At 34.2% G+C, this 65,172-nt stretch overlaps 6 protein-coding genes across 10 annotated transcripts; 2 read left to right on the plus strand and 4 right to left on the minus strand.

Annotated features, from left to right (window-relative positions):
- The first annotated feature begins 10,983 nt into the window (after nucleotides 1-10,983).
- On the plus strand, nucleotides 10,984-12,288 carry LOC133306745 (peroxidase 39-like). Its single transcript, XM_061507119.1, has 4 exons — nucleotides 10,984-11,214; nucleotides 11,308-11,496; nucleotides 11,613-11,775; nucleotides 11,873-12,288. Exons 1-4 carry the CDS (start codon nucleotides 10,999-11,001, stop codon nucleotides 12,286-12,288), a joined length of 984 nt encoding a protein of 327 aa, XP_061363103.1. The 5' UTR covers nucleotides 10,984-10,998.
- A 2,582-nt stretch (nucleotides 12,289-14,870) lies between these two features.
- On the minus strand, nucleotides 14,871-21,051 carry LOC133306741 (histone-lysine N-methyltransferase ATXR2). Of its 2 annotated transcripts, none has more exons than XM_061507114.1 (15): nucleotides 20,842-21,051; nucleotides 20,688-20,763; nucleotides 20,379-20,464; nucleotides 19,962-20,305; nucleotides 19,275-19,387; nucleotides 19,136-19,167; nucleotides 18,527-18,678; nucleotides 17,789-17,876; nucleotides 17,651-17,690; nucleotides 17,478-17,532; nucleotides 17,213-17,282; nucleotides 17,060-17,129; nucleotides 16,164-16,240; nucleotides 15,483-15,539; nucleotides 14,871-15,272 (listed from the first exon to the last, which is right to left on the minus strand). In XM_061507114.1, the coding sequence occupies exons 1-15, from the start codon at nucleotides 20,923-20,925 to the stop codon at nucleotides 15,162-15,164; spliced, it is 1,455 nt and encodes a 484-aa protein (XP_061363098.1). In that variant the 5' UTR covers nucleotides 20,926-21,051; the 3' UTR covers nucleotides 14,871-15,161. The 2 variants fall into 2 exon arrangements, with proteins under 2 accessions (XP_061363098.1, XP_061363097.1); XM_061507113.1 differs by having other exon boundaries at nucleotides 17,642-17,690.
- A 1,946-nt stretch (nucleotides 21,052-22,997) lies between these two features.
- LOC133306738 (peroxisome biogenesis protein 22) lies at nucleotides 22,998-28,423 on the minus strand. Of its 2 annotated transcripts, XM_061507104.1 has the most exons (10): nucleotides 28,087-28,423; nucleotides 27,644-27,661; nucleotides 27,241-27,470; nucleotide 27,192; nucleotides 27,029-27,076; nucleotides 26,284-26,340; nucleotides 26,096-26,197; nucleotides 25,615-25,680; nucleotides 23,566-23,667; nucleotides 22,998-23,448 (listed from the first exon to the last, which is right to left on the minus strand). In XM_061507104.1, exons 1-10 carry the CDS (start codon nucleotides 28,186-28,188, stop codon nucleotides 23,344-23,346), a joined length of 831 nt encoding a protein of 276 aa, XP_061363088.1. In that variant the 5' UTR covers nucleotides 28,189-28,423; the 3' UTR covers nucleotides 22,998-23,343. The 2 variants fall into 2 exon arrangements, with proteins under 2 accessions (XP_061363088.1, XP_061363087.1); XM_061507103.1 differs by lacking the exons at nucleotide 27,192; nucleotides 27,644-27,661 and having other exon boundaries at nucleotides 27,246-27,470.
- A 4,967-nt stretch (nucleotides 28,424-33,390) lies between these two features.
- Nucleotides 33,391-35,019, minus strand: LOC133306747 (cyclin-U1-1). Its single transcript, XM_061507122.1, has 2 exons — nucleotides 34,463-35,019; nucleotides 33,391-33,894 (listed from the first exon to the last, which is right to left on the minus strand). Exons 1-2 carry the CDS (start codon nucleotides 34,864-34,866, stop codon nucleotides 33,603-33,605), a joined length of 696 nt encoding a protein of 231 aa, XP_061363106.1. The 5' UTR covers nucleotides 34,867-35,019; the 3' UTR covers nucleotides 33,391-33,602.
- Nucleotides 35,020-37,483: 2,464 nt separating this feature from the next.
- On the minus strand, nucleotides 37,484-45,019 carry LOC133306742 (uncharacterized). 3 transcript variants are annotated; one of them, XM_061507116.1, is made up of 15 exons: nucleotides 44,891-45,019; nucleotides 44,700-44,794; nucleotides 44,403-44,549; nucleotides 44,161-44,294; nucleotides 43,730-43,768; nucleotides 43,508-43,600; nucleotides 43,210-43,326; nucleotides 42,436-42,531; nucleotides 41,579-41,692; nucleotides 40,820-40,873; nucleotides 40,477-40,524; nucleotides 39,934-40,084; nucleotides 38,802-38,967; nucleotides 38,555-38,624; nucleotides 37,484-37,894 (listed from the first exon to the last, which is right to left on the minus strand). In XM_061507116.1, the coding sequence occupies exons 3-15, from the start codon at nucleotides 44,479-44,481 to the stop codon at nucleotides 37,637-37,639; spliced, it is 1,419 nt and encodes a 472-aa protein (XP_061363100.1). In that variant the 5' UTR covers nucleotides 44,482-44,549; nucleotides 44,700-44,794; nucleotides 44,891-45,019; the 3' UTR covers nucleotides 37,484-37,636. The 3 variants fall into 3 exon arrangements, with proteins under 3 accessions (XP_061363100.1, XP_061363099.1, XP_061363101.1); XM_061507115.1 differs by having other exon boundaries at nucleotides 44,403-44,564; XM_061507117.1 differs by lacking the exon at nucleotides 44,700-44,794 and having other exon boundaries at nucleotides 44,403-44,564; nucleotides 44,891-44,960.
- A 2,535-nt stretch (nucleotides 45,020-47,554) lies between these two features.
- On the plus strand, nucleotides 47,555-51,234 carry LOC133306751 (putative zinc finger protein CONSTANS-LIKE 11). The gene is made up of 4 exons (XM_061507126.1): nucleotides 47,555-48,139; nucleotides 49,397-49,678; nucleotides 49,728-50,074; nucleotides 51,108-51,234. Exons 1-4 carry the CDS (start codon nucleotides 47,555-47,557, stop codon nucleotides 51,232-51,234), a joined length of 1,341 nt encoding a protein of 446 aa, XP_061363110.1.
- Nucleotides 51,235-65,172: the final 13,938 nt, after the last annotated feature.

Below are 65,172 nucleotides of genomic sequence, written 5' to 3' on the forward strand. Positions count from 1 at the left end.
CTTAAACTTACTCTTTATGTAATTTTCAAGGAAATTAGGTTTTCAACCCAAAGTTGTTTCCAATGAGCTCTCTTCAACCATTGAGTCACTTTGCTCAAAACTACATAATTAGTAACACGAATAACCATTAATTTCCATCATCAACATATATACGGTACTGTTCATCTCTATAGTACTATTCACGTATACGTCACTATTCATGTATATGACACTATTGAAAAATACAGTATCTCTAATTTTCTGAAAATATTTTCACTATTAAAATCCTCATCTAAACACTTTTCTCAACATGGACTAAACCTCAATTATGCTCTAACATGCTCAATCTAGCCAAACTTTCAAAATGGAAACCTGAGTTGCATCTTTATAAAAATATGAAAAGGAAGGAAATTTCTTACCACAATACACTCTAGAACAAAGGAGAGATGAGTTTCTAAGCTCTCATGGCCTCAAACTCCATCAAAACTCACCTTTTTCATGAAATTCAAAATCTTAGGGGAGGAAGAACTCTCTCTACAGTGAACCCCACATGAAAATACTGGTACAAATGATTTCTCTCGAATTTTCTCACAAGTTTGGCTTTGGAACGAAGTGATTTGAAAGTCTTTAGCTCATGTTATGAATTTTGTAAGATTTTAAATCAAAATTCCTTTTTCATTCTGTTGCTCTCTGTCGTCGATCCGTGGAAAAGAAAAAGAATAGTAAAGTTTTTTGAAATTTTTTACTTACAAAGGTTAAGTAAAATTCAACTGGGTAAAGGCTTATTTATCTAGTCACCTCTATTTATTACCAAACTTTATCCAATGGACTAGAATATTTTTCTAGTAATGTTTTTATTTTTACTTTCACTTTTTGGGTAATTTTGCCTACCCACATTTTTATCTCTTAACTCTTTTTTCATCAAAGGTGACTTTATTTATTTTTTTATACTTTTCTTATAATTATTCTTAAATATTATGATTAAAATAATTAATTCATAATTAAATTCACAAATACATGTGAGGGTTATTATAGACTACAAATCCTCGCCAAGAAGGGATTGTTGCTGAATTTGAGAGGTCAACTTTTAGAGACATGCAGACATTGTTTAGACGGAAAGCAATGTCGAGTTTCATTCAGGATACCAGACCAACCTAGAAGAAGGAGGTATAATCTTGATCTTGTTCATATTGACGTGTGCTCTATGTCAGAGAAATCTCTAGGTGGTGCATATTACTTTGTCATATTCATTGATGACCACACCAGAAGAGTATGGGTGTCCTCGCTTATTACGAAAGATCAGGTATTCCAAGTATTCAAGGAGTACCATGCAAGGGTTGAAAGGGAGATAGGAAGAAAGTTAAAGGTCGTCCAAGCTAACAATAGCAAAGAATACCGAGGTCCATTTGAGATGTACTGCAGGGCAGTGAGTATAAATCTGGAGAAGACACCTTAACTGAATGGTGTAGCTGAAAGAATGAACTGGACCATTAAAGAATGAGTCTGAAGTATGTTGTCACATGCCAAGCTTCCTAAGGCGTTCTGGGGAGAAGCCGTCAAGACTACAGTCAACCTGATCAATCTATCACCCTCAAGTCCTCTAAAAGGAGACATCCTAGGAGAAGTCTAGACGTGTAGGAAGGCAAAGTATGAGCATATGAAGGTATTCGAATGTCAATCATTTGTGCACATTTCCAAGGATGAATAGACAAAGATGGATGCCAAGACCAAAGAGTGTGTTTATCTTGGCGTACCAAAAGAAGAGTTTGGCTATCGACTTTAGGACTTCGTCAACATGATGTTTGTGAGAAGCCGAGATGCAGTGTTTTTGGAGAATCAGACTATTGAGGACATCCAGAGGTCCAAAGTTCTAACTATCCCTGTCTCCCTTATCCGAGCTGAACCAGGGGGAGAATTCAATCAGCAAAATGCTGAAGAGGGAAAACAACAGGAAGAACCACCAGCTGAAGGTGAGGTAGTACCAAAACATCTGCAAGACTGAGATGAAACAGAATCAGGTTCCGAGGTGCAACCTCCAACTCGAAAATCTGGCCGAGTTTGACGCCCTTCCACTAGATACCCTGCTGACGAGTACACAGTTGTTGTAGAAGAAGGAAAGCCTCAGAGTTATGAAGAGGGAGTGATCCAGCGCTGAAAAGGAAAAGTAGGAGAAAGCTATGTAAAATGAGATGAAATCCTTGAGCGAGAATCACACATTTGATCTGGTCGAGTTACCAAAGGGCTGATGAGCTTTGAAAAACAAATGGTTATACAAACTCAAGGTGGTAGAAAACAATGCAAAGTCGAGGTATAAACTCCGGATTGTGGTGAAAGGGTGCAATCAGAAGAAAGACATAGACTTTGAGGAGATATTCTTACCAGTTGTGAAGATGACGTCAATCCGAACTGTTCTAAGCATAGCGGCCATTTAAGACTTGGAGGTCGAACAACTGGATTGAAGACGACCTTTCTTCATGGAAACTTGGAAGAAGAAATATACATGGAGCAGCCTAAAGTTTTCGAAGTTCCAGGTAAAGAACGCCTGGCATGCCGACTTAATAAAATCCTTTACTATCTGAAGCAAACACCCCAACAGTGGTACAAAAAGTTCAAAACCTTCATAACTCAGCTTGACTTTAAGAAGACTCAAGCAGATCATTTTGTTTTTATCAAGAGGTATGAGGTCAACTTCATCATTCTCTTGCTCTATATAGATGACATCCTAATAATGGGAAAAGACACGAGGAAGATTAATGTCCTCAAGAAAGTCTTGAGCAGGTCGTTCGCTATGAAAGATCTCGGCCCAAAGATAGATACTCAGGATGAAGATTATTTGAGGATCGGTGAAAGAAGCTGTTGTGGTTATCTCAGGAGAAGTACATAGAGAAAATTTTGAAGAGGTTCAATATGGATCAATCCAAGACGGTCAGCACTCCTATAGCTGGACACTTCAAGTTAAGTCAGAAGCAGGGTCCAACCAGTGATGAAGAAAGAGACAATATGTCAAAGGTCCCATATCAGTCAGCTATAGGCAGTCTTATGTATGTCATGATATGCATAAGGCCTGACCTTGCTCATGCTGTCGGAGTTGTAAGCCTGTTTCTGTCAAACCTGGGCAAGGAACATTGGGATGCGTTAGATTGATATTAAGATATCTCAAAGGCACATTAAGCAGTTGTTTGTGCTTTGGGAGAGAAAAACACGAGTTAGAAGCCTACTCGATGCTGACCTGGGTGGAGATGACGACTCGAGGAAGTCGATCATAGGTTACCTAACTACCGTTGTAGGGGGAGCTATTTCTTGGCATCCAAACTCCAGAAGTGTGTCACAGTATCTACTACCAAGGCTGAGTACATTGCTGCAACTGAAGCTTTGCAAAAAGCCAGTATGGATGAAGAGTTTTCTAAAGGAGCTCTTCGTAGTCAGGAGAAGTATATGCTAAAGTGTGATAACTAGAGTGATATACACTTAGCGAAGAACTCAACATTTCATGCACGGTTAAAACACATAGACGTGTGGTACCATTGGATCTGAGATGTGATAGAAGAGAAGTTTCTGCAGCTCGACAAAGTCCATATCGACTTGAACTAGTCGGACATGATGACCAATATGGTTCTAACATGGAAATGTGAAGGTGCCGGGTTGACTACCACGACCCCATACCCTAGACAGGGGGAGCTCGGATATCCTCCCTCATGGGCACGGAGGAGAGATTTGTTGGGTTCGTGGCCCAAGATGGACCTGGGCCAACTTGGTAGTGCCTTAATCTCTTGTTTATAAGAGATGCTTAGATGCTGAGTCGTTAGAGAGTGAGAGAGAAGAAAAAGAAAAAGACGTAAACACGAAGAATCAAAATACGGACAGGAGAAAAATGCAAGCTAGAGATGAAGATTCTCTAAGGAAGAAATCCAGCGCCATCACTGAAGAAGAAGATTATTATGTAGAGTAGGATTCCCTATCCCCTTTATAGAGAGAAACACTTGTGTGAGGCAATTGTGAGTATATCCATCATTTAGATGGTGAAGTCATCTGGTTATTGAGTCAGAGTGAATCTTGTAATCCCATTATTTATAGTGGAGTTTTTCTAGACTTAGTCTTATGGTTTTTACTCTTCACTTCGAAGAGGTTTTCCACGTTAAAATTCTTAGTGTTCTCTTTCTCCTTATCTCTATTTTTAATTTATTTTTATTGTTACTGCTTCTGCATGCCAACCTGAAAAAGGTTGGGCTAATTGAATCCGATGCCGGGCTCAGAATTGTTGGGCTCCGAGACTCCGCAGATCTTAACAATCGAATTTTTGGTATCATTCACTTGTAAAAATTGAACTCTAATTTTACATTTGGAGTAAAATACATTTACAAAAATTTTATTTACAAACTCCACTATATATTCTCGAGAATGCATTCCTAACCGAGTCTATTTCCAAGAATACATAGTTGAGTTTATAAACAAAATTTTTGTAAATATAACATTTTCCTTTATATTTATCTAGAAATTATCTAACACTTCATAACATTATTATTGTTATTATTTTACACTATATCAAATGTTTGGAGGTATCATTAAAACTTTCTTCGTTCTCAAAAAGTTATGTGGGTGAAAAACTTTTTTTAGTGAAGACCTTAAGATATCGTTTGCATGGATTATCTTCCAAAAAAAGTATTTTTTATGCCTTATTTATTTTAAAAGTGCTTCTTACAAAAGCTAGATCTATTTAGAATTTTAAAAAAATATTTGGTTTTGAAAAAAAAAATATTTGGCTTTTGATTTCTACTTTTTTTAGAAACTAAAATTTTTAGTTTTTAAAAAAAGTAGGTTTTTGGCTTCTTTTTCTTTTTTTTATATAATTTATATTTTTTTAAAAACAGACATCCAAACAGACTTTTTCGGAGAAGTGTTTTTTTTTTTTTTTCTGGAACAAAGCAACTTTTGGAGAAAAAAAGCCCATCCAAAATCTGGAGCGGTACAAGTTTTTTTTTCCTCACTATATTACTCAATAAGAAAATGTTACATTACTTTAATAATTAAGATTTTTTTTTTTTTGGATATTATCCATCGGTTTATTAAATACTCGACTAATCTGATTAGAGCAGTGTAGGTCCTCGTGGGCGGTAGAACTCTTTATACCAAGTTTTAACACATCTGCATTCTCAGGAACTCAAACTCAAGACCACTGGTTAAGCTGGAAGTCTGAAATAACTCCTTATCAGTTGATCCACGTGCTTAGTGATATAATTAAAATATTTTACTTTTAATAAAAGTTGCTCCTTCTATAAGTATTTTTCTGCAATCTTGATCGCGACATGACACATCTTCTGAACCACTGAACTTAAACTTAACAAAAGTTTCAGTAATTTTAGAAAGACAAAACATGATATAGTTAACTTATGGACATTTTTATACTAAATCAAATGGAGATATTTTTTTTTTTAAAAGCTTTCTTAATATCCAAAGCGCTTGAGGAATTGAGGCTTTTCAAAAGAGCAATGGGGGCGCCATCCAAAGGCATCCTTGCCTTACATCAAGACGCAGATACATTGGTGGGAATTTTTGTGTGGGGTGGTATCCAAATTTCTTATGTGATGCTGTTTTATTTCATTCCAGCTTTAAAAAGTTGGTAAATAAAAAATTATTCTGAACACGTAATAAATTTTTTTCACACATAGTTAAATTATTTCTTTTTTGATTAATTAAATTATCATAAAATAAGTGCACGACTAAAAACTAATAATGTAACCAAGAATAAAAAAGGTATTAACGTATTTGTGCGTTAAAAAAATGAGCACACACATCTGTAAGATAGTTTAACCTCTTTTTTTAAAGGGAAAAACATTTCTCCGCAATTTGAGATAAGTTTATTTCCGACCTCCTCAAAATTACGTCGTTTTGTTTATTTATTTTTTTATATTATTTTATTTACCTTTGAATGATTATGATTCTTTTTTTTTTCTCTCTTCTTTCATTATCATTGATCCATCTTTGTACGATTATGATTTATTAGCCGGAGATAAGCAGCTTGAGAAACGATAAGACCTTTTCTAAATCTATATGAAACTCCCTTTTCCAATCTTATATCGTCCTTGTTGATTAACCTAAAGCTAGTTTTAATTCGAGGGCCACGATTCATTACTAGGACTTCCTTGTGGCTCGTGCTGAATATGGATAGAATCGTAATCCTCATTTTCAACGCAAGGGAATAATGAAAACAATGTGCATTATAGGCTTATGTCATATCCCACAAATCTAGATCGTGAATGTTCAATCATAAGTTCATATTTAATATGAGATCTGTAAATATGTGATCTAGGAGTTTATGGAAAATACTATTCACAAGAGGTGACAAATCATTATGTATCAACGAGATTCGAGCTCAAAGGAGTGGAATAATAGGGTTAAAAATCAAATTGCTAGAGAATAGTATAATAAATCACGAGAAATGTTATATTTACAAATTTTTTTGTTTAAAAACTACATTATGTCTAACATAACTAATCAAGATTATATAACCGGTGTAATTTGTAAACGAATCATTCTCCATAAATCATATCTCTTATCAATTGGACTGATCACTAATCTTATTGTGTTACTTCTAAATGCTGTGAGACCCGTTAGGTAAGTTTAGAACCAGAACAGTTGCTTTAGAAAATTTGCCTGCCAAATTATGATGCTTTTTAGCATTTTCATAAAAAACTTAAAAGAGTGTGCCTTTACATTTACAACTTGGGGGGACTCTTTGGGCTGCTTTTGTGAATATGTTATTGCTATATCATTAAAAAACAATACTACTGGGACGAATTAACAAACTGTTTTTGGAGCTATATGCTTTGTATTTTAACTTTTCAAAGTGCCAAGCTGGAAATTATGACTCTACCCGGAGATAAAGAATCATGGCGTTTAGTTGCAGAGTGCCACGTTCCTTAGACAATCACTTTACATATAGGTCCCCCAATCAAGCAATCGCTGTAAAACCTTTGGCTCCCACATAAGCAAGGAAGCTATGCTTTTTTTTTTAGAGTAAATATTATTTTTGGTTCTCAGTAAATTTTATGATGTCCGCTTTACTCCATAGTAAATAAAAAGGTTATTCGTGGTATCTAAGAAATTTAAAGTAGATCCATTTTAATCCTTTTGAGGATTAATATGGTTTTTTTTTGAATTTGTGAGGGACCACGATTTTAATTAAATGAGTCTATTTTGAAATTCTTAGTGATCACGAATAACCTTTTTATTTGCTAGGGACTAAAGCGGACATTGTGAAATTTGCTGAGAACCAAAAAAGATATTTACTCTTTTTTATTTATTTATCTTTTTTAAATTGTTTAATTCTCCAACAACATATATATACGTGCATGATTTATTTATGGGTTTTATATTTCTCATATTGTAAGAGATAATTTTATCACCTATACACATACAAAAGTGTGTGAATGCATATGAAGAAAGAAAAATACACTTTTATATGTGCGACGATATAAAATTATCTCCCGTAATATGTAAAATATTAATCTCTATAAATAATAATAGCTACCTTTGAACATTACAATGAATATACACTTGCAATTCCGTTTCCTGTACAAATTTTTTTTTTTTTTGGCTCCACAGTTATTTGGAAGTATTTAAATTTTTTTTGCCCTTCAGAATTCAGAAAATGACAGTCCTTTGTCTCTTTGTTTACGAATATATGAAAATGTCTCTGTGTTTTCTTTTAAATAATTTGAGAATTCCAATGATAACTTTGTCTATTATAATATTGGAATACAAACACAGCCTAGGACACTGTGCCTTTACCCGGCTGCCGACAGGCTACGCCCTACTTGAAAAAATGAACATGATACGCAATGAGATAAGCTTCACCTCTCCTAAGAAAACAAAGTACACAAAAAAGCAATTATTCCTTTCCTTCCTTATAATGCACATTAATTTAATTACGAATTTAAATCATACCATGTTACTTTCTAATAAGAGAATGTCATGTTACAAAAGAGAAACAGCTGAGGGGTATTTGGTAGAGATAACTAGACAATTTTTAGTGGTATTTTAACATAACTATGTTTGATAGAAGTTTCAAAAAAAAATTAACCATGCAAATGCTTTACCCAGCTATTATGTTTTGTTTGCAAAATTTGATGAAAAACACTGCTTCAGAAAACCAAATAGAAAGTGATATTTTTGTTTGTTGGGAAAAGAAAAAATGGGGTACAAATTTGGAGACAGAAATGCCCCTGGTTTACTTTTGGGAAAAGTAGAATCTCTTCAAAAAACCAGATGAAAGATGATATTTTCGTCTTTTCAATCTATTTTTTCATCAATATTTTATTTTTAATCAAGCGTAGACTCAGAAAATTTAATCAAATTTTTATCCTAATATCTCGGCCTATCAAATAATTTTTTTTTTAACTTTCCTACCAAACTCACTTTATCACCATATTCCTAGTAATTGTATTTACTTAATAAAAAAAATTTCTCCTCTTGTCAAGCACCTCTAAAGAACCTTAAACAAATAATAGGAAGTTTTTTACTATATTTATTTTTGTGTTTTTCTCAATCGTAGCAGATATTCTGAAACTAAAAAGTTAGAATTCGAGGCCTTTAATTAAGAACCTCCAGCTCCAGCTGGTTTCACGAGTAGCTTCTTGGTTCAAAGTTCAAATCCAGCGCAAAAGGAGAGGAGAACCTCAACATATTATAAGACTGATTGAAAAGTAATTATAGACCACACACTTGATTGAAAAACATGACTTGATTAATGAATCTTCCTTTTCTTTTCTTTTTTTCAAATTTTTCCACTTCATGATTTCATGTCATCATGCTCCTTCATTTGAAACCAGGCCATACTTTATTGACAAAAACCAATCATTTGTTTATATGGAATACCCAAATTGTGATAGATCCTAAACCCTGCATGATTTAGGGGTTTCTAGGCTTTGCTTTTTCAACTTAAAATTGTTTTTGAACAATACAAAGCACCTTGCTTTTCTATATGTACATGGATTTGCAATCTGCTTTGAAATTTACAAGCTTGCTGTATGGAGCACATATGGGACATAAATTACATTAAATTGGTCCCATTACACTTTAGCTACGTGCAGCAATTTCCATAAAATTCACTTTAGTTTGAAATGCATACACATAAAAGGTCAAGAAATTCAAACTTATAATGAGGTTCAGCAACGTCCATATCCGTTTGAAATTTGAACTTATCACAATGTAACATAAATAAGCTAGTTTTGTTAGACATGGCACACATGATTCCCTTCATAACAGTATCCATAATTAGTGTTTTTGACTTATTATGTTATACCTTTTATTTATTTTTTGGAATGTATCATCAAATATTCAATATGATTCCATGAATAGTTTCATTCAAGTAACGGTTTTTTGCCAAGTTATTATAATAATGTTTATAGTTAACTTTACTTGTCGTGAAATCACAGCAATCTCAAGTTCTTAACATTAACCCTGAAATGTAAATTAAACGAGTGTTTCTACTAATTCCCTTTTACCTTTATTCACCAAATGAAGAAATGAAAACTTAATCATCAAGCAGTTCCCACAAGTAGTATATGGGAATCATTCTAACCTTCGTATGGAAAAAAAGGACTCCCCAAAATGTTTGTCTCTATCTTTATCATCACTAAGTATTTAACGTATTATAATAATCATAATTGTTTATACAACATATTTTCCCCACTTTTTACCCACTCTATAATTCATATGTCACGCTTTCCATTTCTTAATAATATGTCCATAGGTGGCAGCAGGTAGCCAATCTTAATTTAACTTGAACAATAGCTGTCCCAATGTGTGACGAGATTAAAGCCAGACTCATGATCATAGGATAGTAGCAGCTGAGTCAAATTACTTTTTCTTGAATTATAACTAAATTTGCCGTTAGGAGATGTATAATATCCCAGCCGCTGACGAGGGCGGAGAGTGATCGTCGGTACGAAAGGGCATGGTGCGAAAAATGCACAAACAAGGAGCGGCTCCTGGCAGGCTTCTAGGGACGAGGTACATGAATGAATCGAATCAACACCCGAAAGAAAGGGATTCCAGAGACTGTGCTGGTATGGGGCAGTACAGTTGAGAATAACTTATAAGAATTAATTGGTACTACCTATACTAACAAGATGCATCTACTTTTCGGTAGCCCAGAACGGAAGAACTCCATAGTTAAGCGTACTGGACTTGAAGCAATTCTGGGATGAGTGACCTCCTGAGAAGTTTTCTCGGGAAGTGTGCGAGTGAGGACAAAGCACACTGAAAAGTCTCGTGTTAGTGTGTGGAGACAGTCGTTGATCCTTACAAGTTGTCAGGCGTTACAAGATGTATGTTAATTAGCCACCGCAAGAAACTGTTTAAAATGTTACTAGTATATAAGCTGATTAAAGTAAAAATATAGGGTTTTATTATTCTCCTTCAACATAAGATAGGTATCTTATGTTGTAGAGATAAAATGGGTGGGTTCCACCATTACAAAAAAAAAAAAAATGTGAGGTGCAGAAATCGAAGTGAGAGAGTAGGAGAGAAGTAATCTTATGCAAAAGGAGAGTAATATTTCCCAAAAATATAATAAATATATGGTCCAAAGAGTAAGATTTGGTACGGCATCATATGCTTAAAAGAAAGTATCAATATTCAGTATGTCAAATTACAAAATATATCAATTGACGTGTATTCAAGCATTCAAAAATCCAGTTATTTAGGACTCACTTCATTTGTCCTATAAGGGCATGCCCAACTAACAATTTTTTTAATCATTGTATGTGTGCAATTATTAGTGGTACATGGATGCTAAAGAGCCATGTAGTATTTCACCTTATAGCACATGTTAGTTAGCTGCATGGACCATCTCTATGATTTACTTTGTTTCTTGTACCTAAACCTGAGTGAGGACTATAAATAAGTGACCACTGTTGTGGAGACAATAAGAGAAATAAAATTACTTCTTTCAAGAAGATTCTAATTGTTTATATCTTATATATAGTTACTCAGGTAACTAAGATTTCTGCAAGCTACATGGAAATGGGAAGCCAGAGTTACTTCAGGGCTTTGATTCTTTGTCTTTTGGCATTAATTGCTTCAAATCATGCTCAACTGCAGCTGGGTTTTTATGCTAAGAGCTGTCCAAAAGCTGAGCAAATCATTTTAAACTTTGTTCATGAGCATATCCACAATGCTCCATCACTTGCAGCTGCCATAATAAGAATGCAATTCCATGACTGTTTTGTTAGGGTAATATGATTTTCAAGGTTATGCTTTACTTTCATTTTTTAGTTTAGGAGTATTATGTCAAAACTGAAGAGAGCTAACATCAAGCATTTTCAGGGATGTGATGGTTCAGTCCTTCTGAACTCAACAACAAATCAAGCTGAAAAGAATGCTCCTCCAAATCTTACAGTCAGAGGCTTTGACTTCATTGACAGAGTAAAGAGCCTTGTTGAAGCTGAATGCCCTGGTGTAGTTTCTTGTGCTGATATAATAGCTTTGGTTTCAAGAGACTCTATTGTAGCCACAGTAAGTACTCAATTCTATCAGGAACAACTTGAAGTTCAATTTCTGCTTCATCTTTATCTTTTACACAGAAATGACTCAGTTTCTTGGTTTATGACATTACTAATATGCTCTTTCAGGGTGGACCCTTTTGGAAAGTTCCAACAGGTAGAAGGGATGGGGTCATATCTAATTTAGTAGAAGCCAGAAGCAGCATTCCTGCACCATTTCACAACTTCACCACCGTCCAAACACTATTTGGCAATCAGGGACTTGATTTAAAAGACTTGGTCCTGCTTTCTGGTACTATATTTAAACAATTTCCTAATCATTATGCAATATTGTTGTGTATGCTAAATTCTGTGCTTTTGTAATCACCAATGAGTTCAAATTGTGTTAGGTGCTCACACAATTGGTGTATCACATTGCTCATCATTCTCAAGCCGCCTATTCAATTTTACTGGCAAGGGTGATCAAGATCCAGCACTTGATAGTGAATATGCAAAAAATCTTAAGACCTTCAAGTGCAAGAACATCAATGATAACACCACAAAAGTTGAGATGGACCCTGGAAGTCGCAAGACATTTGATCTTGGCTACTATGGTCAAGTGGTTAAGAGAAGGGGTCTATTTGTGTCAGATGCTTCATTGTTGACTAACACTGTTACAAAGTCAATGGTCACTGAACTTCTTCATGGGTCACTTGAAAATTTCTATGCTGAATTTGCCAACTCAATGGAGAAAATGGGACGAATTAAAGTCAAGACCGGGACAGAAGGAGAGATCAGGAAGCATTGTGCACTTGTAAATAGTTAAGAAGAATCTTTTTGTTTTGTTGATATTGAACCATCAAAGTGCAACTTGTATCATCTATTTTTAAGTATGGTTATTTATGCAATGCCAATGTGGTTTCTTCATCCATATAAGAGACCCTATGGTGTGGGTGTTTTATGTGTCTTGCAATAAGTGGTTTCCATAGTTATTCTTATTTCCTTGATCGATTGTAGATCATGTTCTTGTTGTAATAAGAAACAAAATTGAGTGAATTTCGGGTTACCCTACCCACAGTAGAGTTAATATATATATATATATATATATATATATATATATATATATATATATATATATTTAGCCTGTTGATTACATTATGGATGCACTTTTTCGCTAGTAATCTTGATTCAATGTTTTTTTTTTTTTTTTAAAAAAAATATACATATATAAATAAAGATATATGCTTATTTATTTGTTTATTTTGACTTACAGTTGAACCTATACAAATAGTGAACGTGAATCAAGTGTATGCGCAAGATTACAAGCCCAACCCAATGCAGTTCCTTACTAAAGTGGTACTAATGTACTTGTATTCTATATGTATGGGGAATATTTCTTCTACTCCTGAAATTTAATCGATTATTGATTGATAACTTTTTATCATTTGGTCAACAAACTAATGTGTTTATATTTTTCTAAGCAAAAATTACGTTAATTAACCGTAACGGGTACAGCGGATAAGTGGGTTGTACCTAAGAAACAGAGGCTGAAAATTTTCTGTTCAATTCTTAGGCGAATAAATTTGGGCTAGTAGCAAAAACTTTAAGGGGGTGTTTGGTTGAGGAGAAATTTTTTGAATACTAGGAAAATGTAATTGATAAGGAAATGGTTGAAAGGTGAGATAAGTAGGAAAATATAAAAAAAAGTTGTTTGGTGGAGAAAAACTTTACTGGAGAAATCAGATAACTTTTATGAAATCTATGTTTGGTTGGAGGTAAAATATAGATGGAAAAACAAGTTGGTATTACGAAAATAACCTGATTTTAATTTTTTTTTACGGTGTCATGCTACAAACAGGGTTGTTGCTCTCTCTTGGAAGGCAATGATCAATGGAATCAAACAGAGCAGAGTAATATTTCATATACAGACCCTCTCCTCTCTTCCCTGAAGTGAAATCAATAAAACTTTGTATGAGAATCGGTCCTACAAACATGACAGATAGTGTAACAGTGAAAAGGAATGCAATGAAGGCTAACTCCTTCCAGAAGCATCGAAGCAAAGTGATTCGAACTGGATGCTTCGAACTCTCGTTTGATTTGGGCCATTTTGATTCAAAGAGAGAGGGAAGCTACAAGGCAAGTCCAAATCTCTGCGTGCTCATCGAGGGTAAGCTGGTCTTTTGTTAGGATGCACAGTGACCAATTTGGGCAGCTTTTCAGCAATACCACATCGCCATGGGACAACTTTTGCCGGCTAAATGGACTAGGATGCCTATTCTTTTTGGTTATGTAGGCAACTCATTTAGGTGGGATACTGTCACAGATACTCCAACCAAACGTGGTCCGTGTAAATGCCTTGCTTTCATTCCCCTATCTTTCTCCACCGAATCCGTTAACCAAACGTCCCCTAAGGAGATTAGTCTCATCTAAATAATTAGAGACACTCCAAAATAATAATAATAATAATAATTAAACAATAAATGTTGTTAATCAATAATTAATTTATTTATATCCAGTTATGGGGTAGATATAACATTTCGTGTAGATATAATAAGAATAATTATATAAAGGAGGTTTGCACATTGTTTTATGGAAAATGCTAATCTTATGTTGTAGAAGACTAATATTTTATGTCATAAAAACACTTTTTTAAAATAAATAAATAAACTTTTTATATTTGTGTCTATGACATGAGATACTAGTCTCCAGCAACATGAGACTAGTATTTCCCTTGTTTTACATAAATATAATATTAATATATTTTTGTTCTGCATTGATGCGAGACAGAATACTCTTTGCATTAATTTGTTCATCTTACTTAATTAAGATCAGAAAATTAGTGTTTAAATAATATTTTTGTTAACATTCAGCCATCTTTACTTTGTTTGTATTATACACCAAAAATAAAAATAAAAATAAAATAGAAAATTTGGAGCGTGGATTGTTAATTTAGACTTTATATTTTTAAAATTCTAATAATTATTCCACTAATTGAAACTTACCACTTCTTTAGGTAAAATGTATTGACTATATGTACCAAAAAAAAAAAAAAAATGTATTGACTATATAGACCAAGGTTTTATTCCCTTGGTCCAGATGACACAATATCTTTTAAAAATGTGAAACAACTCTCAAGCATGATGCAAAATTATATGGAAAGTAGGCTTTAAGGAAAATGCAGAAGTTTTCTGCCATATTATCATTCTTCAATCATCAAAAGTCTTCCCTCACATCCTTCTAACCAGCCTTTTAAAGGCAATACAAAAAGTAACTGACAACAAAAGACCATCAATGGTTTTAAAAACTGATACAAAACGGAAATAACCATAAACAAAATATTAAGTCATGCAAACTGAAACGTCTGCAATTATTAAAATCCATAAAAAGCTTTAAAATTGAAACGTCTGCAATTATAATAATTTATGGTGACTTAAGTGCATCAATCTCTCTGTTAATACATCCCAATTGCTTCTATGGAATAAAAAAATGAAACAACTGGTGTAACATATGTTTGTATGCAGACAATTGTGGATGTATTTGAAAGAAGCCAAAGTTTCAAAACAACTACAAGTTCTCCTAACAAGTGTTTCCCTTTGAGTGCCATCCCTGCTCTTTTCTTTGCAATTTAACTCTGTCAAGGTTGAGAAAGCCTCATTGTATTTCTAAAACAGTTCGATTCTGCATATGACTGTTTTAGTATCATGGCTCTTCTTTAATGCACTTTGGACAGCTGCATCTAAAACCATAATCTGCAAGGGATGCTTGTCTCTCTTCAAATGGAAGGTCCTCGTCAACATATGAGATTGTTATCTGAAAGTCCTTCCAAATGTTTATTAGTTGAACAAGGCAATCTATCCCAAAACATTAGAAATTCAATATGGTAGAATTTTATTTATGCTGTCCTTTTCAACCTTGGTGTCATAAACATCATCAATCATTGGGCAGTAAGAAAAACCAAATTCTGAGTAAAATCATTTAGTTAAGAAGTTATTGGCCTGTTAGATATTGGCATCAACCAACCTCTTCTCCTTTACATATGGACCTCAGTGCAATTATTGTTGCTTGGCCATCTCTATCCTGCATGCAGAAGATGTATGCTTTTAAAGATAAATCTTCAGATTCAACGTTACATAAAGCAGAGGTAAAAGAAAAGGGAGAAAAGCCAAACATAATTGGTTTCCAATTTTGTTTTTTTGGTGGATAAAAGCCATATATGTGTTTCAACTTTCAAGGTTAGAACCAAACAATAGTAACATGAATAGAATCTAGACAGGTTGCAGAATTGAGGAGTACAATAAAACATGTTGAATCCAATAAAGAAAAATAAATGTGACTTCAATATTGACGGGAAATTGAAGCTGACATTATATTCTGAACTTAAGTTGTTGAGTCATCGTTATCATAAGATTGTGGCTTTCTTAGTAATTTATGACAGGACGAAAAAGCCACATGCTTAACCAGCAAAGCAAGCACAAAAGGAGTACTTTCAGAGGGCTAGGGAATCTTGTAAACGCATATGGCAGCAAAATGGACTAAAGGAAATCTCATTTTCTTTCATGTTAAAACAAAAACATGAATAGTAAATATAAAAGGCCAAAGAAATTTATCTAATCACATCTTTGTGGCATCAAATGAAGTATGCGATCAACTCAAACCGAACCAAAATAGTATATAAAATCAAGATAGTTTTGCACCACATACCTCATCTCTTTTGAAAGCTTTGGCATTGGGACAACAGGAATGGTTCATGCAGCTTTGCAAAGGAAAAAACGCAGTTCCTAGAATACAATTCAATAACTAAATAGATTTAACACTCAACGTTTAAAAATAATGATAAAAATGAATCAGGATATATCCTAAGGGTATAATACAAATGAAACTGCATTATTCCTATAATCAGTAAGGTAATAATACTATAATGCTTTCCTTTTGAGAGTCGGGTAGATAGTGACATAAAGCAATCACAACTAAAGCTTCATCAAGTCACAAAACATTTGCAAGTAAAACTAAATAAATTCTTATGACAGATGCATAATTTCCTGATCATTCAGTTTCAGATTTAGGAACGTTGTGGAAGGGGGGAAATTTTAGCCATCAAAAGTTGAAGAACAGATGATAGCTCTCTCATCCAAAATCAAAAGATATAATTATTTAATGGGATAGGATCCTTTGACACCGATGTCAAATTTTGAAATTTGACACCAAATCCTAACCTTTAATTTCCCCCAATCAACGGTTATCATTCATTGAGAGTCAAACTTATAAATTACTATTAATTCACAATAAATGATAGCCGTTGATTGACGGAAATCAACGGATAGGATTTGGTGTCAAATTTCAAAATTTGACACTGGTGTCAATTGATCGTGCCCCTTATTTAATTAGTCCATAAAAGGCTAACTTCAAACCACCAATCAAACAAAAGCTATTAGGTAACACCTTGCATTAAGACAATATAGACAGAGCATGAACATCAGTAATGATACGAGAGCTTAATATTAAGAAAGGAAAGATGAAAAAAAGAACCCAAAGTTGAAGTATAAATTTTACATGAAGAGACAACTGCAGATACAGACAAACTGCAGTAAAATAAGTACCTTGGCAACAAATAGAATAGTCTTCATCAAGAGCATCCAGAATTGGTTGTGTAATTTTCATAGCTTCTTCCTGCCATTAATGATAACAGAAAAGAGTAAAAGAGCTTATGCTTTTGAGATAAAGTAGTAAAGCAAGCTGAACGATATTCCAACCTTATTAGGATATGTCAGATCATCAATGTATAAAAAGTAATCCTCCACAGGAGAAGCTACAACCAAATCACTGACAATATAAACTCAGGATTAATATACATATCAGTATAATAAAAAATTTAAATTATGGTTCTCAGGTTCAGTTTACTTCAATGGCTATACCTATATCGCAATATTCAAGCATTGTGTTACTGGAAGCAAACACGACATAATATATGACTGACTAGAAAGAATAGAACAAAAAAAGATTTCCATGAGCTCTTACAGATTATTCAGCTCATACATGCCGATGATATGTCCATAGATTTCGAGGGAGAATACTGGAAAGAGTCAAGCATTTAGTGCTAAAATTTCAAAGAAAATGAAGACTCAATATTACTGGGCATACACATAATGAATACATCACAAAATCAGCAGCTGTAAGGATACATGGCTCACATTCCTTGTCAAATATAGCTGTCTTAAGATGTTGGAGAGACTGAAACATCAAATCCATAAGCAGAAAATTAGGTATAACACATTAAATCAGTGAATATAACATTTCCTATCATGCACCAAACATCTGAAGAATCTCACCTCAAATGCCAACTCTTTTATTTGTTTCCTAAACGTAGCTTCATCAGAAGGATCAATATCATCTGGCAATGCAATGCATTCCCACCACCTACAAACACTTTGTAATGACTTATCTTACATAAATATAAAATCTTACAAAGTAGCATATTTGAATAATAATTTTTAATGTAAAACTAGAATAAATTATTCTAGCCAACAATGAAGTTGATATATTATTAGATGAGTTTTACAAAGTAGTTGAAGAAATAAAAGTTATACTTTCAAGAAAAAATGATTTTAAAGAAAAGTATAATATTCCACCATAAAGAAAATCCAAAAAAAAAAAAAAATCCAAAATCTGCTTTGTTTAATAAGAAGTCTTACAAAAGACATATTTCACTCTCTAAACAGTTTGATAAAATGGATAATTTGACAAGAGCATTGAAGACATTGATAAAGACCAAATCATATATCTCAGATTTTCTCAAGCACAATGAAGTATACATTTTCAACAATCCCGCAACATAAGCATAGGTAATGCAACACATATACCACAAATAATTTAAAAAACTTAATTACTTAAAACCATGGTCCAGTATATTCCTAAAAGGCATGGATAACATGCATATTTGTCAAAATTCAAGCTATCAACAAAGATATTAGCACGCTTCGCCTCAAAAAACTCCATCGTGCACTAGGAAAGCATTAGCACTCTGTATTCAGGTTTCATGTAAACAGGAAAAGTTAGTCAGTAACTACCTTCTCTTGTGTCCCATTGATATAGGCCTCCAAGCTTCCTGAAGAAGAGAGAAATTACGGTGGTTTGAAACACAGGATGTATCACATTTCACTTGCTCTTCAAGATGGTTTGCTTTCAACTTGTGGTACCTTAATATGGTAGAAGAAATAGCCTAGTCATAAAATCCAATCAGGCTTCTGGTCAGATAAATCTAGTAGAGATAATTTAAGCAAGACAACGACAATAGCTTATTTGATAAGCTGAGCATCTATAAATACACACATGTCTATGTCTACTGTCAAATTAAAGGGTAGCTTAGATAGAACAAAACAAATATGTAAATTAATTAAAGATAAAAGGACCGTATGATATTGAGGAAGAACCAATGTCATATAAAAGCAAAATCTTTGCCAGACTGTTTTTTCTATTTAATGTACCAGATTGTTTTTCCTTTTAATGTCCCAGCATTTACTTCAAGATAATACTTATCTAAGTCTAGTGACAACAATACCAGGTGTGGTTATCAGATACACGTGCATAACTGTATATGTATGTTTGTACGTGTGTGCACGTGAGTTTTTCAGGCAGCATTCAAGAGACAAGAAATTCAGAGCAATATGAAACCTTACTTTTGCAGCAAGGAGGAATATATCATTTGTTTCTGGGAGAAAAGGAAAGAACATTAAATAAGCAAGACACGAAACAAAATGGTTCAGAACAAACTTAGATTGTTAAAAATTATTGATGTCCATAAGTTAGGAGTCTTACCATTAGCATGTTTGATGAATTTAAGGAGTGCCTCCCTATGTTCCAGATCAGAACTCTCGCCAGTACAGAGTAAAGAATGGGAGGATTCCCAATCAGCCTCTGCGCACGACGTGCTACAGGTATTGAAAACATCATAGGAAGAGATTATCTCACACTTCAAACCGAAAATAATGATGTGCAAGAACAAATATCCCAGTAACCGCAGGAAGCTGCAGTTAAGAACAGCTTTCATCTGGCAAAGCTTTTAAAAGTAGCTTATCAACGGGAATACAGCTAGCTACCTCTGTATCTGTGCGAATCTTTATAGCAGTCTAGGTTCTTTTTTTCTCCCAATCTCATGTAGGTGATAGAGACATTGACATCAATGCTTTATGTAGCTTTCTTCTTATATTCAAGTTGAAGAATATATAGAGGGGGTTTACTGGTGAATGCAAAGTAGTCAAAGTATCAAACTACCAAGACTCTACAATCAGTTTTACTCTTTGAAATAATTAAATGAGAAGCAATCAGCATTGGAGTTTGGATCCCCATGCAGCATTCATTTCTGACCAAAATTTCACAACACTTTTCGCAGTAATCATTTATTCCTGCTCCTTGGTAGGAAGCATTGGCAAAATAAAAGCATAAAATTTTGGGTTGTTACAATTATATACCCCATATTATTTCTTCAAGCAACCATAGCCTTACCTGCAATAATAAGCTTCTCCACATCCACCAGGGCATGGAACAGCAGGCGGCAAGGAGAACTCCTCAGAGCAAGGCAATCTCAATTGGCCATTCATTAATGATTCCACAACACCTTCAGGGAGAGGAACTCTAGTTTTGGAACTACCAGAAGCACATTGCTGAGTGCTCTCCTCTTCATCAGATGAATCCATTTCATGGCAGTTTTTGGAAGGTTCCAAAAAGTTTCCCACATCACAACCATGACTGTCATTAGCCCTTAATTGTTGCAAGTAAAGCCTCCTTCCAATTTGAAGTTCTATGGAACCAATAAAACGAAAGCAGAAGCTACAGACAAAACAATCAATCTGCAAAGTAGGGTAGAAAGTAAGAGAAAGGAGCAAAAAGTTTTAATATAGCTACACAAAGGGGGATAAAAACCTTGTTGAAAGAGTGTTGAGACCCCACAAACATGTGATCCTTCAGAACAAGTTCCCCCTCTTTGAAGTCCATGGCAGCATATACACCTGCAGTTCTCCAGTAGCAGAAGAAATACATACTATAATAAATATTAAAAAATTGAAAGAAGCCATTTGAAGAGCATATATAAATGTAGCACCTTTCATGCAAAAATAAGAGAAAAACATGCTCTTGCAATTCTTACACCCAAAATAAATAAATAAACAAATAAATAAAATCATGTTATGGGACAAAAACAAATAACAGGTTTATTAAAATTAAAAGAAGTACCCTTTCCAAAGTTCCCATCATGTTTGACTGTGATACCAGTGCACTGCCTTGCAGACAAAAGGTTATGATAATATTCCTGAAAAAAAAAGAAGCAAAATCAAGAGCAGAGCAAAAAAGAAAAAGGTGGAGAAAGTTAGATGAATGAAGAGATTACCTGAACTTGAAGAGGTGAGGGAGGAGTGAGAAGTGCAGAGATTTCAGTGGCACACCCAGAGTAAATAGGGCAAATGGGCTCCATTCAATTTTCGGAAGAGTGTGTCAACAAACACAACACAACAAAGCTCTCTCTTCACAGAGAGAGTTACAAACGTTGGCAAAACTGCAAAAGCATGACGGCGCTCACAGATCAGGAACACCTCGTACCAATATTAACATAAAATGGTACATGTTTCGGTCCCTCCCATGTGTAACTTTGTTTTTGAATACTAAATAAGATTGGATTAAAGTATAATTCTCATTTTTATCTCATAATTATATGAAAATAAGTTTTAAATTTAATATATATATGTGTAGAAAAATAATTATCTCATTTTGCAACAGAAACAAAATAGCCAGGTCCACTATTTTTTTTATTTTTTTTTGAAAAAGTAGTAGACCCTACTATCTTGTCTCTGTTACATGAGATAGTTATCTCATGCAATATTAGATTAATAAATCCCATATGTGTAATTATTTTGCATCTAATACTTAGTGTTATAACACCACATGTTAAAGTTATAGCCGATGCAAGTGTAAGTTTAGGGGAAAGGTTATATTTATTTATTTTTATTTTTTTTATTATCAAATCTTAATCGTTGATTTTCGTTAATTTAACAGTTGTAATTTATTAAAATTTAATAATTAATTAATAAGTGTGACCCAATAAATTATAACCGTTAGATTGATAGAAATTAACGGTTAAGATTTGATAGTAAGAGATAATAAAAAATAAAATGTAGTATGTATAACATCCCCTAAATTTAGAGACTAAATTAAAAATAAATATTACTTACAAGGATAAAAAATAGTGGTATAAAACTTATATATATATATATATATATAAAGAGATAAAAGTATTATGACTTTTATATCAAATTTTAATAGTCATTTTTAATTTGATTCTTGTACTTAACATCAACTTTATGTTAATCTTGTAATATTATAATGATTATAAACGGTGGGGATAATGTTAAAAACGATTACGTGCATAAGGGTTAAATTATTATTTTTTTCTATATTGATCAAATTAAAAAAAATGAGTGTCACAATGCTGAAAATATATTTTAACCTAAAATATTTTATTTTAACTCAACCTCATATTGAGTTACCCCAAACAATCCATTTTGTTTTTATTTTCTATTTCTTAATAACATGGGTCCGTTTGAGTTTTTTTTTTTTTTTTTTTTTTAAATATTCTTCCGAATTTCTATCGAACTTGACAAATGATGATTGAGTTGATTTCTAATAGATAAATGTTATTTCCTTAACAAATTATAAAGCATTAAAATAGAAAATTAAATTAAAACATTTATATATTAAATATATTCTTTAAGTAAACAAAAATATGATTAAGTTAATTCCTCAAAAGAATATAGATTTACTCTTTCGTATAGTCCCCTATGAACTCTAATATCTGATTATATGAATACTCTACTTCGTTATATTCCAAATTCCAAATTCGTTCTGTGCAGATTCGTAACACATGTCCCAGATATTGTTCTCTAACTCGAACATAGTGATTATGACTATTAAACATTGTGTTGGCCTCTGTAATTTAATTTGATGCAAATTAATAACGCATTGCGTTAGAGAAATCTGAGTATGGCTATTGATTTTTATTTATTTTAAACATTTTGTCACATCTTGATGTAATGTTAGCAAAGGATCTACAAACTACATTTTTACAAAATATTTTAGATACCCCGTCACATCGCTGACTCGATACAAGTTAATCAAAATGGGATATTTTTTATGATATGTGAACCAAAAAAAGAGAATTTTTTTTTAATCCAAATATCAATTTTTAAACAGAAGTCATAAGTAAATCGGGTCTACCGAAAATGCTCTGGTCATTCCAAACCATGTCAGTATCGAAATGCCACTACTAGAAAGCTATAAAGCATCGATACTCCTTAAATTTTTTTTCCAACGTATCGGATACGCATATCGGAAACGTATCGGACACATTGTATGGTAATCAACATCCTGTATCATCGAGAACGTATCGCAAACGACATATCGGTGCTTCATAGCCAGAAAGAGGAAGAGTTACATCAAATACACCAAAATGTTTCGAAACTATACAATCAAGAATCAATAAACTTTTCCATAGCTACGTAATGTTAGGAGAATGCTCATTAACATTATCCATGATGTCATATCATGTGATGTAACTATGATCAGTTGTCAGTGTAAAATGTCTGGATGGGGTACAATCTAATGCAAAAATTCAAATCAAACGGGAAAAAAAAAAAAAAAAAAAATAGAACTCGTTCCTCAAAGCATCATCATACACATACACAGCAGGTCTTTCAACCCCTTAAAGCTTGAAGAAAATCTAACCTAGTTCTCATACATGTAGAAAAAACGATTGGTGAAGGTGGAATCCAAGATGCAGATAGAAACAAACTAGTAAGACATTTATGAATAACATCTGATTAGTAGTGGTTTTAGTTTTTCATATGGATCCAAAGAACTGTTCCAGGGATGGAGCACTGAACACATTTGAAGCAGTTCGTTCGGTTTTATAAGGAGATACATGAAGTTGATACTTGATAAACCTCTGCAACATGATTTGTTGTTAATCATTAGAACACATAATAGAGTAGTCTTTTTATAGTTTTTATATCAGAGTATGAATTTGACTTGCTGGATAAAGTTGAGAAATAGAGTAACATACAGCTAACTGAGAAACAATTTCAGGATTTGTGTCAATGTGCCAATCTGGTTCCAATTGCCGAACAAATGATGACCGTCCATTTTCTGTGCTGCAGAAGAGAACCTGCACCATAGATCAAAATAGAGCACAAAAAGGTTATTAAGAAGCACAAGAGAAAAGTAGCCAGCAAGCGCTCTGTCGAACTCATGGATATTTACAGCATTCATTAGATACACAGAAGATATATATGTGCTGCTACAAATCATGATTTAGGCAATAAGTATTTGCTGCCATCTAACTTCGCAACATTTTTCTGACCTTTTTTTCTTGATTGTTGCACCAACTAGAATGATCCAGCAGATACAATTTTTGCAGGCAAGACGAGGAGAAAGACACAAATATTTCAGAATTTCAGGTTCTAAGGACCTCTTGAAATAACACTAAAAAACAAGCAGCAAATGACCACAAACATTTATTATTATTCAAAATAAGACCCCTAGTCATGCTGAATATTCATTTGCTAGACAACCATTCCACATTGAATTTGTCTGTTGCCTTAGGTTTCTCAACAGTCATAATTCTTCTCAAAAAAATAAAAAAAAACTAAAGTCCTCTCTCCAAGGGTACTCTTTAAATTAGTTTAGGTCTTCCTTATGACATCTCTGATCAAGATGCTTGTCAATACAAATTTTAATCACATACAAGGGTTCACTGTTAGAGATAATGTTGATACATTTTTAAATAATGAGATAGATCAATGATATAAAAACCGGCTCCAACCGGCCGGTTCGAACCGGAAACCGGTAATATAACCAGTTTGAGCAATGTAATAGATCGGCCATGTAATAAACTTGGCGGGAAACGGTCCGACTAGGTCGGTTTTTAGCAAAACCGGTGACCCAGCTTGTTCACATAAAATCCGACTGGGTCATACAAATTAAAAATAAAAATAAAAAATGCATCGTTTTGTTCCTGAAGACAGTGGTTTCGCATATAGCAGAACAAATGATTTGCTTTCTCCCAAATCCCTTCTTCACAAATTGCTTCCTCCCAAATAAGCTTTTTGCTTCCTCCCATACGCATCATTTTGTCTGTCTCACATCTTGAAATTGGGTCCTGCTGGAAAAGGCACCGCCATTCTCATTCTGGATGGCACCATCGACCCTGTTATATATACGCCTCCACAGGACGAATATTCAACCAATAATTTTATATTATTCAACATTTCCAATCCTGATTGAAATTATTCTCGTGCCTCCTATTTCTTTACACGGGGATTATATTTTTCACATTTGCAAAGATTAATTTCTCACAAGTTGAATGTATTCTTTTATTGGCTTGGACTTTTCTTCTTTTCCATTTCAGTTTGGGATAAATTTTCTCCCTCGTCTTTGAACGAAAAATGTGTACCTTCTTTTCCATTTCACTTTTGCATTTTACCAAAATAAAACCCTTAATTCCTTTACATAATTCTTCTTTGAGAATCAGTCTGTGTGATTTTTGATGTTTCAATGTGACTTTTCCTCTTCACCTATTTTATATTATATACATTTTTAAAGAATTTTTATAGAATCAAATATATACAAGTGCCCTAGCTATTTCAAGAATAGCTATAAAAGTGTTTGTGGGTTGATACGGCCTTACTTTATTTTTTAATTTTTCTCAAGATGGATGAATTGGTTGTGGGTTAACATTAGCCACAGTAGTTTCAGCAAAGCTGAAAATAAAAAGGAAAGCATGCAGTTGCTGCCAAGTACCACTTATTGGATGCTGCTTGTGGTTGTTACCATAGTATTGTTACCAAAGGATTGGTTCAACCAGTGATTCACTGGTTGAACCAATGACCCAATACCCCGGCCGAGTCGATGACCGGGCCGGATTTAATAACATTGAGATATATATTCCTATGTTGTCCATCAAAATGTGTGCTGCACACAAAAGGATGTATGCATAAGGTGGAAAAATACTTGTTTATATGCTGACATGGCTGACAAAACAGCCTACAAGAAGATAGTCAAGTTCTACGTAGGAAAAAAAAAACATGTAATCGTTTGGTGCATGTTCACATACCTTGTCCTTAGACAAACCACCTGAAGTGAATACCCCTGCTTCTTCTAATGCTACAAGAACTCTTTTCTGCAGAAATAAAGCATAAACATTTTAACAATAATGTATACTACAACAGGGTGGCAAGAGAGGTATTAGACCTGCAAGTAATTTTAGTTTCACCAAATACTAACAGCTGTAAGAAATATACGATCTCAACAAGTTCAGATTAGCAATTGCATGATATTAATAATTCAGCAGTATGTGCCCAATGTTGGGAAGGATAAGTTGGACAAAGTCAAAGAGAAGAGATAATAAAATCATATTGACATTTCATACATCTAATGTGTCATTAATAATGGCAACCATAATAGTTCCAAACGCTGAATCCTAGTGTAAGAGTTTTTGCCTCAAGCAACATTACAATGGGAAGTATTGTTGATCAGTTGCATAAGTTCATCAGATAAGACACTATGAATTATATAAGTTGACAAATGACACACACCTCACTTTCATCATCCAGAACTCGTTCCATGAGATATAAATCACAAAACTTTGTAATTTCCAACAATACTTCTAGCACAGAGGATCTCACAGTTGCTTGTTTCTGCCAAGAACAGAATGAACCACATTGATATCTTTCTCCGCAATGATGTCATAAAACGAAAGTATAAGAAAGGACAATTTCACCACCTGAAGCTCCTCTGGAATACTTTCCTCAAGGATCACTCCAAGAAGACGACAAGTTACCTACATAGTACATAAACATGGGCCATAAAAATCAGGAAACACAGGCCATACCAACGAGCCACAACTAACAGCACAAACTTGTAATATAAATGTTCCTCATGCCATCAAGTATCTCAATCAGGTATATAACCATGTTGCACAAAGACAGGTATGTAACATATCTTATTCAGGTTTAACATGAGAAAAGGAATAACAGTATTGTACCATCTATCAAGATAGACAAAATAAATAATGTAAAACATAAAAGCACTAAACTTGAACCTGAAGTAAACATAAAAATAGCTTGTATTTTAAAGATGGTTTTATTAAAAACCTAAAATTTTAAACTAATTAGATTTATAATTTATTAATTTAATGAGTACTTACTTATTTAAAGTTCCACTTTAGTAATTTGATTATCATCAATCATTTAGGTTTTAACTTCAAAAATTCGAATTAAAAGACTGTTTTCATTCCATCAATAAGAGATATTCTTGGTGAGTAAGTTTGAAGTCATGATCAATAGTACACCTTTACATTGGGAGAGGCTACATATTGAAAACCCCCCATGGCCTTATTCAAATCACATACATAAACAAATAATAATAATAATAATAATAATAGTAAATATTCGCAGCCATTTGACTCTCAATCAAGGGGATTAGGAATTGATAGGGGCCACATGACTACCGGAGAGAATATGTTTTACCTTTCTTCCTTCGCTCAATTTCTGCCTAGCTATCTGCCCCAACGTTGGCTGAAAAAAAGTTAAGGAATAAAGCAAGCTTAGAATTGCAAATCACACGCAATGCTATCAAACTCAAGCCAACATGTCTTGTTTAATCCAAAATACATTCATGCACTGTCTGAACTCTGAAGCACCAAGCAAAGGAGAGTGACAGACACATTTTAATTTTTAACTTAACTGGCTGAAATAACTCATCCACAACATTTTGTGCCCTTGAATCATCTGAGGTTGAACAAGCTTCAGAAGGAACTACAGAGGCACTTGAATGTGTACTGACTCCAGGATTACTAGATGTAGAACCTTGCCGTTTCCTCCGTTGAGACCCTGCAGGAGATCTCAACAGCCTCCAGGTGAAAACAATTGCAACAGCAAGACCAGCAACAGCCCCAATAGAGCGTGAATCCTAATACCAAGTATAATCTTAAGACGATTATTGAAAGAGACATGGTCCAAACAAAGACCAAAACAATACTTTGATCATCTACACTACACAACATTACTGAAAAAGATAAGTAGCAGCAGAAACTAGTCATTATTACCTCCCAACAGTACTTTATTTTTTTTATGCACCCAAACTAACAATTTTAATGACACCTACAAGGTCACTTTTCTTGCCCCCCATTTTGACGAGCATAAAAACCTATCATTTCTACCTACGGCCAACAATACATTAAAAAAAAACCCAGTTGAGTTTTATCACAAAAAAAAAAAACTTTCAGACTTTGTAATGAGAATTAGACAATCCCGGATTCCAATCAATCAATCAACACAACAAGGGCAAAAAGCAAACAAATCGAAATTTCAAACTGAAGAGTGAAAAAAAAAAAAAAGAGGAGACAGGAAACAAGAACATATCATTACGAATTTGACAAAGGACAATTAATTAAAAAGATAAGTTTTTTATATCAAATCAGATCCAATGGAATGATGGGCAGATTAAAAAAACTAAATTTAATAAAAGGGGGTAAACTTGGGGTTAAAGCAGGGAAGCAAGTAGAGAGAGAGAGAGAGAGAGAGACGAGGGAGAAGAGATTGGAGATCTTGAAAGTGACATAAGCTCCGAAGCGTTTGATTAGGTGAAAGAGCTCTTGTTTGGAGGTGTCACCCTCACCACCACCCATGGCCACGGCTGATTCCTCAAGGCAAAGGTCAAATCAAGCACTTCACTTCTTCTTCATCATCATCATCATCATCGATCAATGTGCAGATTTTGCAAAGGAATGAATGTTCCAAATCCAAAAGCACAAACAGATACTAATAATTTTATGGCTCTGTTTGCCGTCAACAATTGCTATAAGCTGTCGTCAAAGCTTCCAGTTTTGATCCAAATATATCAATACAGTGATTTGCATCTATCATGTCTACGTGACACCAACCAATTTTCTTACACAAAATATATTTTATAGTGTCCACATTTTTTAAAGCAAAATAAAAAAATTTAAAGCACTCAAAATAAATCTTTATAACATTACACAATCACTTATAAACTTTTTCTTATAAAAATCCATCAATATATCGGTTAGTATATGATCTCTTACTATATCCTTAATTAAAAGAGAATAAATAAATCTACATTTATCAAGGGTTTTATGTATTATTGTTATACTATCTTTTTTATTTATTATCTTTAACCTGGGTTACATTTATCAATAATACTACAAGTGTATTACTTTAATTTTTTTTTTTTTTTTTGGAATATATATAGTTTTATTATTTAATTACAAATGACTATACCTATTACTAGTTTGAGAAATATGGGACATTGAGTATTTACAATAAATACCCGCGTGTTCGACAGGTGCCAAAATCGGGTTCAATCAGTTTTATGTTAAATTGTGTAAGATATATATATTTTATAAACAACGAATTCGAATTTGAATCCCCTTGTTTTATAATCAGAAAGTTTATTATTGGATTACTTTTAACGAGGAAAGTTATATTTACCACCTATTTTTCTTTACAATCTCTTACAATTATATCTTAACCGTTGATTTTCGCCAATCAACAGTTATCATTTATTGTGAATTAATAATTAATTAATTAATTTAATTTGAAAAATAATAACCGTTGTTTGACGAAAATCAACGGTGTTAAGATATGGTTGTAAGAGGTTATAAATAAAAATAAATTGTAAATATAATATTTTTTTAATTTAATATTTATTATATTTTAAAACCTAGTTGAACCACTAATTTATTACTTCAATCGAGTCAATGACGCGCCGAGTCTTTAAAACTCTGGTAAATATTTTTCAACTTTTATTATGCCTCAAGCTTCAGAATTAGTTTGCCTAAAAATGTAATGCCAATTTTCTACTTTTAGTTTTTAAATTATTTGCACAAAAAAATTATACAAAGTATCCTCAAAGTATTTATTAACATTTCTTAATTTCTGAAATTAAGAAACTTTTATCACACGTTTTTGCAAAACATTTTTTTGTTTAGGGTGAGAGATACTTGCACTCAATATTGGGCTCTATCTCGTAAGGCTTTTAGGCTTTTTAAACATGTTTTGTGCTAAAAAAATGTGAGATACAATAAATAAATAAAATTCTTTTCATTCTAAACGATTGTAAGATATTCAAGCACAGGAACACATGGAGGGTGATCAGTCCAACAGGAATTGACTCTAATTGGTAGTTAAAATTTCGATTTAAATATTAGATTTTACGATTTTATGATTTTTTTCAATCAAAACAATTTTATCAAAATTCCAAACGCTTTTACGATTTTTCTTACGTTAGGATTTTACGTTTTATGATTTTTTATCCTCCTTCCGATTTTAGGTAAAATTCCAATTTTAACTACCATGGTCTGATCACATATAGTTGAGCGAGGTCCAAGCGGCGATAGATGATGTGACAGGATTTATTGTTCTGCTTTATGCATGGAATGATGATAGTAATTTTAGGGGGCGTTTGATTGAGAAGAAATTTTTTAAATACTAGGGAAATGTAATTAGTAGGGAAATGGTTAAAAATGAGTTTGGTAAGAAAATGTTAAAAAAATTGTTTGGTTGGACAAAATTTTACCGAAAAAATTAAATTAAATTATATAAGTCCATGTTTGGTTGAAAGTAAAATATTGATGGAAAAATTGATATTAATGGCCAGAATAACCTTTATTTAAATTTTGCTAATCTTACAAAATGTTTTCCCACGGTTTTTTGACCCTTATAACCCTTTATTAATAATTAATTATCAAATTGACCTTCATTATAAATTATTTCAAAAATTTAACCCCCTCAAAAAACATAACACCAATCTGCCCCTGTTTGACCGTTGACCAGCAAGCCTACCCGGGTACACCCCTCCCTACCCGTTGACCGTAGGAAAGGGTGTACCCGGGTATTGTTCTTGGCACCTGAAAAATTGTTTGAATTATTTACCCGGGTAGGTAAGGGTGTACCCGGGTAAATCTCCAGTACACCCCACAGCTGAAAAATTGTTCTTGGCCCCTGTTTTTGCCCACCCCACTTTGGCACATTCTACTCTTCTTAGTCTTCACTTTCTTTGACCAGAAACAGCTGTACACCAACATTTCTCCTCTTGCAGCTTTGATTGGTCAAGCTTCTGAGCAGCAGAAGGAAAGATACGAGATAATGATTTACTATGACATGAACATGACACCGTAACTTCCGAAAAAAACTCAGTCACATAGGACAATGTTCCACCATAAGCACATTACAGGTTAGCATGATATTACTACCAATGATGCAGTAGTAGCACCATCTCAACTGGCAATTCAAAAGCTTTATGTTTTTAGAAGGAAAAAAATCTGCATCTAAATCCCTATTCTTAGTCTGGCCAAATTAAATCAGTTAACTTTTTATGACTATTGAGTCAAGTCAAATGTGGAGCAAGCATGTCAATTTATCTCTGCGAAGAAGAAAGTAGGAACAACACCTATAACCATATAAACAACGCATATTTGAATGTGTTGCAGATTTACCCGGGTAGACCCTTACCTACCCAGGTAAATAATTCAAACAATTTTTCAGGGGCCAAGAACAATACCCGGGTACACCCCTCCCTACCCGAGTATTTTTTGAATACCCGGGTAGGGAGGGGTGTACCCGAGTAGGCTTGCTGGTCAACGGTCAAACAAGAGCAGATTGGTGTTATGTTTTTTGAGGGGGTTAAATTTTTGAAATAGTTTATAATGAAGGTCAATTTGATAATTAATTATTAATAAAGGGTTATAAGAGTCAAAAAGCCGCTTTCCCACTGTTCATCCACTTTTTGTTAATGACCAGAGATGATGGGGTAGCTGTGCGTGTACTTTTTGGGGTAGTTTTGTCATAATAATGATTCACTTTTTTCCATTTACCTATGCTTGTTGAAATACCATGCTCAGATTGGTCAAGTGGCACAATGATTTTTCTAATGCCCACTTACCCATAACCTAGCGGATAAAGTACATTACATAGTCCGTTTTAGAGATTGGCGACTTACCCATTCAATGACTTTGGCACTGGACATTTCCAAAATCAAATGGGTACTGTACTCTCAGGTCGAGGGAATTCAATAATAGACACCTGTTAGCATTCCTGCTTTTTTGCACATGTTTTACAATAGCTAGGCAACCGTGAAAGATGGGTATGTTTTTGCTTCTCTTCTACCAAACGAAGAAAACTTAATATCCCACTCATAGATTACTAGGGAAGTTGACAAAAATCTTGAACCAAACAGCCCCTTAGAGAAATCTATTTGTTTGAGATAGATGATGTGAATACTTGCAAAACACTCTTGGGGAGGGGTTGTTTGTTACGAAGATTTTGATAGAATTTTTGGAAAAGTGAGGTAGGGAGAAAAAGTTTATTATGTTTGGTACGAGATAAGTTAAAAAATATTGGTATAAAATATTTCTCATGAATAATTTTTTCAACTGGATATTGGCAGAAAAAATACCATTTAAATTGTGGTATTTTTTTATCCTATTAATCGAGAATCTTGTTTATAAAATTTGTGGCAAAAATGCCCTAAATAGATGTGTTATCTTGTTTAATAAAATTTGTGGCCTGAAACTTGTTTAAAACACACATCATTTTGTTTAATAAACCAAGACAGAGACATCCTATTATAAAAAGAACGTTTAAAACAAATTTTCAAACATGGTGAGTAATTTTGTAATTTCATTCACATTCTCACATATACTTCACAACCAACCAAACATAGTATTATAAAAATAACTCCACATTTTCGGTAAAAATTTTGGCCTATCAAATATCTTTTTGTAATTTATTCGAAATAAAAAAATCCCGCCATATCTCGATATCTCTTTTTTTCCCCAAAAAAAAATATCTCCTATGCCAAATGTCCCCTATGTTAAACTTATTATTTGAGTGACGAGGTTAAATAAATTGAAAGAAGATGATCATAACTAGGCTATAAGCCTTTCTTTTATAGTAACGATATGACGTGTTTATGGCACTCTACTATGGTGGCATGCATTTTTATTGATGGATTGTGGTGACTTTGTCAACTTATCCCGTCTACGGGATGCCTTTGACAAGTTATGATACATAGGCTTCGTGCATGTTCCTTAACCATTAACTATTAAAGAGGTTCATGAATCCTGAATTGTTGTGAGTCTATTTGTGCATTTACGAGATTGAAGGTATATGTATGTTTCTTTATTGATTAAATCTTTATCTTTAGAATTTTTGACTATTAATGGACTGAACCCTTCATCCCATTTAAGTTCATTTCAGAGGGGGTGAAGGAAGCTTGGGCCTATGATTACATTTTTAATTATACAATATACATTTTTAGTAAAAAAAAAAAAATAGATCACTTCAATCATTATTTACTTTTTTGTTAATTTACACTACTAAAACTTAAAATACTGATTTAGTTGATAAATTTATATTTTATGAGTCAATGCACTAATTTTTAACATGGTTTTTACTCTAAAAGTAAGGTTAAAATAATTAAAAAGGCAGCTTCATTATATTTATATCAATGAAAAGAAAAAGTTTTTGACGTAAGATAGTTTACAGCATCGAGAAATGTTAGTGACATACACTTTTTGATATTCTCTTTTAAACACTTTTTTTTTTATTATTATTGAGTGAAAATTCATAGAATATTGAGCTTACTTCAACTCAAAAAAAAAAATAGGAGAGAAAAATGAATATAACTGTATTTTATCACAATTCAAGCAAATGTAATAGGGCTTATTGTTATTGAAATCATTTTATCTCCGACTACAACATCATAACCCTACAAAGATGGATTAATGGTGATAAAAGAAGAGGAAAAAAAGGAATCATAACCATTCAGAAGTGAATCAATTAATATAAGAAAATAAATAAACAAAACGACATAATTTTGGAATGATCGAAGATAAACTTATCCCAAATTACTGCATGAATCATATATATCGTTCTCATTCTTTTTCTCCGCAGAAAGAGAAAGGCATCACAAACAAGCTTTGACATGGACATGAAATACGGAAAACGAAATTGGCCCATGAATGATCCAATAAGGAGGGCATGTGGCCTAAAATTTTAATTAACAAAAACAAAAAAAGACTCAGATTAGACCACAATCCACAATTTGAGGTGGGGAAGAGCTTTGGTTATCTTCAACTGATGATATTTGAGACTCGTGGTCATCTATAGCCTTCGGTGCCAATGCCCTTTCAATCTTCAGGCCCGTACCACTGACCAGCATCTCTTTTTCTAAGTGCAAGCAGTAGCTCTCAAACACCCGAGAGGTTACCATAACTCTAAAATCCAAAAGAAAGAGTAACTCTAATTCAAGCTTGTTCAATTCAGTATTGCTCACTCCTCCTACTCGAGCATATACCGCGTTGTTATAATGTCTACAATTCAGTTAAAAAAAAAAAACAAAGAATAAAGCACACTATTAGACAATCCGAAACAAAGACAATAAAATCTAGAGTAAATATCTTTTTTAATCCTTACCAAATTTTACGATGTCCGCTTTAATCTTTAGTAAATAAAAAGGCTATTCGTGATCTTAAGAAATTCAAAATGAACCCATTTAGTTAAAATCGTGATCCTCACGAATTCAAAAAAGACCTACATTAGTCCCTCAAAAGGTCAAAAGGACTAAAATAAGTTCATTTCGAATTTCTTGGGGATCACAAATAACATTTTTATTTGCTAGGAACTAAAGCGGACATCGTAAAATTTGTTGAGGAGCGAAAAAGGTATTTAGTCTAAAATCTATACTTGAATTGAAATATTCATAAAAATATGAAATGGTAAAATTAAACTAAAACCATCTTCACTTCAGCAGCATGCTTAACATAAATGGCACTGTGTGAAATATTAACCCTCTAGAAAATTAGCCTATTGAAACCATGACATGACCTTAACCAAAATTTCCAAGAAAGAGAGAAAAGGGGGTATGGGGCATGGACTCACTCATCATCCAGCATCTTGGAAGCCACCATGACAGTGGTAACTAGCAATCTGTGCACATTCAAGGATATGACAAGAGAATCAGGGTGCCTATGTGTCAACCTGTCTATATACACATAGCCAACCACAAAACAAGATGGACTACAATTAGTGTACTTGTATATCCTCTCCAAGTACTTAGGTATGGTTATGCTTGGTGCTCTTACGCCATGAAATGCATTCAAGCTCTTCCCAAGTCTTACTGAGCCACAGTTTAGGTCATCCACCAGCTTTTCATTACGAGCCACCAGCTTCTCTAACATGGAAGACAGGACGCACAGCACCCTTGGCAAGTTCAGCTCGGCGGGGGTTGTTTCCGGCTGCAGTTGCCGGCGGCCATGGTTGCTGGACTCAGCAGATGTTAACATTTAGACCATCTTGGTTGTTTCACCTGATGGAGTTACACTTGAAGATGCTCATAGTGACATGGTTGCAATTTGAGTGGTTAAAGACTAAGAGGACGTTAACTCCAACTCTGCTTGTTATCTGGTTTGAATGAACCACTCACTCGCAGGTTGACGTGTGTGGCTCTGTCCAGAGATGCCAAAGTGGATCGGCCCGTCTCTTTTGGCCTAGCTCGTGTGGGTTAAGGTCAAAAAATTTGTAGATCAAATGAACTTCAATAATTAAAGCTCGCACACGGGCCAAAAGTCATATTAGTTAGGGCCAATCCGTGGGTCATCCAAAATTATAATTTTATAATTTTTGTATCATATTCAAGGGATAGGTTATTCTACCTACTCCCTTCTTGCCTACCTTTTGCCTACCTTTTCATCACCGTTGGATTACAATCTAATCCAACGATCCATAATTGCGAAAAAAATAACCCTTTTTTTTTTCTTTCTTTCTCCTCACTTCTTCCCACACCCTTTCTCTCTCCTTCCCTTTCTCTCTTCCTCTACCCTATACCTATTTTTTTCCCTTTATTTCTGATCTCTGCCGAGGTGAACGCGCGCGGAAGCATTATGCGATTCATCGACCACAACATTTGAAAGAGTTCTTACATTCTAATTATTGTATTCGATTCCATCCAATCAAACAATCAACAAAGTTTTTTATTTTCGATTAACTTTATAGGAAAAGGGGTACAAGCATGGAAGGGTATCTGCAAATGTAAATTAGCTTGGTCTTGAACTGAAAAAGAAAACCCAAAGAAACCACTGAATGGTTTTTAATATCTGATGATCTCGCATAGGATTTCAGTCATGCTCCACAAAGACAAGGGTATCTGCATATGTAAATAGGTAGATGTAATGAAACAATTTATAATACCCTTCCCTATATAATTCAATAATAAGTTAATAGGGAAGGGTATTATAAATTGTTTCATTACATCTACCTATTTACATCTGCAGATACCCTTGTCTTTGTGGAGCATGACTGGAATCCTATGCGAGATCATCAGATATTAAAAACCATTCAGTGGTTTCTTTGGGTTTTCTTTTTCAGTTCAAGACCAAGCTAATTTACATTTGCAGATACCCTTCCATGCTTGTATCCCTTTTCCTATAAAGTTAATCGAAAATAAAAAACTTTGTTGATTGTTTGATTGGATGGAATCGAATACAATAATTAGAATGTAAGAACTCTTTCAAATGTTGTGGTCGATGAATCGCATAATGCTTCCGCGCGCGTTCACCTCAGCAGAGATCAGAAATAAAGGGAAAAAAATAGGTATAGGTTAGAGGAAGAGAGAAAGGGAAGGAGAGAGAAAGGGTGTGGGAAGGAGTGAGGAGAAAGAAAGAGAAAAAAAAGGGTTATTTTTTTTCGCAATTATGGATCGTTGGATTAGATTGTAATCCAACGGTGATGAAAGGGTAGGCAAAAGGTAGGCAAGAAGGGAGTAGGTAGAATAACCTATCCCAACATATTTTATACAAATTATAAAATTTTTATAATTTAATTTTTTTAATAAAATAATATTTGTACATAAATATACAAGTGAAAATGTAAACAAAATTTTAATATAAGTGAAAATTTAGTTACTACTTTTACTAAATTCATTATTAAATGATGCCATCAAATAAAAATTTTCTCAATGTGAGTCATAACATGATACAACAATTATAGTGAAAAACTAAAAGTAATGATGAAAAAATTATCTTAATACCAGCATTGAATAATTGCTTAGTATGTTATGTATTTTAAAGTAAAATCATTGATTTTCTTTAACTACTACCGTTATAAAAAAAAAATTAGTTATTATTATCCACAAAATTACTAAAGTGCATTGTATACAATATGTTTCCATACAAATTTGGATATATAATATGTTTAGATGTCAATAGAAAATTTTACTTTTATTGATGCACAGATAAAAAAAGGGACGGAGCAGTGATAAAGCTGTTATTTCATGATCAAAAAATTATGAGTTCGAATCCAAAAATCAACCTCTTTGCAATTAATAATTATACAAAGATAGGGCTAAAAAGAATGTTTTACTGAACTTTAACTCATTTTTGACACCTTTAGCTCCGTCACTAACGAAGTTTCAGAAGATTGCGATTGGAAGTTTAGCATCCTTTTCTTTGCAAATCCCAAGCCACAAATATTCTTCAACACGGGTCCCACCCCTATGTGGCTTGTCTTGGGAAAAAAAACATAGCCATGCCTGAGAATATACAGTCTGGCAACATCAACTTGGCTCGGTTGGTTCGTGTGCGGCACAGAAGTAGAGGTCCATCTTTGTACACTGCAAATACTAGGCCCTTATGAAAGGCCATTGAGTACGGTATAATGGTGACTACCAGTCAAAAGGCAAGGGCAAAATCATGTTTTGCTAGTGTTGGTAAAGGATGTGCCACGCAGCCAACTTTCAATCCAGATAGATTAGCGAACTACAATATTTAAGGCTTGTTGCTGTTTAACTATATAGATATTTTCTTTATAATGAACACCGGGGATACTGTAGGTACAACTGGTCCATTTATAAACGCATAATAAAATTGTCATATAATGGAATAAGATACCACTCAAGAGCACTGTAATAATTGAATAAACTGTTCTTTTAGTGAATAAAGAATGACATTTTATATGCGAGGGGAAGCCAATGAAACGACAAAATGGAGATCCCCTATCGTCAAAATATTTGAAATATACCTTATATGATACTGCCAAAGCATCATACTGTGCTCTAGCCTATACATTGTAGTTACTGGAATGAAGTAATTTATCTTCCTCGTTTGAGATTTCACTGACTGAGAGCTGCAGGTGTGATTTGGAATTCATCTTGTTCCACTCATTTTCTACACGAAAAAAGATCCACTGGAAGCGGCGGAAAATCTCCAAAGAAGCAATTGTGAACACCGTTAGGTAATTATGGCGAAGATGGGCAGACAGCTTGTATGTCCATGTGCAACGCAAAACCAGATTGCTTCCAATCACCCAAAAGTAAACCTGCAATCCCATGCATATTATAAACTACTTCAGGACAGAACAAACTATTTTTTTGTTAACTGGTCTTTTATTTCTTCTTTGACCATGTTGTTTTCACATGCTTAGCAAACAAGTTAGAATCACATTAATTATACCCATATGAAGAGTTAGAATTGGTATTATACCCATATGAAGAGTTAGAATTGGTTGATTTAACCATCGATTGAGCTATGGCATCATGAAATTAGTCAATCTTTATCGAGTTTTAAAGGCAGTGAAAAGATTGAATCAGATTTTCCAACTAGTTTACACTCAAGGATGGCTCATTGGCTCCTCATCGTGCAATGAGGAATCAATGGCCTATTAAAAAGTTTTAAAATTGCTATATTTTTATTCACCTTCTTATTATTATTTTTATAATATATATACTTGGCATCGCCACACACAAACTTTTCTTAGAAGCCCCAAGTCCCATACATGTTATATTTCGGCCTCTTTAATACCTTTTTTACCACCCACATTTACATTGCCAAGAAATGTGAGGCACACTTGATAACTTAGTTAAAGTGAGAAGTATCGTGACTTGTTTACCTTTAAAAGTCAATATAAATAATTAATTCTTTTAAGCAGAAAAGAACAACAGAACTCAGGCTATTCTGATATAAGTATAACAATCCTTACCCATCTCCTTCCATGTAAGATATGTGAGAACAGATGCGGCTTGTTGAACTTGAATATTCGAGTGAAGCCACTGGCACAAGAGAAAGGAATATTTATCACAGCATGCCATAAGACACTAATCAGATCCCAAAAAAAAAAAAACCTAGATCCACTCCTGACCGTAGAATCTACAATTTCTACAGTTATAAAGAAGCTAAGTTCGAAAGATACTATTAAAGGTGCATGGTAGGACAAACACCTGGCATACCTTAGGTCCCAATCTCGAGTCACATCCCAGTAGAAAGAGTATGATGAGTTCACAACACTTGACAGAAGCCAGAGAGGCCTATAAAAGTTTGTCCATCTATCAGGGAAGACGTGATATTTAAGGGCAGAAAGAAAAATCACTGGCACTGCGGTTGAATATTTTAAAGCTGAAACCATAACCAAAAGAAATGAACATCATTACAAAGCAGTAAAACCATCTGTTTAATAAAACATGATGAGTTGTTCATTAATGATTAAAGAATTCAATCTACAAAGCAAAGAAGATATAAAATCAGCAGCTAAAATACTAAAATACAAACAACAGAATATAATTACAAACAAAAGCGGTCTAAAAAGATTAAACATGACTGCTCAAATTTTTATCATAATAACAATTCCAATATCATGTGAAATTATGAAATTTTTAAAAATTTCAGATACATAGAAGAAATTTTGAATTATAAAATAATCATGCTATGAAGAGAAGTCTTAAAATGTCCCTCTTACAAACAGCTTAAGAAAGAAGTAAAAGAGTAGTTAGTCCTTAACATGAATTTGTATGTTTCATTCTTTTTTTCATTTATTTATTTACTTTTGAAACGAATAGCACAATTTCCTATAGCAAGCACAAACATCTCTAAAGGACAGTGGAAAAACCATATCATGCACAAAAGATTATTCAATCTAGGTAAAAAGCCATAGTTCACCTGACAAACTTTTATTAGCTTAAAACATATATAACAGACACATTCTAATGATTACACAACGAGGAGAATATCAGAAATTATTAAGAGAATTTTCAAACAGTAAAAGATGCTCTGGAAAGCTGATATATGACATTGCACTTGAGTTTATATATAATAGAGGTAATAAGAAATGGAGTCCTAAACACTTGGAAGCTATGCATGCAGAACAGATGGAAACAAGCACTAGATTCTTAAATTGTGTATGATACTAATTTGACACAAACATATTTTTTGTAATAAATACCAAAAAGACCAAAACAAACTCAATTTCTATATTAATGTTTAATAGCAATTTCATAAGTTTGCAAAAACTTTGACAATAACTAATACAAGCTCTAAAAAGGAAAACAAAAAAGGGCATTAATTAGAGCAACAAAGAGCTCTTACCATTCAGAAGAGTAGTTTTGTCTCCAGTATCTTTGTACTGCCGGATACATTGGTTTAAGCGGAAAAGGTAAGGCAAAACAAGAACTAAAGGGATTGCAACAGAGTGACTACCACAAACAGAATCAGCTTCCAACCAAGCAATTGTGGCAACCTACAGAAAGTTTAAGAAATGCATCCCCTAATGAGAGAGCTGAAGCATCCGCAAGGCAAAAACTAAATAAACAAGTTCAAAAAGTCTAATTGTTAATAAATAAGCTCTATGGGAATGGAGAAGGGTAGGCACAATTAAAATTGTAACAAGTTACAAATCTCAGTATTACAGAATCAATAGTACTGATTTAGCCCAAGAAAATATTTTGAACGAAATACAGGAAACTTGTTCCATGATCCCAACGCTAAACAAGAGGAATTTATCACAATACTTGAAGTTGACCAAATTTTGTCATAATGAGAGTACGAAACTCAAGTTACACACAAAATATGTAAATAAAAACTCCCTAACTGACAATAGAAGACATCATATTCAATTTATCAGAACCAAACCTGCCGATGGACCATTCTACACACTGAACGCTCCAAATCAGAAAAGACCTGCACAAAATTGCAATCATAATCAAAATAAAAAAAGTAATGCATAATAGAAACTTCAAAATCAAAATTTAGATCAACAAAATTATGTCAATTCTAAATTCTCAGGTTGTGTGTCAATGTTGGACCTTTGTATCTATAATAATAAACGTAACTAAATGCATGCACAAGTATATAACTTCAGATCTATAAATAAACATAGGCTCAAAACCTAGTTAATAGAAATTAATAATAAAGATTAACATGGAAGAAGACAAAGACTTTTATAGAGAAAGGTGATATTTAAAAGGAAGCAGACCTTTGCCATGGAAGTTAAAATATCAGCCAAGAAAAAATCAGAGAATGATATTGCCTGTTTCCATGGAAATATAAAAACGTTAGATCATATTCAAGCATAGTCCCACCAAGTTACAAAAAGCATCAATTGATAACGGATAGGGTAAAGCAAGGGAAAGGATGAAGTCTTAAGAATCTGAATAAATAAAGAAAAAGAACAATTCTCATCTAAGTATCTAAGTTTAACAATTCAATAGTTCCCAGGTATCTTCAAGGAAAGATCATAGAATGGTTCAACCTGATGCCTCTTTCAAAGGTTTTAATTGTGCACGTAATAGTATATGTTGTGTGCACTAACACTGTCATTGATTAATGGCACCTATCATGAAAAAGGATGTGATAAGAAGGTTATTAATTGTTATGAATAATTTATTATTTATGATACATAGTCTTGCCAGCTTTTCTTCTCACTTCACTAAGAACAGCATGCATGTGAGTATCTGCATTGCAATCATCTCATCCAATGCACTAACACTGGTTGCATGCTTTTTAATGGCTTCCAAAAAGGGAAGAGGGAGCTGCATGGACACTTCTGTTGTTTTTATGAACACTGAACTATGAGTTAGATATGAATCTAGCATTCTATGTTCATGCTCATATCATCTGCCTGCTTATGCATAGCATAAATATAAGTCAGACACTAACAAACAGTGTCAACTATTTCAAGAGTAGCACTACAAGAACTGACTAATACAATACACCCAAATAAGAGCAAACTTGCCTGTAATGGAAAAACTATTCGCCAGAGTGTCCTTAAGAAGTAATATCTAGATGAAAAATAAAAGACATCAAAAGGGAATATCAAAACCATTACAACAGCAGCATACAAGAGCACCTGCAGAAGAGTAGAAGGAAAATTCAAAAAACTTCCAACAAGAGAAAAAAAGGAAGCACAGAATGGAATTAAAAATTGATCAATCATAAATAAAGCAATGAATAAAAATAATACGTATTTACAAGTTATTTTCTGCTGAAAGATTATACTGACTATACTTTTCATTGGTGATATAAATAAATATAACCTGCTGTATGGTAAATGTCTTATTTATGTTTTGACACTGGACAGCTTGGGTGATTCAGACAAGCAGGCAGTACCCATCTACCAATAATGAATTCATATTAAGAAATTTGTTAAGTAACCATTGGAAAGATATTTAAATCAAAATATCCAATGCGATGCTCAAGGGGGAAAAAAATTAGGCAGCGCAATAATTCCCTTAGGACATCATAGAACACCCAAAACTCAACTCTGGTCCCCATCACAGTTTAATGATGTTAGTTAATCAATGATGCTCCAACTAACTCTACGCAGAGCATCTTTGCAATGCATCCCAGTAAAATGAGCAGTACTCATTGCCAAAGACATTTTGCAGCAAATTTACAAGAGTCCCCGAGATTGGTTTATCGTAAACTCATTTTTATTGTTCATCAGTGAAACCAAAAGTACTTAAAAAAATTTGCAATCAAATTAATTACTCTTTAAGAAATGACAATACTACAGTACTAAATTGAAAAAAGGGATAACCAAGGAAACAAAACTTAAATAACAAGTAATAAGAGTGGATGCATCTATTACACTGGTTGTGATGCAGCATATGAGACTTCTCCATGAGAATAAAGATAAATATATGCTGTCATACTGGTTGGAACAATAATTGTCATCCATGTGGCACACTGCAACAATCAACAGAAAAATTAAAAAAAAAACACCAGTCAATCATTTGAGACTAATTATTAGAAAGAGGGGAACAAAGACACAGTGTAAAATGAGAAAAAGAAAGTATTAGAGAAACGGGTGAGAAGAAAGCCAAGAAAATTAGCCACTTTGACAATATAATAACAGTAATTGAAGGCCAAAGCACCAAAAACTAACGTAAAGATTATAAGATAATAAAAGGAAAGTTACTTAGAGCACAGCTGGTGGTACACAGACTTATCATTCCATTACTACATCTATTCCCGAGGAATGAGGGTTACTTAGTTTAGTAAAAAGATGGAATAATGTTTACATTCTACACCTTGATCCCAATAGGAATCCCTATTCCCTCCTAGAGACGTGGGAATGTTCATTCCATACAAACTGGAATTAATTCATTTTTTTTTATCCTTATTTATCATAACTAGTTATAATTAAGATTCCGTTCTATGATTGTTTCATGTACTAAGCATAAAAAACAGAATGGACAAGAATAAAAGAACAAGTCCATTCTTGAGAAAACCAAATATGGGAACAGAAATGGTTGCTTTGCTCCATTCCAAGTGATGCCACTCCCATTTTTATTCCCCTCACAATCCTGCAAAAACTGATTTGATGTGCCAAACATGACATAAGTCAAAGTCATGAGTTGTTACCTTCCATACTTCTTTGTGAGTCAGATGATTTTGATCAAGATCAAATATTTTAGCATAATTGACTCCACCCTGAGCAAAAAACCATAAGTTGATTCCCCAAAGCCAAACCATCAAAGCCTGAAATAAAATAAAAAATAAAAAATATGAGATGAAACACAATGACACAACAAAGAATGTAAAGAAAATTCAAAACTAGTATTTTAACCTCCTTGAATGCAGATATATCCATGTAAACATACAGACTGTGACATGCACACGTGCACACACAGACACAGTAAGAGGGGGGGAGAGAACTAACCGCAAGAAGAAGAGGATTAAAATACAAAAATGCTTCATATAGAAATAATTCCCGCTTGTCCACACTCATTCTCATAACAGAATCCCATCCAATCTGCAATTTTCAAATATGGCAAATAAGATTGTGGCAATATGATGAAATCCTTAAGTTAAGGGGACAATACCTCAATCTCACACCCCACAGTGAAGTTGTGGAGTGTTGTAGAGAGAAAATGTTACTGACCTTGCAACAGATGAAGCCCCAAATAAGGAATAATAGTACCTGGACATTCATCTCAATTAGATTCTTGAAACAAAAAAGAGTAGAAGGACCAGAACAAGAAAAAAAAAAAAAAGGAAGGAAAGCAGTAGGAGGCACACAATAGGTCTAAAGTCAAATTGCAGCTCACAATTACAATAATGTACGTAACTCCGAAAAAAGATTTCAGTGAATAATTATCCGCACTCTAATAAATCATGTCAACCAGCCACATATTTTTCTCTCCAAAAGAATCAAATTTTTGGAGCAGCTCAACAAGAATGAAAGAGATAAAACATCCCATCATTATGTAAGACAACTTTTGCAATTATTCAAACGACAGCATCAAACAAAATATAGAATAAAATTAACAAGAAGGTTCCTAATGCTTTTAGACAGTAAAAGAATGTAATAACCTTGAATCTCCACAACAATGTAGGAGAGGGCATTATTGCAGCGGCACTCATTGATATTGTACCACCCCTTAAATCATTTGCCTCGACGGGATGCAACAAACCTTCCTCAACGCCATTTTCCACCTCATATTCATCTAGGAATAACACAAACTATGAGTTGCACTGATATAAAACACCAAACCAATATAAGGAAAACTCAAAACAACACCGATGCAGTTAAGGGAATTATAAATTGAAGTTACCAAGATCATATACAACAGCTCTGCTCCCAGACTTGCGTAAGTGTGGACTATTAGCAGGAACGGCAACACCTCCAAACATAGATGAAAAAGACAAACAACTAAGCTCCTTTGTACTTGTATACCTCTTCTTCCAATTATGCTAACAACCTTTCAACATGCAAACTTTGAAAAATAAAAAAATAAATCAGCAAATCTCTAAACTCTATCTAATGCAAACTGATTTGATCAAAGAAAATCAACATTTTTATAAAAATAAAATAAAAAATAGAGGATTCCTAGAGTTTCTGCGGATCTTACTTTAGCCGCAGAGAAAGCATTGCCTAACACAAGCATATCTATGGAGATTCATGCACGAGCTACATTGTGTAATTTTCAGAAAGCACAAATGAAACCTAAGATATTAAAATAGTATCAAGTTTTCGGGTTAAATGAAGAATTAAGCATAAAAATGTTGATCCAAAAAGGTGGGAAATAGATAGAAAACGAACCGAATCGAATTGGTGGATGAATTGCTTGTGCGATTTGGGATCTCTTGATATCTCAAACGGCAGAGGAAAGTTGAGGATTGAGTAAACAACAACAAACGCGTAATATTTGAATTTTAAAGAGAGTACTTTTTTTTTTTTTTTTTAATTTGATTTCCATACAAAATAACCTTAATATAAAATTTCCCTCATAATTTTATGAATAAAGAATTAGCTATATATTTTAACAGAATATTATAAAATGTTACCCGTATTTGTATTAGAATTGTGTTTCAATCATATGAATATCTTTAAAAATTTTATACCGATTCAATTCAATTTACAGTTAAATTATTAGTTTTCAAATTGATTTATTGTTTAATGGGAGAATTAATTTATCGAATTTAGATGTGTGTTTCGATTAATTTATTTCAAAGGGAGATTAATCTTTTGATAAAAATATTTGAAAACAAAATGTAATTATTTTGTGATTTCATAAATTTGGAGAAATAAACAAAACAATAGCGAAAATCAATAAACAAGAGAAAGTAGGCTTACAGACTCGGGCTAAGCAAGGGTAGTTTTGGAAGCACTCATTTTCATGGTTTTTACTTACCTGATTATCGATGAAATATCATCATTGAAATAGGATTTCAACCCCGTAGATTTGGTTCAATTTTGTATGTAAACCTCAATTGATAGGCAAATTTTTAGATCACCTGTACCAAACGTCGACAATCAACTTACCCACTTTTTGATGCCTAGGAAAATCTTGAGATACCCTATACCAAACGCCTAAGAAGGGAAAGTAGGCTTCTTATGTAGCTGCACAACTATCAAGTGACAACAACATCCTGAGCCTTTGGAGACGGCATGTTCTTCAGAGACGAAGCTTTACTTCTTCATCACTGCATTAAAATATGTGACGCACAATATATAATGTTCTACATAGCTTAAAGTTGAAGAATACCCTAATGACTCCGGAAACATAAAGAAATCGACCTATTGACCAAAACAAGGTGAAAAAAAAAATTATTATATACTTTTTTTTACAAATTATTTATTCATTTAATATCAACAAAACACATGTGAGGAGGAGTATATGTGCTTTAAGTCGCAAATCATTATTACGTACGAGGAACACTGACCAAAATATCATTTTCCACTAATTTTTTACTTAAATGTCACGCAAACAGTGTTATTTCCCAATCTACCACGGGGGCAAGTTCGCTACAGCGGATAGCGAACTCGGTTGGTTTGCTGACGTGTCACATTTTTAGTAGACACCAAGTTCGCTATACGGGATAGCGAACTTGGTTAACTTGGTTTTAACCAAGTTCGCTACCTTATCTTTTTTTTTTACTTGGTATTTTGTTAACCACTAAAAATATGACACGTCAGCAAACCAACCGAGTTCGCTATCCGCTGTAGCGAACTTGCCCCCGTGGTAGATTGGGAAATAACACTGTTCGCGTGGCATTTAAGTAAAAAAATTGGTGAACAGTGGTGTTTTGATCACTGTTCTTACGTACGACTAGTGCAAACGTTTGCATAGCACGACACCAAAAAACTTATCTACCTTCACTTTAGAAATATTAAAGCCATATTATATACATAATATTATATACATCTTAATAGTACTTATTTATTTACAGAAGAACCAGTGTCCGAGTAAAACTGCTGAAATATTTATACCAAAAAAAGTGGCTGAATTTTTCAGCCACGATCCTTTCCACGTTAGCCAAGACATCAATTTCCAGAGCTCAGATTTGGCCACCCCAACAAAGGAAACCTAGGAAAACCTTGACTAAATAACCATCAAAGTTATGTTACTATGTTACCTCACCCATCCTGTCACCAAACTCAACCCACCTTGCTTGTTGCTCCATCCTCAAGCGCTCAAATCTGAAAACATCATTTTGCTTGTGTTAGACAAACACACTTTCACTTCTCAATATGCATTTCCCTTTTTTGCTCCCATTCCCATTCACGGATTCTGTATTTGATCTTGGATTGATTTTCTGCACCAGCTGCATCTAGGAGGGAATTCAGCATTTTTTGTTTGGTAAGGGTAACGCTCACTTTTTTGTTTTTTGTCTGTTATATATTGTCTAGACATAATTATAATGGGAAAGCTAATGTGGGGTGGGGTTGAAGATTGTTCATGCAAGGTCACATTGATGACGATGATGCATGTTGAATTGTCATGCATGTTTGCCTTACATTTTCTAAAAATAAATAATAAAATGTGTGTTTTAACCCAAAAGCTAGGTTATATTAATGATTTTATGTATTTCTAGCACACCCTCTCGTACGAGAGTCTATTGTGCTTGAAGGATGGACAATGTACAGACCCACATATCAGTGCTAAGAAATTCCACAAGACTTGATTAATTATTAATTAAATGGGGTGGCGAGGATCGAACCTGTGACACCGAGCTCTAATACCATATAAAGAACCAATTCAACCAAAAGGTTAAGGAGTTAAGGAGTCAAGTGAGGTTATATTAATGATTTTATATATCTGCGACATAAACTTTGTTTTCTTTGATTACTTTCATTGAAATGGCTGAAGGGTTAGGAGCTACGTGGCTCAAATTGGAGGATTAGAATAAACAAAGCGGAATTCCCTCCATCAGTTGAGTTATAGTTTTAGTTAGCATGAATAAACAGTGACATTATAGGAGCATGGAACCTCTATGTGAGTTTTGTGGGGTTGTAAGAGCTGTGGTTTACTGCAAATCAGATTCTGCTCGTCTCTGCTTGCATTGCGATGGTTGTGTACACAATGCTAATGCTTTGTCCCGTAGGCATTCACGTTCTCTCCTCTGTGATAAGTGTAATTCCCAGCCAGCAATTGTCCGTTACATGGATCATAAATTGTCTATATGTCAAGGTTGTGACTGGAATCCAAATGAATGTTCAGTATTGGCACATAGGCGTGTGGCATTGAATTGTTATACTGGCTGTCCCTCTTTGGCTGAATTTTCTAGGATTTGGTCCTTTGTGTTTGATGCTAATTCCTCATGTGGTGGTTGGGAATCACTTAGTACATTGCCTAAAAATGAGAGCTGCACTAGCAAGTGTCTGGAGCAACCTGATAATGACGGTTCCTTAGGTTTGGCTAATGACAAGTTGGATGAAATAGAATCATGTGTCAGATATGAACCTTGGATGGGGCAATCTCCCATGATTCCACCATCAACTCCAAGTTACATGCCGTACTGCAAAGATCAAGCATTTTTCTTTCTTCAAGACTCAAATCAGCCAAAGGTATCATTTTCTACTGGTTTTCATTTTGGTTAGAAACATTTCGGGAAAAGCACCATTTTAAAATTTTTGGACAAAAGAATTGCCCAGATAATTGGATAAGTTTTTTTAAACTAATGCAGTTAAACATGTCAGTTATACTGACTGAGACTAGTCTCATCAATGATACTGACGGGACTCATGCAACGTCAGCGCCACATAGACAGTCCCGTTACAGTAAAACTTCGGAAGACCATAACTTTTGACTCTGGTATCCAAATTAGATGATTTGTTTTTTGATTTCACATAACTTTTCGAGATCTACACAATGACACCTCATTTGACATATTTTATCTTCCACAAACATAGTTTGAATTTGTAACAATAGTATCACAATCACAAGAGCATTTAAATCCAGAAGATGGCACATGCGACAGCTAATAGTGTTGGATCGGAAAGAAATCAGAATCTTCTGGATTTAAATGATCTTGTAATTGTGAAACTATTGTTGCAAATTCAAACTATGTTTGTGAGAGATAAAATATGTCAAATGAGATGTCATTGCATAGATCTTGAAAAGTTATGTTAAATAAAAAAAATCATCTGATTTAGATACCCGAGTCAAAAATCATGGTATTCCGAAGTTTTGCGTGGTGCTGACGTGGCACGAGTCCCGTCAGTATCATTGACGGGACTAGTCTCGTCAATACAAGTGACATGTTTGACTACATTAGTTTAAAAAAATTTATTCAATCAACTTTAACTCAGCAATTCTTTTGCCCAAAAATTTTAAAATGATGCTTTAGCCGCAACATTTCTGTATTAGTTTTAACTTTTAAAGATAACTCAAGAATTAAGAAAGCTCTTCAATAGCCTCAATTATAAGAAATATAACTGCACTTCACTAAATTATCCTTTTTTGAAATATTCAAAATGTTAGTACTCCATCAATCCTCACTCATTTCATCCAGTGAATATATCAAGAGACAAGAATAAAATTATTAAATAAATAAATAAATTATGATTTCTTAGTTTCTTAAAGTGACAAATAAAATGAAACAAAAATATTTTTGTAAAATAACAAATATTTTGAAAAGGGGAGAGTATTTCACAGGGTAAGAAGAACTATAATAATGACAAAAGTGGTTAGAACTTGCACTATGAGAACTAATAATACTCTTTGTATATTTGATCAGTCCTCCTAACAATACTATGTTGTTTTTCTTAATGAAAACTGATACAACCTTCTTTCTTTTATATTTTTTAACTCATGAACTGCAGGGATGTCCTAATATCAAGGATTTAGGAATTCATGATGCAAATGGTCTCTGTGAAGGTCTCAATGTGGATGATGTTCACTTAAACTTTGAAAATGCTGATGAAATATTTGACTGCTCTCAAGGTACCACAAGATACAACCTTGAAGATGGAGGAATGGACTGTCTATTAATGGATAAAAACATATCAGTCACAGAATCTAATGGTCTTATTGAGAGTGCCATGGAGGTTTTTCCTAAAATTCAATTTATTATTCTCCTTTCTAAAACTCCTTATGGATATAAGGTTTACCAATGATGTACAAAACTAATTGTCATCAATGTGATTGTTTTAGGCATCATCATCAGTCCATCAAGATTGTGTGGCTTTTCAGTCATCTGGGGCTGGTGGGTCAGCTAGTGTGATGCAGGCCATCAACAGTAATGCAAATTGTGCACTTATGAATCCTAGCTTCAACAGAAACATCAATCTTGGATTTCATCAGGGTCAAATGCATTCAAGCTTATCAATTCAATTATCCAACATTACTGGTGAAAATGGTGCTACTGAATATCAAGACTGTGGTTTATCATCAATGTTTCTGCCAGGTGAAACTCCCTGGGAACCAAATTTGGACGGTACATGCCCACAAGCAAGGGATAAAGCTAAAATGAGATACAAAGAGAAAAAGAAAACTCGAACGTATGTACCTTCAACTCAGTATATGTGTTATGGTAAAATGAAATAGAGAGAGTTGTTTAGTTGATGCAACTTTTAAGACAAATATGCCCATTCAAGTTGACATGAATGTGAAACATAGATTCAAGTCACTAGAACTGCCTACAAGTCTTGAACTATGTTACGATCCCATTTGCAAGGTATAGGACTTGGAGTCCCACATTGGTTGTATGGACAATTAATGTGGGGTTTAACAAGGTCTTGGGCACTCCCACCCTTTGAGCTAGCTTTTGGGGTGATGCACCTCAAGGTTCTTATCAAATGGTATAAGAGCCTTCCACTATGCCTCCCGGTTGCAATCGAGCGGCGCGGGTGGTGACACCGGCATTGTAGTGTTCGCTCGGGACTAGTAAAAGACTAGCGCAAAGCCAGCCCCGTGGGCGCCGAGATTGCGGAGCGTGGTGGAATGTTACGATTTTATTTGCAAGGTATGGGACTTGGAGTCCCACATTGGTTGTATGGGCAACTAATGTGAAATTTAATAAGGCCTTGGGCACTCCTACCTTTTGAGCTAGCTTTTGGGGTGATACACCTCAAAGTTCTTATCAAACTATTTTGTCACTTTCTTTCTTCTGCTGCTTTAATTACAACTGCAAAATGAAGATTATTCTCTCATTTGTTTAATACAAGAGGAAAACATAAATAAGTGAAATTGTGTGCTAACACATGTCTGGCATCTAAATCATGTTCAAGGATATACAACTATTTATAACACAAATTTTGGGAGATCATGAACTATTTTAATCTTTTGGAGGATCAACTAGAAAGATGCAACAGTTGTAACTCTGAACTAATAATTAGAAAGAACTTATCCTTCGTTATGTAACTCTATCATAATATGTTCCTTAGCTACATTATGGTCAACTATTTGAAAGATCATCTTATCAGCTGCTCAGATCTCATGCATTTCACTTACTACAACATTTTAGAGTGCTGTTCTTTTGTGGTGGGGCAGGGTTGAGACTCCCAACTGATTTTTCTAATTTCTTATGTGCAGGTTTGGTAAGCAAATAAGATATGCATCTCGCAAAGCAAGGGCTGATACAAGAAAACGTGTGAAAGGCAGATTTGTTAAAGCAGGTGAAGCATATGATTATGATCCTCTTGTGACAAGAGACATCTAATCATATTATCTGCAATCATTATCTTTTCCACGCAAGATATAGTTCTGACTGGTAAGGTAGTATTACACCTAAAATTCATATGTTTTGAATGTAAAATGGAAGCTTAAAACTCTTAAATTAAGGATTAAAATATGAATTTAATGTCTATAATTTATTAATATTGAAATAATGAGATGAATTGTTATTAAGTTAATTTTTTGTAATTAATTAAGTCAATTTCTATGTTTTTTGGTGTTTTAGATATTTGGAAAGATATGGAGGCACAAATATCATGATTGCGACAAAAACTAGATGAAATCTCATTTAGAAGATTTGTCACCAGCGCTCAAAACAAAACTCAATCTTAATTCCTAGACGTTGGAATCTTTATAAATATTGCCTTCATGACTTTCTAAAGGAGTTTTTCACGAAGAGAGCTTTTTGGACCAAGGGGGAGCCTTGCGACCAGACACGAGAAGATGAATTTTTATAGTTTTCTTTATCTTTTGTTTTTGTTTCCTTTGCCATGTTTGGCTAGTTTCTTTTATAATTAGGGTTAGGCGAAACACTTTTGAATCTTGAATTAATTTACTTTTTCCTCTCAATTTAATGTTCTTGTTTTCATGTTGCACAATTATTTTGCTTATCATTCTTAATTCTTTTGTGAATTGGCCAATCATAGAAGAATATTTGAGTTATGCATGATAATAGGGATGATGGTGAATAATTCTGATTTGAATAAATTGTCAAGTTTTGTTTGATCTAGAGATAGACTAATAGAATCTCCGAGGTTGTTAATTCATTGCTCTTAATGCTAGATCTAAGCGGAATTACTAAGGAATTATGATTCTTAATAGGTCAAAGAATTGAAATACCAAGGGATTGTATTCTGATTAATTTTGGGATGAATTATTCGGTAATATAAGCTTGAATGTTCTTTGATAGGGAAAGTAGATTTAGGAGGAAATTGGAAAAAATCGAAAACCTAACTGCGTGTTCTATTCTTGAATTCCAACCCATTTTTTAATTGTTTGAATCCTTTTCTTGTATTTAATTGTTGCTTGACATTTGTTCTTTTATAATTAATATCTCAATCAATTCCATAAAAACTTTTCAATTAATCCAACTTTGGTAAACTATTGAACATAGTGCTTGATAGATCAATATTTGTGGGAACGATAACTTTTCTCATCATTTCATTACTTGAACGACCACCGGTGCACTTGCCGATTGACCAGGCAGTCCCCGGACATTGTGAATACATTGCTTTGCTGCCAGTTCTTAATCAACAGAAGTTTTGTTTATCTTATGAAAGTGGGATAGAATTTTAGTTCAGCCAGATAATTATTCGAAACTTGACTACTTAGGGGTTTGATGCAGATCTATATTAGAGCTTTTAAACAGGTTAGTATTTAGATGAAACAAAAATATGAAAAAAGTTTTGCATTTGGAAATTGTAGAAGAAAGGATAGTATATATACCAAGATATTGCATTTAATTGCATGTAAGAAGTGTAAGAGGTAACAGGCATTGGACATAGAGGAGCAGGAGGTTTGAACAGATTCAAATTGCATCACTGTCAGTTTCAGTTCAGACAAACAAACAGAGGGTAAGATAAATACCTCTTTATAAACAGTGCTGGAATTACTTGCAAGTTGCAATGAGTGCATAAGTATGATATTATTCATTTAACGTGAGAATAAATTCTGTCTAAAGGTCACTGCTCATATGAGAAGATCCTGAAGCATGAAACAGGAAAAATGACTCATGATATCGTTCTTTTCCAAAAGTTTCTGATATCATTCTTTAGAATGTTTATTATCAGAGAGAAATCGTTGCCTTTAAAATATTCTGAGTTGTTTGATATTAAAGTAAATGATAGGTTCAAATTGGGGTCTACATGACGAGTTTATAATATCAATTCAGCTTGTTTACAACGAAAACCTGAGATGCTACTTTGATGTTCAAATATCGAAACAGAGAAAAAAATATTACTTTACTTTGTGTGGTTGAATTACTAAAGCATTGCAAGCTCTCAGCTTCTTTTGACAGGGAATAGAAATCATATTTTGAATCATGTTTAGTTGTCATGCCATACGTCTCAGCATCTTAGATACTCATGCAGTTTATATAAAAATGTTATTGAACCAAAACTTCAAATGTGCAAGTATTTGTTCCTTCACAGTTCATACTTCTACATAGAGGAATTATCTGAAGAATCTGGTCAGTTAGGCAAAATGAGAGCAAGGGAACCAGTAAGATGCATAAGTTGATGTTTCATGTTACATTGTACTTAGGATATCATGTTGTTTGGCAAATGATATATTATTCACTTATTTTAGGCTTACACAAATTATGACCCGATCATCCATGTTCGAGAGACAATACTTGGAACTGTAGCAGTTCTTCCTAGTAGTTTAAAATTAGCATATAATTTTATGACATAAGTAATAATTGCAGTATGAGATGCTAGGAACTACCATGACAATATATATAAGATATTTTATTATATCTGCCAACACAGTGTAAACCATTGATGCCAGAAATTTGTTTTAAATAAAATAACCATAGAAATTAAATTTGAACTAACCACATCTACCAGAAGTTAAAAAGAAACCTAAAACATTGTGCATGCCTTCCTTGTACTGAATCTATAGTTGTATTAGCAACTTTCATATATTTAATCATGATATTGAGAAAACTTTTAGCACTTGCCCATGTTCAACAATTCCGCTAAGCTCTTTTATCTATCAACCAAGAGAAAACAAAGCCAGCACACAGATCATCTAAAGAGAAAAGATAAAAAGTTAAAGAAACTGGGAAGGGCTATTATGCATTCTTGAACACTTTCTGTTGGTGCTGTTGTTAGGAAGGTTTCCTATGGCCCAGCTTACATTGGCAGGAAGAAACACTTCTAAAGAGGCTCCAATGAGATATCTTCGTGTAAGGTTCTGACATGTGTTGCAGAGAAAGCACCTAATATGCCTAAGGGCCAAAAAATTGGCTCCATGAACCCATTTATCACATTTTCTACATAAATATGCATCATCAGCTTGGCAATACAATGAAGCCTTTAACCCGCATAGCTCACAACATGTAGAAGAACCTCTGGTTGCACCATGTGATGAAGCACTCTCTTCAAGTGTGAAGCTCCTGCAGGAACCACCATGTTTTTTCTCTTCTGCACCTTTGCACATATTTTCTATATGGGTAATAAAGCTTGGTGTAGTTTCTTGAATAAATGGTGTTGTAGATTGGTGGATGAATAAAAGCCTTTTATAACAAGTCTTCAACTAGAATCACATATATAAATACACGTTCTTTAAACAAGGACATGGATGCCACTGCTTCACGTAATCACATGTGTCTGTTGTATTTTACCCCATTTGTCCTTTTCCAATCATGACAAAAGGTCAATTTAGTCATTGGTGAGGAAGAAAGAATTAATGTGTGACACCACTAGTTTTGACAAAATAGAAAAGAGGGTGAAAAAAAAAGATAACATATGATTAAGCTTTAAGCTTCATGAGATGCTTCAAGGGTTGTTGTGAGCCATAATTTGTTTTGTTGAGTGGTTATGAAGCCTAAGAAGAAAGTTTAATTGTATGGTCTAGAATTAGCAACTTTAAATTTGTGACCCACCAAAGCCCATTTGGTTGCACGTAGGGCCACTTGAAATGGAAACTGAATGAGTTATTGGTATTGGTTGAGAAATTATTTGAGTTTTATACAATTTTATTTTTGTTTTACACGTTTGGACCCCAAAAACTAATGAAGTGTACTTTTGTAAGGCACAAGAGTAAAATGTGTCCTTGTCCACAAATTGTTCTTGAGGTTGACATATTAGTCCACATGTATGGTTGAAACCTGAGGAACATCAACCTATTATTTGACACGAATATGATGAGTTGGTGATTCCAAAGAAATAGAAAGTAAATGGACAATGAAATATCGAAGATGATTGGGTTTGGTGCTTTTGGTGACTTGGGGAGAGTTTTGCTGTGAATTCTCACCGTTCAATTTGACATAACAGACAACCACTAAAGAACCAATCAGATTGGATATCAAGTAATAAATTCAATTTATTGAACAGAGACAGGAAAGGAATTGTCCTTATTTGGTAATTGGTATTAGTTGGTGGAGAAGGAAATTTTCGGATTGGAGGAAATGAAACTAGTGATTGAATGCAATTATTCTAAGGCGCTAGCAGAATAAAAAGAACATATGACAATGAAACGCATTTCCTGGCTACCGAAAATGTTAAAGAGAAATTTACATATTTCTGGTTATTAAAAGCTAGATCATAAATAAAGGAACTGTTTGTTGTTTTTGTATGAAATTACGTTTGAAACACTCACGAGAGATATGTTGGGAAATCGATAATCGCATACTAATCACAAATAAAAAGAAAAAGAGAGAAAAATAATTGACATGATGATTTATCCAATGTAGGCTACGTTTAATTTATCTTTATTATATTTATTTCATCAACCACTAGTTATAAGTTATTCAATTTATAAGGAGAATATAAATAGATTAGAAAACTCTAACAACACTGTTTATGGATTCAAACCCAAACTACTAAGAAAAAGAAAAATTACAATAAATTATAAGCCCACAACAATTTCTTTTTTGCTGATCCCGACAACGAGGACCCTCATCAGCATCCGAAGTATGAGTCATACCCAACAAGATCTATGGGAATTAGATTAATGAGTTTAATGTTTCTTATGTTATAGGAGATAAAATTATGGGAAAAGTATTTCTCCGGTCACCGGAAATAAAGTTATCTCGAGTGAGATCAAAACGATGTCGTTTTGGGTTATAAGATTAAAAAAATATAATGACAAAAACTAATATAACCCTGCAATATAATATAATTACAAAAACACCTTGATTTTCGCCCCAAAACAACGTCGTTTTGAGCTCACTGGAGATAATTTTATCTCCGGTGACTGGAGAAATCCTTTACCCTAAAATTATTTCCTATGTATATATAAAAATGTGTGGAGTCCATATTTTTTTTCTCTCATTTCTCTTCACATGATCTCACATAGATCCTACATACTTCTATGTATATACATAAGCTAATTTTATTTTCTATAATATAAGAAACATCAAACCCTTCAACTAATATGCCGACTTTTTTTTTTATGATTATAGGAATGCAGATATCAGATAATAAAGAAGAAGATATCCGAGATAAATAGACGTAATATTTTGTGCCTTACATTTTTTAATTGAATAAAATAAATAAATAATTGTAAGGAGTTTTGTTTCTTAAAAGAATTTCAACTATATTACATGGAGTATGGATTTCTTAAGTCTTAAAAGTGGTCTTTAAATAATTTCAAAGAAACGAAGGATTAATATGAGTTTATAATAATAATTATCAAGAGATTAGTGTAATTACATTAAAAGAGAATAAATTAAGGTAAAGATTACTTCAAGTGGTAAGCAATTTAGGACCCTGATGATGTATTCAAATTCTGCTAAACTCATTATTTTTTAGACGATTTTGCATAAGCGCCCCCCGATACAGGGCATTAAACTTTGTCCAAGGTGGTCAAGCCCAAGTGGTGGTCCATAACTTATAACTTTAAGGGCCATTTGGTAGGATTTCCGGGAAACTGAATTTTTTTAAATTTTAAATTTTTGGATATTATCGTAAACTGAATGTAAAAATTATATTTTTAAAATTTGAGATTCCCGAACAAATAAAAATTTCTCCTGTACCAAACGCCCCTTAAGACACATACGTATGTGTTTGAATTTTGCTATAACTACTATTTTGAGGAGGACTTTTCTTAAACATGACTCAACTTGAAAAAGTAACATCTCCTGCCTAATTTTTTTTGAAAATTTGTAAAAAACATTTGACGTATACCTGCCTAATTTTTTTTTTTTTAAATTTGTATAAATCATTTGACATATAGCAGCCGCTGTGAATGCAACCTTATTCATGTGGATGAACCGTGTAACACTTATCTACACTTTGGTTAAAATAAACCTTTTTGATTTATTTATTATATAATTTAATATTAATTTAATTTAATTGATTGAACTAATAACCCACCTATTGAAATAGTGACCCATTAATCCAATATCTCAACTCATCAATTTGAGTTTAATAATATTGGTTTAAATCCTCGTTGTTTTAAATGAATATAATATCCCTCTCTTCTTTTGCATGTACCGTGAAAAAATATATCTAATTATCCGTTATTTGCAGTTGACAAAAATGAACGAATACTTCCAATTGAAGGATCATATATCCTATAAGTTAGAAGATTTTTTCTTCATCATTTTTATCAACGGGGTTAAAAAATAAAAATAAAAACTCTTTTATGGTGGTATTCTCTACATTGATAGAGAAACACTTTAAAGAAAATGATATTTGAAATATTATTGAATTGTGTATAATCTGTACAAAGGGTTCTCTATTTATAGAGAATATTTGACCTAATTTTGACCTAATGGACTTGGCCCAATACAACAAATAAATAACTAAATAATAACTAAATAATTATTATTTACAACACTCCCCCTCAAGCTGAGGAATAAATATTTATCATTCCCAGCTTGCTAGTAAGTTCTTGAAATCTGTCTGAAGGAAGCCCCTTTGTTAATAGATCAGCTAATTGACGCCCAGTGGGAATGTATGGAGTGGTAATCAACCCGCTATCAAGTTTCTCTTTGATGAAATGGCGGTCGACCTCAATATGTTTAGTCCAATCATGTTGAACTGGATTATGAGCTATACAAATAGCGGACTTATTATCACATAGCAGCTTCATAGGTCCCTCACATTTTATTTTGAGATCATCAAGTACAATTTTCAGCCACAGTAACTCACAAATGCCTTGAGCCATAGCTCGAAATTCAGCTTCTGCACTTGATCTGGCAATCACTTCTTGTTTCTTACTTCTCCATGTCACCAAGTTACCGCAAAGAAACATGCAATAACCAGTGGTAGAACGACGGTCAGTCACGGATCCAGCATAATCAGCATCTTTGTAGACTTCTAAAGATAGACTGCCATCACGTCGGAATAACAATCCTTTACCATGAGTACCTTTAAGATACTGAAGAATTCTCTCTACTGCCTGCATGTGTTTTTCCTTTGGATCGTGCATAAACTGACTGACAACACTAACAGCATAAGCTAGGTCTGGTCTAGTATGGGCCAGATATATCAATTTCCCAACTAGCCGTTGGTATTGTCCTTTATCAACTGGAGGACTCTCTTCTTCATAGCCCATCTTGTGATTCTGCTCAATAGGAGTATTAGAGGGTTTACACCCGAGCTTTCCTGCTTCTTTGAGAAGATCCAAAACATATTTCCTCTGGCTGATAAAAATTCCTTTGCTTGAATGAGCTACTTCTATCCCTAGGAAATATCTCAGTTTCCCAAGGTCTTTGATTTCAAACTCAGAGGCAAGCCGTGTTTGCAGAATTTGTCTCTCCACAAAATCATCACCTGTGATAATAATATCGTCAACATATACAAGGAGCACAGTAAGCTTGCCATTTTGGGAGTGCTTGAAGAAAAGAGTGTGATCTCCTTGACTCTGTCTGTATCCTAAGGTCATCATAACCTTAGTAAACCTTCCAAACCAAGCACGAGGTGACTGCTTCAATCCATACAAGGCCTTTTTTAATCTACAAACTTTATTTTCCCAATTCACAGAATCAAAACCAGGCGGGATTTCCATGTAGACTTCTTCTTCTAACTCACCATTGAGGAAAGCATTTTTCACATCAAATTGATTTATATCCTAATTGTAATGGGCAGCAGGGGATAACAAGATTCTTACTGTATTCATCTTTGCAACTGGAGCAAAGGTTTCTTCATAATCAATGCCATAGGTTTGAGTGTAACCTTTGGCCACTAATCGAGCCTTGTATCTCTCAAGAGTGCCATCAGAATTATATTTCAGGGCATAAACCCATCTGCACCCTACTGCTTTCTTTCCGTTGGGTCTATCAATAACCTCCCATGTTTTATTTTTCTCCAAAGCATTCATCTCCTCTTGCATGGCTTAAGCCCAATTCCTATCTTTCAAGGCTTCGTGTACTGATTTTGGGATTGCAATAGAGTCTAGTGCTGAAACAAAGCTTTTGTGCTGCACAGAAAGATTAGCAGAAGAAACAAAATGGGAGATAGGATATTGAGTACAAGAGGGACAGGAGGGACAAGATTTCTTGGGACAAGCTCTTTTTCCTTTTCTAAGAGCAATGGGTAAATCATCAGAATCAGTAGTAATGGGTAAGTCATCAGAAGTATTAACATCATGATCAGAAATATGAGATTCAGGACTTACCAGTGGTTCAGACAATTGAGGTTGCTGCTGAGACAATGTGGGCTGTTTCCTTCTTTCAGGTGTCATAACCTTCCGTATCTCTGGTGTACTTGATGTATCAATCACAGGAGAATCATTCACATGAGGATTACTCACAAGAGGATCAGACACAGGAGAAACAGGACCAAGAGGAGGATACACTAACACAAGTGAAGGAGTAGACACTGAAGATTCAAAGAAGGAAGGTGATGAGTCTTCTGGTGAATTATTCTCCCCCTGAAGATGAGGACCTTGGAAAAAGGACTCAGATTCCTGAAATGTAACATCCATAGAAACAAAAAATTTCTGACTTCCAGGGTGATAACACTTATAGCCCTTCTTACCAGGAGCATATCCAAGGAAAACACATTTAATAGCCCTAGGGTCCAACTTACTGCGATGCTGTTTATGAACATGAACAAAGACAACACACCCAAATACTCGAGGAGGAAGACTTTGCATAGTTGGAACAGAAGGGAAAAAAGAAGTCATGGAGTGAATATGACTTACATGATCGAGAACCCGAGTGGGTAGACGATTGATCAAGAACGCTGCAGTAAGAATGGCATCTCCCCAATAGTATTTGGGTACATGTGTCTGAAACAGTAAGGCACGAGCAACTTCAAGAAGGTGACGATTTTTCCTTTCAGCAACCCCATTCTGTTGGAGGGTGTCAACACAAGTAGGTTCATGAATCATACCGTTATTTCTTATAAATTGGGAAAAACTGTGATTAACATATTCAGTACCATTATCTGTTCTTAGTCTCTTGATTTTTTTACCAAACTGGGTCTCAATCATTTTATAAAATTGAAAGAACAGTTGTGGTACCTCAGACTTTTCACGCATTAAGTACACCCAAGTTACACGAGTGCAATCATCAATAAAAGAAACAAACCATCTATTTCCAGAACCATGAGGGACTTTAGAGGGACCCCAAACATCAAAATGAATAAGATCAAAAGGTTCAACACTCTTAGTAATACTAGAAGGAAAAGACACACGATGATGCTTAGAAAATTCACAAACATCACAATGAAAAGACTCAACAGACTTAGACAAAAACAATGACGAAAATAAAGATTTGAGTAAACTAAATGAAGGATGACTTAAGCGCTTATGATGAAGCCAAATCAAAGAATCAGCAGTTGATTGACCATGAGACATCAAGATGTGATCTGTTACTTTATTTGCAGGAGATTGTGACACCAGATAGTACAGCCCACCTTGCTCTTTAGCACTACCAATCGTCTTCCCCGTGGCGAGATCCTGAAAAACACAATGGGTAGGATAGAAGGTTACAGTACAATTCAAATCTTTTGTAATTTTGTGAATATAAAGAAGATTCGTGGAGAGTTTAAGAACATGAAGAACATCCTTAAGATGTAAGGACTGCTGTAAGTTTATGTCACCAGAACCCGCAACTGATGTATGAGAGCCATCAGCTACGGCTATTGTATGAGTTCCAATGGTAGGATGATAAGAAGTAAATGAGTCAGCACAACAAGCCATATGATCAGTAGCACCAGAATCAAAACCCAAGAATGTTTAAAATCATTACATGAAGAAAGGAAAGAATAAGTTTTGGAGCTCATACCAGTCATAGTCAAAGCACTAGTATCAGATGGCTTACTCGTAGAATCAAGAATGGTTCGGAGCCGTTCCAACTCATCTGGACGAAATGCAGGTTGGGTCTTATTAGGTGCAAGAGTTATTTCAGAGGAAGTAAAATGTGCTTGACCATGCAACCTTGTCATCTTTTCTAAGACAGTTTGCTTTCCATGGAGGCGAAAACATAGATCTTTGATATGACCTGTTCTTTTACAATAAGAACACTGTAAGGACCCGCACCGTTAATTAAGGAATTTAATTAATAAATTACGAAAAAATAGGAAATGATTCCATAATTGACCTTAATAATTATTTATGAGGCTTAATAATCGTAATAAGTGATTAAGAATGCTGAAAGTCGCTTTTCGGAAGAAAGGTGCAGATACCGGTTCTGCTAGTCGGTATAAATGCGTGCTGAAAAAGTATTCCAGAAAATAATGTAAGTATATGATAATTACTAGAATAATATGTAGGACTTGTAAAACGAGTTTCAAGTCCAGATAATGAGAACTGGTGCTGGAAACCGGTACTGGCTTGGAAAAGCGCGTACCGGAAAAGTGCTCAGAAAATTATAAGAAAAATATGATAAATCTTAGAAAATTATGTAGTTTCATAATCCAAAGTTTGGGATTAAAATGCTAAGCGTAGCAATTAAAATTAATATTGTGTGTTAATTGGGTAAGTGGCTATAAATACCCTTGTTAAGGGCACAAAGCCCTAGGTTTTCTGTTGCTACGTGAATGCTGGAGTGGCTGGTCAGTTGCTACTGTTCCTTTGAGCTTTCTTCACCATTTTGGAGATCAAGTGTCAATTTTGCTTGGTTTCTTCACCTCCAAACACTTGAGCCTTGTGTGAGTGGTCATTGTGAGTGTGAAAGGAGCACCTTTTCTGAGTTGTGGTGGTTGTGGGAGCTGAGGTGTTTTCTGGTTTGGTGGCATTATTGTTGAGGAGTGTTGTGCTTGGCTTGTGAGGCTTCAAGGAGCTTCATTTGTGAAGAAAGATCCTTGCTTGGGTGGTATTTTCGTACACCCTTGAAGTCAGCACCTTGGGAGCTGATTGTGAGCTCCAAGAGCACCTCCAACCTCTGTTTTGAGCTTTGGTAAGCCTTGTCACCTTTGGTCTTGAGTCTTTGAACTTAAAAATGAAAGCTTGATGCATGTTAAGGCTTAAAGATGATAACTTGTTGTTGAGTAATGTTGAACACACCTAGAAATGCATGTTTAGGTGCTTTAAATCGTTAAAAACCCAACCTTGGAAGGATATCTTCACGAAATGCATTTTCTGCATTATGTCGTGAAATATCTAAATATCTACCCGAGAAATATCCGGATATGTGATATCCGGATATGGGATTTGGACATCCGGATATTAGATATCCGGATATGGGATTCTGGATATCCGGATATTGTATATCCGGATACGTCCAGTGAGATATCCGGATATTGCATATCCGGATATGGTCCCGAGGAATATCCAGATATTCTGGGATTTCGTAGAACAGTAGCTGTGATGTGTGTATAGTAGGCTATTGGGGGTTTGTGGACCCTAGATTGATGAAGTTGAACTTCTGTAATTAATGAACTAAGTCGGAATTAAGTGATTAAGGACTTATGGCTTGGTATGGAGTCTTAAGACGTAAAACGTAAGGAAAGGCGTTGTCTTTAAGTTATATGCTTGTGTTGCATTATTATTGATATAGTATTGGTCCATAACAGATTGTGAATCTGCTGTGTTTGGACTTTGAGCTGTGGACTCTTGGCTTTTGGAGTTAGCTTGCAAGGTAAGCTTTCGTGTCCTCGGTTTAGCCATGTTGTGGTTCCACCATGTCCCATGGGGGTATGGTTCATGCATGCTGTGTACATGCTTTTGGATATTTGATATGTTGAATGAACTTTACATGTAATGGCTTTTAATATGCATGTGTTGTTTCATCTTGACGGGAAGCCTGAGTATGTAGCGCCATACAAGACGGTGTACCGGGGTGAATGCAAGTGGTACTTGCACGGTGTGTAGGTGATAGACGTATACCTGCACTGTCTCTGGCCAGTAGATTAGTATTGACACACATGACATGATTATCTGCTGCATTGCATTGTTTTAGAAATGATAAATGATAAACTGCTTTTTGAACTTATATTGCACATGTAAGTGAGCTTGGGGTGGAAGATCCTTGAGGACTCACTGACTTACTGAGATTTCTAGATTAGAGATCTTACCCCACGTTTGGGAAATGCTTATTTCAGGATCAGGTAGTATGGGTACTGATGCCTCAGGCGGCGGGAGGCCGGAGCTTAGCTGATTTTGTTGTTTCTGCTTATATGTTAGCATGACTGGATTTGGATGCTGTTTATGTTTTCCGCTATTTATGATATGATGTTGTTGAGACTGATGTTGGGCATGTTGCCTTATTTGAGTGAGCATGGGGATTGTCCATGACACTTTCTGTTAGTACTTTAGTTTGGAGTTGTATAAACTGTTAGATGGTCCGGTCTGCATTGTTGTATTTCCGTGACTAGAGCCACATTTATTTTATCTATGTTATGAGGTATTTCAGTTAGCTGTTTTATTGCAATTACATACAGGCGATGTTTTATTAATTGATTATTAAGCAAGTTGGTAATGTTAATGTCATCATAATTGAAAAGAAAAAGTAATTCCGCGTTCTAATTAAGCGCAGCTTAATACGATATTATGATAACATTACCGGATATATATACGAGGTGTTACAAACACCATCGATCATCTCTTCTAGAAGATGCACCATCAGAAAACTTGGTAAAGGAACTCCTTCGAGAAGAGGCCATACTGCACAAAACTTGTCAAAGAATAGCACCAAGTATCCAAAAAATATGGAAAAAATACCAAACGACGTCCGATCTGAGAAAAAATCATAGATCCAGAATGAGGATGAAGAGACGATCTGAGCGCTGTTGACCGGAGCTGGAAAGAAGTAGTCACGCGCCTCCACGCGCCGGTGGAGGTGTCTACGAGTGGGCCTCACTCGCCGGGAGTGTGGCAGCGCATGCGGCGGCCGCCGGAGCTGGGATTTTCACCGTGACGTCGTCCGGAGGTGGCGGTCCCTTCTGTGGCTGAGCGGAGTCCAAACGGTCACCAGAAAGTACTGTTCCAGTGATGAACAGTAGTGGGTTTGAGTCGTTCTTAAGAGATCCGGCCGTCAATTGATTGTAAAAGGTCCACAGACTGATAGATCAGAGAAAAAAAAGTTTGAAAACAGGTCCTCTCGATCCAAAAAAGGTCCCCGGAAAAAATTTTCCGGTGGCGGCTGATTGGAGGCGAGAGGAGGAAAGGAGAAGCGGTAATTGCGGAAGCAGAGCCCTCAGGATCGAGAGCTCTGATACCAACTTGAAAGAAAAGGGTATTTGAAATATTATTGAATTGTGTATAATCTGTACAAAGGGTTCTCTATTTATAGAGAATACTTGACCTAATTTTGACCTAATGGGCTTGGCCCAATACAACAAATAAATAACTAAATAATAACTAAATAATTATTATTTACAACAGAAACACATTCAAATTTTGGTATCAACTTATAAAATTAAAAAATTCTAAAATAATTTGTTTAACCATGAAAAACAAGCAAGAATAATTTTGATATTTCAGTTCAAATTTAAATACCAATACTTAGAGAGAATTTATATTTTAAAAGAAATTTTGTTAATAATATTTTGATATGAAATAACTCTTAAACCAATTATCTTTTTGTTCTGTCTTTTATTAAACAAAGAACCTACCCATTTAAAATTTCAGATGCGAATTTGTACATGTGCATGTGTCAATCTTATAATCAATAAGTAATCAAACACTTGCTTAGAGATCAAAACATTACAGCAGGATTGAAGGATCAGCAACAAACCATGTTTTTATATATATGACATTTGCATCCCAGTCCCATTTACAAGTAATGCGCCGAAAATTCAGCAGTACTTCCACAATTAATAGACGTGTCCTCTTCTCCTCTTCTCGATGGAGAAATTCTTGTGTG

This window comes from Gastrolobium bilobum, unplaced genomic scaffold (genome assembly GCF_033153095.1).
Source record: "Gastrolobium bilobum isolate Gb01-03AN ecotype WA unplaced genomic scaffold, APGP_CSIRO_Gbil_v1 utg16899, whole genome shotgun sequence".
Lineage (NCBI taxonomy): Eukaryota > Viridiplantae > Streptophyta > Magnoliopsida > Fabales > Fabaceae > Gastrolobium > Gastrolobium bilobum.

What these genes read in the sequence shown, in the direction of transcription:
- LOC133306745 (XM_061507119.1), top strand. Translation starts at nt 10,999, where the DNA reads ATGGAAATGGGAAGCCAGAGTTACTTCAGGGCTTTGATTCTTTGTCTT. An exon ending in TCCATGACTGTTTTGTTAGG is followed by an intron (nt 11,215 to 11,307) that starts GTAATATGATTT and finishes AAGCATTTTCAG; the next exon opens with GGATGTGATGGTTCAGTCCT. An exon ending in AGACTTGGTCCTGCTTTCTG is followed by an intron (nt 11,776 to 11,872) that starts GTACTATATTTA and finishes AAATTGTGTTAG; the next exon opens with GTGCTCACACAATTGGTGTA.
- LOC133306741 (XM_061507113.1), bottom strand. Translation starts at nt 20,925, where the DNA reads ATGGAGCCCATTTGCCCTATTTACTCTGGGTGTGCCACTGAAATCTCT. An exon ending in TATTCCTCCTTGCTGCAAAA is followed by an intron (nt 18,679 to 19,135) that starts GTAAGGTTTCAT and finishes TTTTATGACTAG; the next exon opens with GCTATTTCTTCTACCATATT. An exon ending in ATCTGACATATCCTAATAAG is followed by an intron (nt 17,130 to 17,212) that starts GTTGGAATATCG and finishes CATTAATGGCAG; the next exon opens with GAAGAAGCTATGAAAATTAC.
- LOC133306738 (XM_061507104.1), bottom strand. Translation starts at nt 28,188, where the DNA reads ATGGGTGGTGGTGAGGGTGACACCTCCAAACAAGAGCTCTTTCACCTA. An exon ending in GTGGTTTGTCTAAGGACAAG is followed by an intron (nt 23,668 to 25,614) that starts GTATGTGAACAT and finishes TCTATGGTGCAG; the next exon opens with GTTCTCTTCTGCAGCACAGA. An exon ending in AAATTGTTTCTCAGTTAGCT is followed by an intron (nt 23,449 to 23,565) that starts GTATGTTACTCT and finishes ATCATGTTGCAG; the next exon opens with AGGTTTATCAAGTATCAACT.
- LOC133306747 (XM_061507122.1), bottom strand. Translation starts at nt 34,866, where the DNA reads ATGTTAACATCTGCTGAGTCCAGCAACCATGGCCGCCGGCAACTGCAG. An exon ending in TCCAAGATGCTGGATGATGA is followed by an intron (nt 33,895 to 34,462) that starts GTGAGTCCATGC and finishes ACTGAATTGTAG; the next exon opens with ACATTATAACAACGCGGTAT.
- LOC133306742 (XM_061507116.1), bottom strand. Translation starts at nt 44,481, where the DNA reads ATGTTTGGAGGTGTTGCCGTTCCTGCTAATAGTCCACACTTACGCAAG. An exon ending in CATTGTTGTGGAGATTCAAG is followed by an intron (nt 43,769 to 44,160) that starts GTTATTACATTC and finishes ATGAATGTCCAG; the next exon opens with GTACTATTATTCCTTATTTG. An exon ending in TTAATCCTCTTCTTCTTGCG is followed by an intron (nt 43,327 to 43,507) that starts GTTAGTTCTCTC and finishes ATTTTATTTCAG; the next exon opens with GCTTTGATGGTTTGGCTTTG.
- LOC133306751 (XM_061507126.1), top strand. Translation starts at nt 47,555, where the DNA reads ATGGAACCTCTATGTGAGTTTTGTGGGGTTGTAAGAGCTGTGGTTTAC. An exon ending in AAGACTCAAATCAGCCAAAG is followed by an intron (nt 48,140 to 49,396) that starts GTATCATTTTCT and finishes CATGAACTGCAG; the next exon opens with GGATGTCCTAATATCAAGGA. An exon ending in AAACTCCTTATGGATATAAG is followed by an intron (nt 49,679 to 49,727) that starts GTTTACCAATGA and finishes TGATTGTTTTAG; the next exon opens with GCATCATCATCAGTCCATCA.